Source organism: Salvelinus namaycush, chromosome 10, assembly GCF_016432855.1.
Source record: "Salvelinus namaycush isolate Seneca chromosome 10, SaNama_1.0, whole genome shotgun sequence".
Classification (NCBI taxonomy): Eukaryota; Metazoa; Chordata; class Actinopteri; order Salmoniformes; family Salmonidae; genus Salvelinus; species Salvelinus namaycush.
Window position 1 is genome coordinate 9,786,067 of NC_052316.1, and position 72,089 is coordinate 9,858,155.

Genomic DNA, 72,089 nt, shown 5'->3' on the forward strand with positions numbered 1-72,089 from the left:
GCCGGCGGGACCCCACACCACCGTCATCATGGAGGTTTCCCTGGAGCAACTAGCGAAGGACGCCAAGAACCTCTCCCAGAAACTGAACAACTTCTCCAAATATGTCGCCATGTAAAGCTACTGAACCAGTTCCTAGAGTTGGTCGATAAGGCCTCCGCCACATATGCCCCGCACCCAGACTTTCTATGTACAGCATGCTAACAGGGGTCCTACCATTCTCAGTGTTTTGCAGTCAAGGATGTGAATGCTAAACTCTGTGTGTGTGTGTGTGTGTGTGTGTGTGTGTGTGCGCGCGCGTGCGGGGCAAGGGATTAAATCCATGGCTAGTGCCCCCCACATAGGCAGGGGAAAATCAGTGCTGACCTTGGGAGATATGAGGGCCAGAACATGGCTAATGAACTGAATGTTTTCTTCTCAAGATTTGAATCAGACAACTTTGTATCGGAGGTAAAACGAATGGAAGCATCATTACAAATGTTTGAGAGAGTTGTTGTTAAACAGTCTGATGTTTTAAAGTTGTTCAGGTGATGTAACACACACAAAAGCCCAGGCCCAGACAAAATAAGTGGACATGTGTTAAAGCACTATGCTGAACAATTGGCTGGTGTTTTTACAGACATTTTCCAATCCTCACTCGACCAGCAACACGTGCCAGTATTGTGTAAAAACTCAATAATTATACCCATTCCTAAAGCATATAATACCTCTGTGCTGAATGACTACCGCCCTGTCGCCTTGACATCCTTAGTAATGAAATGCCTCAGCGTCACCCAGAAGCTTCTCGACCCATTTCAGTTTGCCTATCAGCCTAGCAGAGGAGTTGATGATGCCATTCTTACCCTCCTTAACATGGTCTATAGACATCTAGAGGGTTCCAAATCCCATGTTAGGGTTCTTTTTGTTGACTTTTCTTCTGCCTTCAACACAATCCAGCCCTACATTCTGGCACAGAGACTCATTCGGGACTTCTCCTTAGATGGGGGGCTGGTTTTGTGGCTGTTGGACTTCCTGAGCCAACTCTCACAGTGAGTCAAAATAGGTCCCCACGTGTAGGACATACGCAATACCAACACAGGCTCTCCTCAGGGATGTGTTTTGTCCCCACTCCTGTACATCTTGTACACTAATAGTTGTACTAGTTCCCATCCTGACAGACACCTCGTTAAGTTCACTGATGACACTGCCTTGATCAGCCTGTTGCATGATGATGTGGAACACCATGGCCCGGTCCTAAATGACTTTGTAGAGTGGTGTGAGGAATCACACTTGGTCCTCAATACCAACAAGACCAAAGAGATGTGCAAAGACTTCAGGAAGCGTACAACACCTACCTCTGCAACATCTATCAGAGGTCAGAATATAGAGATTGTAGAGGAACACAAATACCTGGGTGTCCTCTTGGACAATAAGCTTCAGTGGAGTAAATGTGCAGACCTGATCTACAAAAAGAGCCAACAGAGACTGTACTTTCTCAAAAAGCTGGGATCTTTTAATGTAGACTACTATACTGACTCTGTTTAACAAATCTTTCATTGAGAGTATTTAAACTTTTTGTATTGTTTGTTGGTTTGGCAATGCCACTGTCAGCCAGAGAAATATGCTGAGAAGGATTATCACCACAGCAAGCAAGGTACTTGGAGTCAAACAGTCAGACCTGGATGAGATCTTTAAGGTCAGGGCCCTCCGCAAGGCTCACAAAATAATTTTAGACCCAAGCCACCCCCTGTACCCGGACTTTGAACTACTCCCCTCTGGGCGCAGGTATAGGGCACCCCTAGGCAGGAAAAAACACAACTAGACAATCATTTGTGCCAGGTGTGACATCCTTCCTAAATAGCTCGGGCTAATGTTCCTATCGACTCATGAAGGCCAGCAGGCTAGTGTATTTTTTATTTTTTTATTGGTAATTAACTGTTATGAAAGTTGTATTGTCAATTTTGTTTTGCATTTAAACGCCACTTTAAACGTGTGTACATGACACTGCAACAAAATTTCCCCATGGGGACAATAAAGTCTGTGTGTGCGTGTGTGCGTGCGTGCGTGCGTGCGTGCGTGCGTGCGTGCGTGCGTGCGTGCGTGCGTGCGTGTTTATGCTGCTCAGGACGGAGTCCTGTCAGATCCTGCTGTCTGACGTGAAGGGCAGTTCCGTGGAGCTGTGCGTCACACTGAACTGCATCCCCCATTGCCCAGCATGTGATCTCTAGTGAGCCTGTGATAATCATTTTACTGTGGTCCCTCTCTACCTTGCAGTTAGCCACCCAAAATGAAAATATCATCCCACTAGGCACTGATGTAAATTCAGGGATTTTTTTTAACTGACATTGTATTTAGGTTAAACATTTATTTTTCATTTCACATTGATGAGTTCTTTAAAATCATGAGGAAAAAATATATACTATAATTATTTTGTTGAAATGACGTGGATTCAACCAGCTTGCACCCAGTGGGGTGTCATTTGAACATTTGAAGCCTCACAGGTTTTTGGTTGATGTGATATACAGAACAATGATATCACTAGATGAGCCTAGCTGCAGTGTAGCAGTGTATCCACTCGAGGCTTTTGATGAAGAAGATGAGGTGCAAAATGACAGGCAGATCCAATTAACTGAGGTCACATGGTGACCAATTAACTGAGGTCACATGGTGACAAATTAACTGAGGTCACATGGTGACAAATTAACTGAGGTCACATGGTGACAAATTAACTGAGGGCAGACATATGGTGACCAATTAACTGATTTCAGACATATGGTGACCAATTAACTGAGGTCAGTCACATGGTGACCAATTTACCAAAGACTACTAAAAAGATTTGGAACAAAACTAGCCATGTTCAGTATCTGAGAGGTGCTAAAAAAAATAAAAAATAAAATAACTATTATTATTATTAATGATTAGTATTATTATTACTATACTTATTATAATAATGATTATTATTATTAATGCTAGTCATTTGCATCTTCCAGCTCTGTGGTGAGATTTCCCCTAGGTGCAGATCTAGGATCAGCTTCTCCTCCTCTAATCCTAACCTTAATCATTAATTGGGAAATACTGAACAGACCCAAGGTCTAGGCCTAGGGGCAACTTCACCCTTCACTTATTTTCATTCAAAATTAAGTCTATAGCTAGAAGTACGCTATACATACAAAATGATGTGGACACCCCTTCAAATTACTGGATTCGGCTATTTCATCCACGCCCATTGCTGTCAGGTGTATAAAATTGAGGACACAGCCATGCAATATCCATAGACAAACATTGGCAGTAGAATGGCCTTACTGAAGAGCTCAGTGACTTTCAATGTGGCACCGTCATAGGATGCCACCTATTCAACAAGTCAGTTTGTCAAATTTCTGCCCTGCTAGAGCTGCCCCAGTCAACTGTAAGTGCTGTTATTGTGTAGTGGAAACATCTAGGAGCAACAACGGCTCAGCCGCAAAGTGGTAGGCCACACAAGCTCACAGAACGGGACCGCCGAGTGCTGAAACGTGTAGCGAGTAAAAATCATCTGTCCTCGGTTGCAACACTCACTACTGAGTTCCAAACTGACATTGCTTCCCTACTGACATTGCTTCCTCTGGAATGGGTTTCCATGGCCGAGCAGCCGCAAACAAGCCTATGATCACCGTGCGCAATGCCAAGCGTCGGCTGGAGTGGTGTAAAGCTCGCCGCCATTGGACTCTGGAGCAGTGGAAATGCGTTCTCTGGAGTGATGAATCGCGCTTCAGCATCTGGCAATCCAACGGACAAATCTGGGTTTGGCGGATGCCAGGAGAACGCTACCTGCCCCAATGCATAGTGCCAACGGTAAAGTTTGGTGGAGGAGGAATAATGGTCTGGGGCTGTTTTTCATGGTTCGGGCTAGGACCCTTAGTTTCAGTGAAGGGAAATCTTAACATTACAGCCTACAATGACATTCTAGACAATTCTCTACAGGTTGGGGAAGGCCCTTTCCTGTTTCAGCATGACAATACCCCATACACAAAGCGAGGTTCATACAGAAATGGTTTGTCGAGATTGGTGTGGAAGAACTTGACTGGCCTGCAAAGAGCCCTGACCTCAACCTTATCGAACACCTTTGGTATGATTTGGAATGCCGACTGCAAGCCAAGCCTAATCGCCCAACATCTAGTGGAAAGCCTCCCCAGAAGAGTTGAGGCTGTTGTAGCAGCAAAGGGGGGACCATCTCCACATTAATGCCCATGATTTTAGAATGAGATGTTCAATGAGCAGGTGTCCACATACTTTTGGTCAAGTAGTGTCTTGTTAAATAAAGGTTAAATAAAATGTAAAAAATAAAAAAGTTTAGGTTGTGGCTCATCGACTGCAGTTTTGGAAGTTGTCTGCAATACCTATTGATGACCAGCAGGTGGAGCCGGAGGACCCATGGAGTGCTCACTAGCCGGCTCTATTATCAAGCTGATAGGCCATGATGGTAGCATCATTGAGCAAACCCTCGGGGGAGGATACTATTCAGCTGGATGGGGTCCTGTGTGCCTCGTTTCATTGTGAAAACATTGATGTAGCAAGACATGCATTCCGTCCAAATCTTCTTTGTTTGGTCTCGCAGACTGGAGTCATGGTGGCTCATCCACACACAGCAGAACCTGTGATGCCCTGGCTACAGTGGGGATTCTGCAGCACTAGTTACTGTAAGTTATTGGTCTTTATTGAGGGGTCACACTCCCTCAGCACTCTGTATCTCCCATCGAAGTATTATCACTGGAGTATTACATTGAAAACACACACAATGGGGGATGCAGTTGAGTGTGATGCACAGCTCCACGGAACTGCCCTTCACGTCAGACAGCAGGATCTGACAGGACTCCGTCCAATCGCCACAATCCCTCTAAGCAGCATAAACGCACGCACACACACACACACACACACACACACACACACACACACACACACACACACACACACACACACACACACACACACACACACACACACACACACACACACGGTTGTCTCTTGTAAAGTGCTTCACTTGCACTCGTAATAGTTTGTCACAAAAGCCTTTTTCGCAACTGTAATGTACACAACTGTATACTTAATTGTGTGTGTCAGTTGTGTGTGTGTCAGTGGGGTTGAGGCCCAGGCCCAGAGTGCAGAGGAGCGGGCCCTACAGGCAGAGGAGGCCCTCCAGGCAGCGCTGGAGAAGATCCAGGATCTGTAGAGACTGCTACAGGGCAGGCCCTGCCTGGAGGCCAAAGGTAGGTCAACACCGAGACACACCTCAGTGCTAGGTCAATAGCATAGGATTGTAGGATCTTAATTTGAGCCAGTTCGCTAACAGGTGGCAAATAATCCTGCAGCAACAGGAAATGTGAATTATTATGTGGATTATAATTACTGGACATTTTTGTAGGGGTTGATATGTTTGACACAAGGGGAAATTATGTCTTTAATTTCAAAGAGGAAATGACAAACTTCAGCCTTTTTAAACCTCAAATACACTACATGTTTTAAATATCCTGCTTTGCAGGAAGGTTCTCCTGCAGCAGGCTGATCAAATTAAGATCCTACATCTGTAGGTCAACACTGTTGGATTTGGGATTTGGAGACTCATCTATACAATTTGCATTGCAGTGAGCAAGAAGTCTGTGGCAGCGGTTTTTCAAGTCAAAGGTGTCCCCCCCTGAACCCAAAACAGTGAGTCAGAAGCCTGAGACTAGCCCCAAACACACCAAGCCCAAGAAACGCTGAACCTTGAAAACAGTACAGTAGTTTTAGAGGTAATGGGAACTCGGCTCCTCTGTATTTGACAAATGAATAAAAGCACAGTGAAGTCTGAGTATCACATGTCTGGGCATTCAACAGTATTTAATCATTTGTCTTTTTTTGTTGTTCTGTAATTTGCATGCTATTTGTTAAGCAATCATGTCCTACAGGGTTACTGTTAAGAATTTGTCAGAATTTGTTCTTAACTGACTTGCCTAGTTAAATAAAGGTTAAATAAATAAAAATATTTAAAAATGGTGTGAAACATGTTTCCCTAATCATGTTGATACTGTATGGTTCCTTTTTTAAATGATATTATTATAATTATTATTGATTTATTATGGACCCTATTTACCCTCACACTGTCTAAATTTAGGTGGAGTGTGTCATCAGTGTATTGTATAAATCATACAATAAATACACTAATCTCTATACGGACTAACATTTCTTTACAGAGGAAAAAACAAAACAATCATAGAATAAGATTTTCACACTTCTTCAATCTGATATGAGGGGTGCATATCAATAGTCTAAAGTGGCGTCCTCTGCTTTCTTCACTTCATCAGCACTGATATGAAAGAACTGGAGTGGCAGAATCAGGTTCCCTGGTACCCACCACACAGCTCTTTAGACCAGTGTAGCCACTTCAGACAATTGAGATGCACCCGAATGAAGATGCTTCCATTTCTCTCTGTCTACTACATCATCGGCGAGTCTGTCTTCCGTTCCTCTTTGGTTTCTCCTCCTTCTGGGATGGGACTGGCTGGAGCCAGGTTTGGAGCTGGGGCGGGTAAGGCTAAGGGTGAGGGGTCACGGGGCAGGGTTAGGAGGTCCGAGGGGAGGGTGAGGACCAGTGCTGGGCGTTCGGTGCGGAGGGTGTGTAGCAGCTGGAGGAGACGGAGGTGGATGGCAGCAGGGGAACCAGAGAGGGAGTCCAGAGATGCCTTCAGAGCCTCGCAGGCTGCCCTCTCCCCCTCTGCTGCAATCACCTACAGAACAGGGAGGAGGGGAGCCTAGGGTTAGAGGTCAAGGGCCGCAATTTGGCAACGCTTGTTGTTTCGCTTTTGCTGTTTATCCTACTTCCCTTCTGACATGTGTTCATGCCAACGCACGCGCACACACATATACATGTGTGCGCAGGCTTGAATGGGTTAAATGCGGAAGACACATTTCAGTTGAATGCATTCAGTTGTACAACTGACTAGTTATCCCCCCTTTCCCATTGTACATACACACCAAAAAAACGGATGACATACTTTGATTTGGGCTTGTCTCTTAGCCTCAGCCTCTGCCGCTAGGCTTTGCTGCAGCTCAATGGGGAGAGAAAGATCCTCTCTGAAATGAACACGGTGAAAAGCGCACACACCCGTCAGCAGGTGAAGACACAAGTTGACCATTCCAACATGTACCGTGTTCTTTTAACATTCGTTTACGACACCACCAGCCAACGTGGCAACTCGTTGCCTTGTCTTGTTTCGAAAATGTTACAAATGCCTGTATGTAATCAGCCATCGATGATAGTCTTACATTTCTGCTCTCTCCACCTTGATCCCCCACTGACAAGCTACAGAATCGATAGCCACCTGTAGATTGATATAAAACAGCAGAGTGATTCATACTCCAGTGTTGAGAAGACACACCATGTCACCACCCATTCACTCACTAAAATTCCTGGACAATCCATGTGATTTTACACCGCTCAATACCAAATTCCACAAATAACCATTGTCAATATCAAATGTCAATATCACACCTGGGTTCAAATAATATTGGAAATCATTTCAAATACTTTGTGCTTGATTGAGCTTGCCTGACTTAATGGAACAATTGGATAGTCCAAAAACTGTAAACCCTACCCATTTGGCATTCTAGGTTAGAGCAAACACAAATTCAAATAGCATTTGAACCCAGGTCTGGTCAATATACAGACCCATACAAAGACTGTACAACAGGTTAGGTACCTGGATCTCCTGGGCAATCCTCTTCCTGTCCAGCAGGATGTGGGTGAAGTTGTGGTGGGCAAGAACGTCTCTGTCTGCCACCTGTACCAGGGCCTGCAGCACGGCACTCACACCGGACAGGGCCGTGCTGCACAGAGCCACATTCTCTATACGGTAGTAACACACCGCGCTCAGCTCCGTGCTCACCAGATCCTTGGTCACCACCTGGACACACACACACACACACCACAGGAAGAAACACACACATCGCAGCAGTAAAAGATTCATGCTCAGAGGAATTTGGGGGGGGGGAATTTGACATAGATTTCGTTTTTTCTGTAGGCTGTCAGAGGAGTTACCGTACCGTGTGAGCTGGGACCTTGAGCATTTTTAGACGGATGTCCACTTTCTGGAAAACATCGAGTAGTGGGAGGTAGAAAAGTAGACCTTGGTCCCGAATGGACAAACAGTAGAGAGAGATTGGAGGATATTTTTACACACTGTGTAATGTACATGCACAGTTTGATAAGCATGTGGACTACAGGACTTGTTCAGACTTGCGCTGTGTAAAATGTAACCAATTGCCTTTTCAAATCCATTTCAGAAATTCAGAGATTGTTTGATGCATGCCTCGTACCTAGCCTAAGACAACTCTCATGTCTGAGAAAACGTGCCAGACATGACATTTTCCTGTCATACCATTTTATGAGTAACCCCCTATGTGTGTCCCTAAGACAATCCAATGACTCTTAAAAAGCTATGAATGACTCATCGAACGAGTCCTCAAGTAATATAATAACAAGCACAAACCTGGTCCCCTGGGTCTCCCACGCAGTAGGTGACCCAGTCTGAAGATCACAGCTCTTTCATGCTCCCTCACAACCTGTCAGTCAACATAGTGACTAGCTGTCAATCATGACTTTGCCATAACAGAATAACACAACAGAGAAAGACAGCCCACTGTGTCGTTCAATGAAACACACAAATCACACATTTTCACTCCAAAGTTGATACTATTCTTACCAAGAAAATGGGGTGCTGAATCCTTGTAAATGTCATCACTCACCAGATACTGTGCCTTCATTGTACATTATAGAAATCTATCATTTGGTGAGGGCTGTACAACTCTGAAATATTGCTTGAACATTTTTTACACAGTCATCATCAAGTTGTTATACTGTGTCACGTGGGCGGCAGGTAGCCTAGCGATTAAGAGAGTTGGGCCAGTAACCAAAAGGTCACTGGTTCGAATCCCCGAACCGTTCTGCCCTTGATCAAGGCAGTTAACCCCCAACAACAACTGCTCCCTGGGCACCGATGACATGGACGTCGATTAAGGCAGCCCCCCCGCACCTCTCCGATTCAGAGGGGTTGGGTTCAATGCTGAAGACAAATTCAGTTGTGCAACTGACTAGGCATCTCCTTTCGTTCTGTGTTGTCTATGTAATGGAGGTAGAACATCCTTACCTTCACACAGAACCAGATGGAGATGGGAAAGAACAGGATGACCAGGGTTAGAGCCAACACCATGAGAAGCCACTCACACACTCCAAGACTCCTCGGCTTCACGCCTGGTGATGACAAATGCCACGATTCACACTCACAGTAAGCTAATATCATAATTTAAAATCAAAGACCAGGACCCATATTCAAAAGAGTCTCAGAGTAGGAGACTTATTCATTATGACTGCGAAGGTATAACTGATCCTAGACCCGTATTCCTACTCTACGATGCTTTGCGAACAGGGGTCCAAATATTGATGTTTAGAAACATGTCTTACCTTCCTCCTGCCACTCACTCTCTAGTAGTGCCATGAACTCCTCGTTCTCCTCTCCCCTCTCTTTCTCTCTCACATTATCCACATCCACAACAGTAGACGTGGACTTGACTGGCCGGTCTATCTCTTTATCCGCCTCTCCGTTGGTCTCTGCCTCCTGGGTATTCCTTTTTGTCCCCTCTCTCTTATCATGTTCCTCAGGGAGCCTCACTGTCTTGGTGCCCTTGTGACGGCGGCCCCTGGAAGTCGGAGACCCAGAATGTTCTCTCTTGGCCACCCTCCCTGCTCGTGGAGTGCGGCGAGGTGAAGTTGACTCCGGGCGTTTCTCCATCCCTCTTGGAATCTCTGTGATGAGAAGAAGCATCCAACCCCAAAGCTAGTGGTGGTTTCAACTGCCCTTCTCTTCCTCAGCCGCAATCACCTACGACAAGCCTATGACAAGGGCTGCTAGTTGGCAATACTTGTTGTCTTTTTCTGTTTATCCTTCCTCCCTCCCTACTGGCGCACACACACACACACACACACACACACACACACACACACACACACACACACACACACACACACACACACACACACACACACACAGGGTAGGCCTATAACTTGAAACCCTATTAACATGACATAGATAGGAAAACTGACAAGTTTTGGAAAGGCATTTGAAATATAAGTTGTCGTTTTTGTCCTGTTGACATCGTAGCCAGTAATGTGAGATGAATATGTGAGGATTGTCATTGGAAATAACAAGGCAACCTTGTGTGCTTGGGGAGTCACTGTTGGGAATGTGCAGACTCAGATGTTTGTCTCTTTTCCAAAAAGCTGATGTCAGTTTCCCCATATTTTTCTGTGCAGGAAAGACACACATCCTCCCAGACACAATTTAATTAGACTGTAAATTAACCATTTGACCTACATTTTCCCTGCTGTAGTTATTCTCATAAGGCCTGGCCAGGCCTGCAAGAAACAAAGTATTTCAGTTGATTAGACATTATTAGATTTAATTAGATGACTGAATAGTCTGTATTTCAGATGTTTTATTATTAAATACTAATTATTATTATTGCTTAAGCTTTTAAGGAATCTCACACCATTTTATGGGTTTGTATTAATTGTTGTATTATAATCATTTAATACATTTTCGTATCAATTGTTGGAATTGTGTGTAATAACTTTTGATCACTTCCAGTAACTTCCCTGGCCAGAAGAGGGTACATTAAGCAATAAGGCACGAGGGGTTGTGGTATAATTACAACAGTAAATATGAATGTTTTGTCATATCCGTGGTATACGGTCTGATATACCACGGCTTTCAGCCAGTCAGCATTCAGGGCTCGAACCAACCCGTTTATAATCAATTCACTGACAAAGATACTTATTCGGTCTGCATTCGGTCGCCATGCTTGCGCGTGCAGTGGCTGTCTGATAAGAAAATGTGTCTGACTGAAGTGTGTAAAAGCCATTACATTTTTCATTATGTTGCATAGTTTTTGAACAAAACATGTTTTGAGACTAGTAATTGGATGTGAACAGGCCAAATGGATTTTGAAGACAAAATAAATAGGTACCTAAGTAGCTAGCTATCTTAACAACTGTATGGCTTGTGCAACGATTAGCTTAGCCTCAGACGAATGTAGCTAGCTCCTGTCAGAAATTTGGATATAATGATGAGAGAACCTATGTTTCCACCCTAACAATGGGATTTGTTGTCCACGGAGCGGAACGGCGGGCTATTAAGCTCTCGCCTATTCCTCTCTTTGGATTGGTGGATGCATCTCGTTATTTTAATACTTTTTGGAATATTTGATTAGGGTTGTTGACGTCAACCGCCTATATTTAATGGAGAGAGGTGCTATTCTGCTACTGTAGTTAATTTCATTGAAATTACCTGTAAACAATGTTGATTCCAACCAGTGTGTGCCCAGTGGGTAATGTTGTTCAGATGCATTATTCCGTTTTTCTCTAAGTCAAATTGCACCTGTTGTAGGCCTAATTAGGTACAGTTCGAGCCATGTATTTAGATGGCTCTGGGTACAATGGTGGACAGTGGGGGTGGATTCTTTGCACATTTCAGTGTCATTGTTGAGAAAAATGCATTAGCTACTTTTAAATGGGATAGACATTCACTTAAATATTCAAACATTCAAGAAACATTCAGAGTATTGCATTCCAACACCCCACTCCCAACTTATTTACTCTCATACCCTCACTTCTCTCTCGCTCTCTCCCTCCCTCCCCCGCTCTCTCTCCGACAGTTGACAGAATGACCCAGGAGCAGCTGCTCTCGTGCCTAAAGAATGATGTGCGCTCCCTGCTCTTCTCAGCCAAGCAGGGCCTGACCCCAGATCAGCTGAGTCAGGACTACGTCAACATGCTGGGCCACCCCGTGCCCCTGAGGACCCTTGGCTTCCGCAAAGTACTGGACCTGATCCGGGAGATGCCTGACGTGGTGTACATTGACTATCTGGGAGATTGCAACTTGGTGTTGAAGGATATTAATACTGAGCACTAGTCCCATCTTTGGCTTATGAAGTTATGTTTTGGCACATATCATGGTACTGTTTTCATGTTTATGTAGTTAACATTTGTGGTTCTTCCTTGAGTGTAGTATGCAGTATGAGGATTCTGAGAAGCTGAGCACAGAGATCGTTGTACAACACAGATGTCAATTCCGCTCCGTTCCCTTCTAAACTCAGCAGACCAACCTATCTCTCTCTTCCCATTCTGCAGTGGTGGCGGACGACACCACCAGAGGCATCGTGGAGTTGGTGGCCAGGCAGCACAACGCCAACAAGGTCCTGGCGTGTTGGTGTGGGCTTCTTCTCCCCATGCTACCAGCAGCACAGCCCCATGGTCCTGCCCTGGCTCGGCCACACTCGCCCGGCCACGCCTGCCCAACTCCGCCAGCTGCTCTCCCAAGGGGCCGTGGGCCTGTCGGAGTTGGAGACGGCCTTTGCCCTCCGCTATGACTTCCCTTTACGTGTTACCAACTACGGCTTCTACTCCACCGCCGAGATGCTGGCGGCGGCCAACGATCTGGTGACGGTCACACAGAGCCAGATGGGCTCCCTGCTGTCCCTCAGGGGGGTGGAGGTGGCGTCACTGATGAGGACCGGACCAAAAAAACAACTCTTCTCACCGAAGCAGACATTCCCAACGGTTCCAGTAGTAAGGCCGATGACAGACAAACAGACAAACTCAGGTTGGTTGGTTGGCAGATTGTACAATTGAATTGAGTGAATTTCTACTCAAGTACACTGCGCATTGCATGTATCCATTCAAGGCGTCCTGCAAAGGACATACCCGTCAAACGCACCTGTGGCGAACACTTTGCGACTACTTCTGAAGTGTTTTGGTTCACAGTTTCTTCACGCTATTTTCAGTACAATGTCGAGTGTAGTATTGAATGGTAGAGTCGGAGTAGTCTCTTCATCATAGAAGCATTATAATCAAACTAGTTATCGCTCCCTTGTCATGACAAAAATGATTTTCTGTATTGACCTGTCTGTGTATGAAATCCAGTCCCGGTAGAAAACCCCACCATAGTGTCCAGTACTCAGAATCATGTGGCACCACTCCCCGAGGCTGCAGTCCCTAACGGCCCAGAGAGGCACCATGGCTCACAGCCAATGGAGCCAATCTGAGCCTGAGCCCAGCCAGAACAGACAACCGTTTCAGAAGCGTGTCATCAAGGTGTGTGTGCTGCTGCCTTTACCTCTGTGATGTGTGTTCAACAACATAGAAATAGTTTCCCCCCTTGAGCTTGTTTTTGATTGGGTGCAAAGCCCTCCAATGTAACATTCAGGTCTATAACGTCGACAAAACAAACAAACGCTGTAATTTGCGTCTGTGTTTCCGCCCTCTTGTCATGTATTGCCTGCTTTGATTGGCCTGTGCAGCTGGAGGAGGAGCTTAGGCAGCGTATTCTGGAGAATGTGCTTGCGGGCACGGTCAGTCCATAACTGAAGCCCATCTACACCAGGTCAGTCCACTCAGTCTCCAACCTCACCCAAGAGCCAAATCTGTCATTCAGAAAGCCAGAGTTTCTAACACATGGAGGTCCCCCTATAGGTTGTAGCTCAAAACAGCGAGGGAATATCCATCCATGAATCTCCCTGCAGAATACAAGGTCATGTCCCCTGTTTCCTTTTACACAGACAAATAATCACTTTCCCGTGTGAATGCCTACATCCTAACGAATGTCTAATAAACAATCCTAATCATTGATCGTCTTTCAAATTGCAAAGTAGCTCTTCTCTCCGATCAGCCGCGACCGCTGTCCATTTTCCTGTTGCTCTGACCTTTGTTGGCCTACGCCCTCTCGACCCTCGGTTGACCCTATGGGGTGTTTAGGAAGGAGCTGCCAGTGGTCCAGAGCGGCTTCCGTGGGCGCCCTAAGCGACACTCTACCCGCGGCCAGTGGCGGGCGACGAGGGCAACCACTGGATGCTAGTCTTGGACATCCATCATGACCCTGGGCACCACAACCAGGTCTGCTTCACACCTCGGGCTCTAAACACAGATCTAGGATCAGATTACACCAACACTTTAGTCCTAACCACAGCCATAGATGTTTAGAGTTCAGGACAATCAAATTCTAATTGATTATTAACTAATTGTTATTACTAGAAAGTGGAGATTTTGGTGCCCATTAAGATTCAACAAAACAGGTATTTTGGGTCTTAGTATGTCACGACTGATATCTGTGAATGTGTCACCCTGCTATCTTTAAGTGGTACTGTATTGTGGCAGCCTGGCAGAGCCCGAAGGCCCCAGTGAGGGTGGCGAGGCTCTGAATCCGTCCAGTACAGGCTACTACTTCAGCTGCAGGGTCTCCCTGGGAGGAAAGCGAGACCAACGCCGACCTGGAGGAAGACATGGAGCTCCACATTACCATCAACACCTTTTACCAGGTGAGCTAGCTGGACCAGTTTCTAGGTCATGTTCATTACGCACCAAATGGGTAAAAAACGGACTGAAACAAGGAAGGGACTACCTGGTCCAATCAGAAATGCCTGTTTTTCATTTTCCGTTGCAAAACATTTGGCTGCGGTGTGCCCTAATGAATACAACCTAACTTTTGTGTTGAGACAAAGGGCAGATAAGTGTGTCCAACCTAGTTCTAAAACTTCAAAAAAATAGTGCTGGGAAAGAATGAAAGATGAAAGCCTACACAATTGCTGCGGTTTTGTGGACAGAAAATGACGCCCCGTTTATCTATCCCAGCATCTCACAACGGTCCATATGTGTTTATGTATGCGTCATATTACATACGTAATGTAGTGTGGACACACATATTATGTGTGTGGCTGCTTCGCTCACTCAGATGGTGGACATTTACGGCTCGGTGTGGTGTCGGCGCTGGGCGGTGGTGCCCCCGGACGCTATTGCGAGCCCAGAGCCTGAGGACCCCCACGCCCAGGGGCCCCCGGGAGCTGGTGGCTGTGCTTGTGGAGCACGTGGAGTCGCTCTCACCCTTCCACATCCGCTTTGACGAGAGCCAGGAGCCGCGCGCTCTGGAGAACATGATGATCGAGATGAGGTGAACGACAACAAAAACCGCAACAGCCTTCTGTTAGACTGGAGGGTTAGGGAGAGGAACATGAGGCTTCCCTGCCTCAGTGGGTGGGAGTTGTAGTCATAGACATGTAGTCCAATTGCCTTATTCTGTATGAATGTGCCATAACTGCTCATATGTAGTAGGCGTCCACCATATTGCGCTCAACTATTTCAACTGTTTTCAGACCAGTGCAGATGAAGGACAGGAGAAAAGGGAAGGAAGCTACCGAACGCTATTGAGATCCTGCGGTTTTGGTGATGCCCTCTCTCCCTCCCGTTATCTCCCTTCCTCTCTATCCCTCTTTCCCTCACTCTCTTTATCTTTCCTCTCCCTCACTCCCTCTATCCATCCTTCCTTCCCTCCTTCCAGGAGCTACTATACCTGTCTGGAGGTATCTGAGCGCTACGTGCGACCCTGACAGGTGTGCTGCGTGGTGCCCCCAGGGCATCTGGTTCTACCACTTTGTCGTCCACCGGGTCCTCAACCACACCCAGGCTGAGGTCTACTACGTGGACATTGGAGACCTCACCACTGTTCAGAGGAGCAGCCTCAAGTTCCTCAAGCAGGGCCCGGACTGGGACCAAATGGCACTGGGACTGGGACCAAAGAGCCCCTGTCCACTACCAACCCCTAGACCCTAGGCACTTGTTTTGATCTGAGAAGACTGGACATGCAGTGCACTTAAAAGGGAAATGATCTAGGATCAGATCCCCCCCCCCCCCCTTTCCATATAATCGAAAACAAATCCTATTCCAGCACTCCTCCTCTGACTTTGATACATACAGACTGGTCTGAGAACAGCTTTAACCCACCCCCTTTGTGTTCTCTCTCTCTTCCCAGGGCAGCCGGAGCGCACCCTGGTGGTGGACCTGCACAGCTACCACGCCGGCTTCCCGCAGCTCTTCCTGTGCGACAGACACACCCAGGAGGATGTGTACATCCACAGCGCCCTGCAGGGCCAATGGCTCAGCTGCGCCCCCGCCGTCAGCGCAGCAATCGCTCACACACGCTACATTCACAGATTACACGTGTTAGCGCACACATGCTAGCACACACACACACACACTGTAGTTGTACAGACACACACATGTATTCATACAAACACAAACGTTTCCCATTCAATGATCCAATGCAATCTCTCATAACCTCTTCATCCGATCCCTCCTCTCAGCTGTGTGGCCAGTTCAACCCTGTGAGCTTCTATCTGGGCGAAGGCGTGTTCGACGAGGGATGGAAATAGAGGACGAAGACCCCACCCTGGAGCCTTGCCCCGAAGTCACCACCAGCACCACTCCCCAGCGCGCCATCATCCAACCCCAGCCTAAGACCTCCCCTTCCCACGCACACGCGGTACAGAACAACTCGTTTCTCTCTCAAGCACACACGCACGCACACACACAGACAGACTGACACACACACAAACACACAGACAACTCTCCGTCTATCTCCCTCTCTCTCACTAACTATAGCATTCTCTCCTCCTCTTCCTCCAACACTGTCCACATAACAGCCCTTATCAGAGTAGAGGAGGCTCAGGCAGAGCAGTCCCAGAGTTAGTAGCAGTGGCCCCGCTCCAGCTTTAGCTCTCCAGCTCCTCCCTAAGTGAATTACTGCCACACTCCCTCCCCACCCACAGAGAGGGAGGGGGAGAGAGGGAGGGACGGGGATAGAGAAAGACAGCAAGGGAGGGAGGGGGAGGGGCAGTTAAAGTCGTTCTGCTGAAACAGGAAAGAGATCAATTCCAGTGGTCCGTCAGGGCTGTGTTATGTGGGGATGGAAGAGGGAGAGAGAGCATCATCCACCCCTTATGGACACTGTACTTTGTGGTGCAGTGGTCTAGGGCTTGGCTGGAGGCTGGTTAACAGACATGGGTTTTGTTGTCGTGCATTTAAGTTTGCAGTGTTTTAAATGTATGTCAACTGTAAAGTATTTTGTCTGTAATTACTTTTTTGTTTTGTGTTGGACACCAGTAAGACTAGCGGTCGCCATGCGCATCAGCTAATGGGAATCCTTATCAAATAAAACATTTAGAGCCGTTTTCAGCTTCAGATCTGTTTTGATTTTCGCATTGTTCTAAAAAAAATTGCCCTCTAGTGGCCTCATTGGTGGAATATTATTCATATTTTTCCTAATTAATACACTTTTTCGTTTTTTTAAGCAAGAAAATCTGGCGTTTCTATCTCAAACGGTTTTGCTAAATTTCAGTCTTCTGTGATGTATATGAAGTGTAATGCTGGGAGGTAAACTCAATATTTAATACGTTTCAACTATTATCTGACATGGTACAGGGGTCTTCTTTCTTTTAAGCGCATGGGCAAGTGTGTGAGGTGTATACTTTTGTTGAAGACTACCAAGAATTTGTTTAAGACTACCAAGAAACACTCTGTGTGACCCTGATTTAGCCCACTGCAGTAAAAAGATATTACAAGTCTACAGTCTCATGATGTGCAGGGAGAGAATGATTATATTTGTCAAAAATGATGTGGCATAAATTAGCAGCCCTGTTGGAATACTTTAAAATATGTCCTTCCTCCTTTCCCAAAAGTGATCACCTTCTTACACAGCGAGGTTCTGGAAAGCCTTATAATGGTATCCTTGCCTATACCTATCCCAATGGGTTATATCAGTCACTTTGTCAAGGATAGGAGGGAAGAAGGATTTGCATATGAAGTGCAGTAGTTGAGTAATCCATATTTTTAGACCCCTAACCTTGTGGGCGGGAAAAAAGCCAAACAATTGGAGGAGCTGCCTGACCTCCCGGCAGGTATGACCTTTGACCCCCCCCCGTCTTATCAGAACATAGTTCTAGAACAGGGTGACATTAAAATATCTTGTTGTTATGTGCGTAATTAGCCTGGTCCCATATCTGTTTTGCGCCTACTACTTTGGTCAATCGTGATGAGACCGCACAAACAGACCTGGAACCAGGCTAATGTATAATGCAACTGGGGTTAAAAAAAGGAATTGTCTAATGTCGTGTGGTTGTGTTTCTCCAGGGGAGCCAGAAGGCAATCCCGTTTGCGGCTCTGCAGAGTAAGAACCCATTGCTGTGCTGTAGTGACTGGGACCAGGGCTGGACACTCAACCCCACCACCACCCCCACCCCAGAGGTGGTACTTCCCAAATCAAACCTGGGTAACCATGGAGACACCGCTAAGTTAAGGACAGAGCCCAGACGTTTTGGTTACCAGATTGTACAATTTAAAAAAAACGTGTTGCCAGATTGAAAAGTGCAATTTTCTATATATTTTTGTTTACATGGGAATAAAACCTGACCTAAAACATAACTAAATTACCAAAGTCCCAACTAGACTTTACTATATTCTACCTGAGGTCCAGTTGTTTGAGTCGTTATCTGGCAACGTGCCTTTTGCTCACATGACTAAGCAGCTGGTTAGAACTAATTTCATTGGAAAGCAATTGCAGAATGCAGTCTCACCTCCTGTTGTCGTGTTGTTTGTCACGCATTAGACCTCTGCCCCTGCACATCCACCCAGGAATCCCCGAGGCAACACACACTTAATTGTTTGTTAATTGGAAGAACAATTCCTCTCCCACCGATGTTCTCATTTGTGAACTCATTAACCAAAAGACTGGAATGAAATCAGCTTGTTTGTGCCAAATCCCTGTGAGAGGAACAAAACAGAACCTAAATAGGCATTGAGATTAGCTTCTTATTTCCATTGATTTGGCTTTTGTTTTGTCTTCACATTCTTCTAAAGGTACTCTCAATTCCGTATGTTGTGTAATTACATTGTTAGTGCCTGAGATATGGATTCGCTTTAGCCAGTTCTGTTCCGATGATTTGGCGCTTTTCAAAGTCCCAGTTAATGCATGAATAAACATTCCTACCCTTTCTCTCCCTCAGACGTTTCATCCGCCCCCTCCTCCACCTAGTGCGGGTACTAGTGAGTTGAAGCAGCCTGGCATGTATATGGTGGCGGTAAAGTGACCCCTGTGTCCCTCATGACCCCTGTGTCCCTCATGCCCCCCAAACTGAAAATCCTGAGCCTCCAAAACCCCGGACTGATGCAGACCCATACGGTACAGTTAACATATCACACACACACACACACACACAGTAAACTAACCATTATATACACACACACATGCAGTGAACTAACCATTGCATATACACACACACGATGCAGTAACCATTTAACATGCTCCCACCCCCACACACACACGCAACACACAGGGGTTAGCCGGAGCGCTAATGATGCTAGAAAAATGCAATGGAATTAGCCTGTGCCATCGACGTAAGCAGAGCCTATTGATTTCAATCCTGCATCCCCACTAGCGGATGGCCCTGCACTGAGAGACTGACACAGATTCTATTAGACCTGTTACCATAGCTATTTGACCCAATTGTGTTTCCTAATTGCATTAGGCTTGATATTGATACACTGTTACAGGTGCAGCGCTTTCGATTAAGCTGTGAACAAAAGACCCGAACAGGCCATGAAGTACAACAAGCACGCTGAGCTTTACACAGAACGTGCCATCGTTCAGCAGTAGTATTACTTCTATGTCTAGCTGTTCTATGAATTTTGGGACAGATCTTAACTTGAGATGCTGAAGCAAAGCATGCGTACCTCTGACTTTCACGGAAATCGTGCATTGAAATAGAATTAGCATAATACAAACATACCCATCAAAATGTTTACGATAGAGATATCTGTTTTTTTACATGTTCGTCAGACCATGAGACATCCCAAAACGTCTGTAGCGTCCGAACAGTTTTTGACTGTTTTTCCATGTATTAAACTGTTCAATGTGTTTCTATGGGGTAATAGCAGTAAAGCCAAATTCATCAAATAATTGTTTTTATATAAATATTTTTTTTTTTATACAAAAATAAATAAATAATCCAAATCAAATAGCTAAATGATCCTTGGTATGACCATCTTAAAACAATTGCAAATGTTTTCGCTAACACTATGAGGAATGTGTGCACAGTCGATCGCTCCTTCCTCGATATCTAAAATAATCAGAAAGCTTGTTTTGTGGAATTTTGTTTTGTAGAATCATTATTTTAGCTTTTGGTCTACTGTGTTCCCTCTTTCCATTGTCAGGTTCAAACTGGTTGCAAAATGCATATTAAATGTGGCCCAGGTGCTGTCCAACCAAATATGGTCACACATTGGGGTAAAATGACACACAAATTACAGAAAACCTTTTGAAATAGAGGAAGTACTGTGGACAGCAATGCCCAAACCTGTCGCAAAAGACGATACCTTGTTGTTTACAATTTCAAAAACTTTTCTCCTGTTTGTGCCAAATGATGTAGACCCAAAGTTGTCATCATAAGTGTGAAGAGGTGGTCAGGATGTAAAAAGGAAGAGTAAAGAACAGGAGAAAGCTGCCTCTCGCCCTCCGTCGCTCCCCTGCCCTCAGGCCAAGGCTGCCTTCACCCATCACCTCCCTGAGCGTCCATCACGTCTGACAGAACTACTAACTCCCCAACCATGACCCACTGATTCATCCCTTTACTCACTCGTTCCCCTCTTTTATTTATGTTCTCTCCGGTCTTCCTGCACTCTGAGGCGCATCACTTCCAATAATACATTACAGCGGGCCTACACCGTGGCGAGGTGTACTCAGCGAGAGGGTGAATCATCCTGGAATAATTACGGGAAAACAATAAATAAAACAACTTGTGGTGGAGCGCCAAACTCTCGTCCGCATCAAGCCGTGAGTGAGCCAAGTTGACGACTTGTTTCCCTATGACTAAACTACTCTCTGCCTCATCAGTAACCACCACCTACTCACTCCTCTGCACCGCTGCATCTGAAAATGTTCCCCCTGTCAAGACGATCACTGTCAGAGGACACGGGGGAAATTATCCAAACGGCATGTCTTCTTCTACCGAGTTGCTGCCCCTGCCACGACCTCTTCCATCCTCCATTTTGGAATCAATGGCGAGGCAGGGGTCCGGATGTGCAGGTGTTTTGTCCTTGGATCCGCTGTACACTGAACTCTGCTACATAGCCTACAAGAATAGACCGTTACTTTCAAAATGTTAATAAACAACAGTTTTTATGTGTGCACCATACAAAAGATGCACCGGTAGCCTACATACCCATTTAACATGTATAGCTTGTTGTTATTGTCAGTCAATCACAGCGGTGCTACAGTCAGAGGCTCCATGTGTGGCATGTGAGGTGGGACATTTCTAATTAATGCGAAATGGAAGGTTCCTTTTATGTACATTTATCCAGAGCGACTTACAGTAGAGAGTGCATACATTTTCTTTTATTTTTTCGTACTGGTCCCCTGTGGGAATCGAACCCACAACCCTGGCATGGCAAGCGCCATGCTCTACCAACTGAGTGTTAATGAACCCTGCTCCAGCGGTCCCGGAGGAGGCCTGGCCATTTAGAAGGCCTTAGCAGGTAGAACGTAGGCTGCCTTCGGGGTTATGCCTCATTGCAGCTCAAAGGGGGAGCGGAATACACAGAAACAAGATTAGCCCTTGAAACGTGCAGCAATATGCTCAGACTAGCATCATGTTATGATGCTGTATAGCCAGTGCTTGACGGTCCATTAAACTAGTTCCCCCAAAATTCACAAATTACATTATTCTATTCTACTCTAATTATTCACTTAAGGGTTTATTCACATTTCCCATGACTTCTCAATGACTTTTAACCAAATTTTCATGACTCTTATTATAGCCTACATGGAAAAAGTAAGCATTATTGACACTGGAAAGCTGCTGTGTCTGATCCCATGTAGGCCTACCATCTCCTGCTGTTGTGCCCTTGATCAAGGCACTTAACCTCCCACAAAGTAGAAGAACTGCACTGTTGGTCACATGTTGTCAACATGTGGTCAACCCTCCACCTGGAGAGATCCTGGGTGTGAAGGCTTGGCTTTAATCCAGCCCTGAAACAGCCAAATCTGCTAATCATTGTCCTGTTGAGCAGCTGATATTTAGTCTACAATGTGGTTAGACCAAGGCTGGAACAAAAGCCTGCACACCCAGTAACTATCCTGGAGGATGGTTGCCACCCTTGATGTAAAATATTGTAACATTACAACCAAATACTTTTGTCTTTATAAAATTATTTCCTCAATCAATGAATCAGAGATCAAATGGATTAGGTAGGCTACTTCAAAGCAAGGTATCTAACTATATTTTGTATTTTTTATATAAGGCTCAAATATTAATGTTTCAGGGGAGGTCTATGCACAGCAAGTTATTTGTCAATTAGGCTATCCTTAGAATATTTGTTTAACGTTGTCGCAATTACATGGCTACTGTTTAATAGAGGGGAATCGCAGTTTTCCAACGGTGCGGATTTATTTAGGCTATCTAGAGTACCCGTGGAAAGGCGACAGCCACATTAATGCTTAGTTAGCTATCGTTAACTAGCGAGATAACAAGCTACAAGTTATGTTTTGAATTGGCTATCTAGTTAGTCTGTTGTCTGACATTAGTTTATACCTGCAGCTGAAATGTCGCTCTCGCTACTCCAGCAACAGCGCACACAGACACGCACTGAAGGCTATTACGATAATAGCTGATATGTAGATTTTTAAGTGAGTGATATTATTTTAAAGTGTGCCTTCATGAATTGTATTAACAATGACCTTTTCATGACCTTACAAACCCTCATTTGACAATTTGGAACCGCTCATCATGCGCATTCCGGCTGGTGCATTTTCAATCTGCGCAATCTCGAATAGCCAGCCTATGTCACTCACAGATTTGCGGCAAATAAACTTGAACAAAACGAGAATCAGGAAATTAATTCCCACGCTCAATTGCTAATCAATGTAGATCCCGCCTTCATTCCACTTTGAACAACCTTTTTTGTCTTGCTGTGTGAATCTGGGTTTGCTATAGGCTACTTGGTTTTATAGAGAAACTGGTATGCAATTCCCACAAAATTAGAAGTGCCTGTAAAGCGCTGCTGACAGCGCTGGCCTTAATCCAGCACTGTGTATAGCAGTGATCTTAAACCTCTGGTCCGTGGACCAACACCGGCCAGAGATGTTGCTAACTGGTCCCTGGCCACAGATGGTGAGCTGACACCAATTTTATTCAGTTCTTAAGTGTTAACTTTAATGGAAGTGGTCCTCAAGAACAAATATTTGAGTATTTGAACAACCATTAGTATTCAATTATCTATGTGACATTGCTACATAGCCTACAAGAATAGACCATTACTTTCAAAATGTTAATAAACAACAGTTTTTATGTGTGCACCATACAAAAGATGCACCGGTAGCCTACAAACCCGTTTAACATGTATAGCTTGTTGTTATTGTCAGTCAATCACAGCGGCGCTACAGTCAGAGGCTCCATGTGAGAGGCTCCAAATTACGTAATGAAGTTGGCTAAAAGAGAAGGAGTAGGCTACAATGATCAACAAACATGTGTGCGGTTGTTTAATATGAATGGAGTTGTTGTTGACATGGACGGGGAGCGCAGCAAAATAGCCTCAATTAGCCTTGCTACTGTAGCTAGCTAGCTGGCTTCTTTACAACGATCTGATACAGTCAAGACGGGCACTACCAGATGGTATGATGATAACCTATGGCAGCAACAAGTTTGTCTAATTAGCTGGAGTCGCTTTGACTACTTTCTCACTCAATTCAATTCAAAGGGCATCATTGGCATGGCATTATTGGCAAACATATGTTTACATTGCCCAAGCAAGTGAAATAGATAGTAAACAAAATTGGAATAAACGAATCAGAAATGAACAGTAAACATTACACTCACAAAACGTTCTAATGTATAGAGACAAATGTCATATTATGGCTATGTACAATGTTGTTACAATGTGCAAATAGTTAAAGTACAAAAGGAAAATAAAAAACATAAATATGGGTTGTATTTACAATGGTGTTTGTTCTTCACTGGTTGCCCTTTTCTTGTGGAAACAGGTCACAAATCTTGCTGCTGTGATGGTACACTGTGGTATTTCACCTAATAGGAGTGGTAGTTTATACAAATGTAATTTGTTTTCGAATTCTTTGTGGGTCTGTGTAATCTGAGGGAAATATGTTTCTCTAATATGGTCATACATTTGGCAGGAGTTTAGGAAGTGCAGCTCCATTTCCACCTCATTTTGTGGGCAGTGTGCACATAGTCTGTCTTCTCTTGAGAGCCAGGTCTGCCTATGGCGGCCTCTCTCAATAACAAGGCTATGCTCACTGAGTCTGTACATATGATTTTTCTTAATTTGGGGTCAGTCACAGTGGTCAAGTGATCTGCCACTGTGTACTCTCTGTTTTAGAGACAGATAGCATTCCAATTTGTTCTGTTTTTTGGTTGATTATTTCCAGTGTGTCAAATAGTTATCTTTTTGCTTTCTCATAATTTGGTTGGGTCTAAATGGGTTTCTGTCCTGGGACTCTGTGGGGTCTGTTTGTGTTTGTGAACAGAGCCCCAGAACCAGCTGGCTGAAGAGACTCTAGGATCCTCTCTCTGTAGGTGAGGGCTTTGTGGTGGAATGTGTGGGCATGGTTGTAGAATTTAACAGCTCTTTTCTGGATTTTGATATCTAACGGGCACAGTCCTAATTCTGCTCTGCGTGCATTGTTTGGGGTTTTGAGTTGTACACAAAGTATATTTGAACAGATTTCTGCATACAGTGTCTGTGGCGGAATTATTGTACTCAAAAGGAGAGACTTTTAGATTTCTTTAAAACAATCAAACTTTATTATTTAACTACTGCAGTAATGGAGCTGGTTGGTAATCACCCCTGGAGGTGATCACATAGAACTCAACCAGCTGGTTTACTGCTGTAATGGAGCTGGTTGGTAATCACCCCTGGAGGTGATCACTGAGAACTCAACCAGCTGGTTTACTGCTGTAATGGAGCTGGTTGGTAATCACCCCTGGAGGTGATCACTGAGAACTCAACCAGCTGGTTTGAGGCACAGCATTTTATAGCAAAGTCCATCCTCCTTCAGTCTACATAACACACAACAGATGTATGGAATGGGTCACAAGGAGCCATGTCTCCCTGGTGCCGTTTAGAACAGAAACATTAACTCATGCTCTGCATCGTAAATCTCCTGTCAGTGTTATCTCCCAGAGGCCCACTTGCAGTTCACACAGACAAGAGAGTTATAAAAACCCTCTATTCTATTGCATAAAACAACCATTTGATGCAATAAAAGTATTATAAAATAAGCTTGTCATTTCCACCATATATCTCAATTGGGTGTTTGCCTCATTTTGTGAATTCTTGGTTGGTGAGTGGATCCCAGACCTCACAACCATAGAGGGCAATGGGTTCGATAACTGATTGAAGTATTTTTAGCCAGACCCTAATTGGGATGTTGAGTTTTATGTTCCTTTTGATTGCAAAGAAGGCCCTTATTGCCTCCCCCCCCCCCCCCCCCCCCCCCCCCCCCACACCTTCTGCTGAAAGAAGCAGAACGCAGCGCACCAGCTCTCTCCCGAGTCGCGCTCGATATCCAAATATCCCCCAAAATATATTATTCAAATAGTGAAATCATTTCAAATGTCCAACCCTATTCCTGGGTATAAAAATAAGTTAAACACTGCTTTATCATTTGCGTCACAGTCTGACAAGTCACAGGTTGATTAGAAATCTATATAGCATCTACCGAGGGTCACTTCAGTGATTCAAATGTAATACTGCAGACCAAGAACAACGGCAGGCGCCATCATCTGATCACGTTTGTCGCGTGTAGTTTTCAAGTCACACAAAAAAAGGAATGAGGAAGATATCCGAGATGAAGGGCGGATAGACAATCTAAAGTAGGCCTGTGTGTTAAGTCCAAACCGTTGTAGGATCTAGTCGCAAATGCCATCCCATCTTCCTAATCGCATTGTTACCCCAAGAAACCTAGCTCAGTGCATATGGACCGATATGCAAACATACGGTAAGCAATTACACACACACACACACACACACAGTCATTAGCTGTGTTTGTGCTCCCCCTGTACTCCCCCCTTATATGCACTGCTGGGGTCTACTGCTGCAGCTGCATCCGTCTCTGCTGCTGAATTCTAATGGCTTCAGCCCAACTCCGCCAGCACCAATAATAAACTCCATATTCAAGAGGGGCTCTGAGCACCGGGTTATTTGAGCATTTATGTGTGTGTTTGCGTTTGAGAGGCACAGCGGGCTGCAGAGCAAAATGTGAAAGGAGGAGCATTCTTATTTTGATCCTGCTTTGAAGGTATTATCTCCAATATATTACATTTGAGGAATGAATTAATTGGAAGCAAAGTGAGCTTTTCATTTCCATAATGTCTCTCGAACCCCCCCCCCCCCCCCCCCCCCCCCCCCCGGGCATATTTGGTTTCGCATACCGACTAACGCTGGCAACTGCACCGCCCGCAACCGCAGGGCTCTCCAGAGGGTGATGCGGTCAGCCCAACACATCACCGGGGGCAAACTATCTGCCCTCCAGGACACCTACAGCACCTGATGTCACAGGAAGGCCAAAAAGATCATCAAGGACAATAACCACCCGAGCCACTAGCTGTTCACCCCGCTACCATCCAGAAGGCGAGGTCAGTACAGGTCCATTCAAAGCTGGGACCGAGAGACTGAAAAACAGCTTCTATCTCAAGGCCGTCAGACTGTTAAATGCTGTTAAATAACCATCACTAGCACATTAGAGGCTGCTGCCCTATATACATAGACTTGGAATCACTGGCCACCTTAATAATGTTTACATATTTTGTATTACTCATCTCATATGTATATATTGTATTCTATACTATTCTACTGTATCTAAGTCTATGCTGCTCTGACATTGCTCCCCCAATATAAATATATGCTTAATTCCATTCCTTTACTTGAGATCTGTGTGTATTGTTGTGAAATTGTTAGATATTACTGCACTGTTGGAGCTAGAAACACAAGCATTTTGCTACACCCGCAATAACATCTGCTAAACACGTGTATGTGACAAATAAAATTTGATTCGATTTGGTTAACCATTGCATGAGGATTGATCATTCAAGTTCTATAGACATTATAGTGACAGCAATAATATTTTTCACGCTGGTAACAAGCATTTTGTCTCTTTTCACTAGTAACTTAAACGCTCTAGCAACCTCATAAAAGAGAGAAAACACCTGTACACGAGTGCTGGGACGGGCAACCCCACATATATAACGTAGCTGAATAACTGGCCAATGAAGACTTGGTGGTTTATGGACTTGGTGGTTTATGTAAGGCGGTCAGGGGATGAGGTTGGGGGAAGAGGGCGGCGCGCCGATGGAGGCGTTTGGCCACAGGGATGGGGTGGAGTTGGCCACAAATAGATGTGTATTGTTCTTGGGTCCGTACCCAAAAACATTCTCGAGAATGGGTTTTTAACCACCAGGTTCGAGATGGCAATCCACTCCTAATTCGATCAGACGTGCACTGGATACCAGTGTGCCGCCACAATCTGCAGTACTCAAACACAGTTCACCGTAGTCAAGCACAGCTCTCGTCTGCTGCTCTGTTGGCGTTGAGGCAGAGTTAATATGGGATGGCACTAGTGAGATGACAGTTCCATTACAGGTTATTTACGAGGGCCACATGTAATAGATATGCAGATGCACAGCGCAACTCTGTCAGCAGTTGCACAATCATCTTGTAGATGGGGAGTGTGCCAAGGGTCAGGGTCTTCAAGCTGCCACCCTGAATGTAGTAGCGGGGACTTGAAAGAAAATGTGCCCCGCTGGCGGGTGAATTAAAAGATATCCTGTTTTACTCTTGGGTACATAATTATTAAAGACTGTTATTTATTCCCATTTCATAGAAAGAATTCTTTTTTTTTATCTCCCCCCCCCAAAAAGTTGGCTGTACTGGCAATGAATGTTCCCTGCAATGAGATCAGTGTACTCTCTCATTTTTACATTTTAGTCATTTAGCAGACGCTCTTATCCAGAGCGACTTACAGTAGAGTGCATACATTTTATTACATTTTTTACATACTGAGACAAGGATATCCCTACCGGCCAAACCCTCCCTAACCCGGACGACGCTATGCCAATTGTGCGTCGCCCCACGGACCTCCCGGTTGCGGCCGGCTGCGACAGAGCCTGGGCGCGAACCCAGCCCAGCCTGGGCGCGAACCCAGAGACTCTGGTGGCGCAGCTAGCACTGCGATGCAGTGCCCTAGACCACTGCGCCACCCGGAGACCTTGGCTTCTCTGTCTATCTATTGCTGGCAATGTGTACTGGAGCTGCAGTGCTAGTGAGTGTTGTTTAGCAGGCGAAGTGCGTAGCGGAGACAAGTAGTTACATCCCAAATGGCACCCTATTCCCTCTTTAGTGCCCTTCTTTTGACCAGGTCCTCTGTTCAAAAGAAGTGTACTAAATAGGGAATCGAGTGGCGTTTGGGACGCATGCAGCAGGTCACATGATGGATACGCTTACAGAGAGCCGGTACAATGCTTAGTCATGATCAATCATCTCCCACACACCTCCGCTGTCCCCGAGGACATTTGTTCCTCTAATACTGTCTGCATGTTGAATATACACCAACTTTCATCTCCGTGTACAGTCAGTGAGGGAGGGAGATTCTGAATAATAATGATCAACATCATTCTTATTGCCAGTTATACCACAACAATCCCTCATCAAATATCCCTCAGGAGGATAGGTCTGTAATTTGTATTGGAGATGTTGTGCCAATTTGTTGCAAAGATGAACTCCCTCTTTCTTTCTGTCTCTCTGGCCACCTCTCTCTCTCTCTGTCCAGCCCCCTCTCTCTCTCTGACCTACTCTTTCACACTCCCTCCTTCACACACACCAAAACATCAAGATATTTCTCAGCTGGCCAGGCCTTACAAAGTGACACAGCTGTCCAGTTCTCCACTCTATGAACTGTATAACACAGTGATGGATGTCGTAAGACTGAGGGAAGCATTATGCCCCTCCCTTTGACTGAGAAAGCACAGTTTGGGGGGGGGGGGGCAGGCCAGATAAGCAGCACCTAAGACCCAGCAGCCCAGGAAATGATATTAGCTCCGATCTGACCGCCACAGACCTCGCATTCACCAGGAAGCTGCTGGTCACCATGGATACGGTCCGGCTCCTCGCCCCAGGTTGTCATTGGTCTCCTCGATGTAGACTTGCTTGTTGGCTATGAATGAGGAACAAACAACTACGGTAGCCTGTTAACATTTGCCATAATTATCCCCCATTTTAAAAGGCCAAAAGCAAGAGAAGATACATGTATTCTCTTAGTTGTTAGTAGTAGATGTTAGTTGGTTTATTATATGATTCACGTACCAACACAAGGTTCACACTGGTTCCTCAAACATCCATTAGGCAATTGTATTAGGGTCACATGGAGATCAATGCTATAAGAGTTGTCCTGCAGTGAATGACAATTTTACATTCCTCTGTTTTTATCCCTCCATTTCATCGAATCACCAATTGCTGTTAATGGGGAGAGTCTGGATAGAACTTACACTAACTGCTTGCTTGTGTGTAGTCATTAGTGTAATGGGTGCCTGTATGCAAGGTTGATTGAAACAAAATGCTTAGCCTTTACGCTTGGGCCTTATTATTGTCAATGGGCAAAATCACCACCATTAATAACCATTAGACAGACGAGCTGATGCCGAGTCTCTGGTTGTGTCCCAAATGGCACCCTATTCCCTATTTAGTGCACTGCTTTTGACCCGTAGGGCTCTGGTCAAAAGTAGTGAGCTATGAAACCGGGTGCAATTTGGGACGCCTACTCTGTGTTCCTGTAAGGTCACTGCTCTCAGAACGTCTGGGTGGAACGGACTGACCCAGCACTTTAAACACAGATCTCGTTTCACACTTGGTCCTAGCATCTCTACTGATCAATACACTCTGTCCAAAAAGCACCCAAACTTCCCGGGTCACATGCTTCAACAATGCCCTCCACACTACGTCCCTTCCTTCCCATGGTATTTCTATCGAAATGCTGGAATCTATACTTCTCATGTGTCACCTTTTCTTCCCTCAACTCCAGTATGGTGGCACACTAAATACTATGAAAAGGTATTCACTTTTTTTTTTAAAGCAATTGGAAATCTGTATAGTATATCTTTTCACACTGTTTTGAGAGGCCCCCATAAATGGTCCATAGCTTTTCTAACTATTAACTGCAAATCTGATTAACATCTATAAACCATCTATAAGGGGACTCTCCAAATAAAGTGTCACCCTAGATCTACCTCTTTCGATATCGGCCACATGCACTGTAGATTTTGTGGCCTATTATGGTTTAGCTTAGGGGAATGTAGCCTGTAAGTGACAAACTCCAGGATGGATCCATTCCAAACCTAATCAGGACTTCTGTGCACATCTGCCATCTTCAGGGCCGTGTTTAGTGAACTATGAAATTATTATAATGGGGCATGGAAGGGACATTGGACTGGAAATCGGATGTCATCAGAGAGTGTGTAGGGGAGTTTAACTCTTGATTGGACATGGTTGACCATTAGAGTTTCCCATCAACTCAATCTAAAGGTAGTTGGGCACTGGCGCATATGCATAACTTGCCTATCTGCCTGTTATATCACTCCTGTATCATGCAATGGTCGTGTATCGTGCAATTATCGCTGGTAAAAACAGTATAGGCCTATATCTACTCTATGTTGCTTACACTGAAAGTGAAATGCTGTCCACGGCATCATTCATTGGTGGGCTCTTCAGGACCTTGGACAGCTGCCCCCACAGTCTCTTAATCACACCACCATCTCCGGTTTCAAATAAAGAGGAGGGTTGATAGCTCTGTCAATGTTTGCTGTGCCTTTATTTTTGATTGAGTAGCCTGGATTAGCCTAATTCGTACAGGTGATTGATGGCAAATCAATCATGGGAAGCCTCTTTTTGTAATTAACATTACTGGCATTTCTTTAATTTATTGCTGAAAAGTACTGCATTCCCGAAATTAATTGCAATTATCTCGCAATGCATAACTGCATATTTTGTCTCCGACGGGCATGGCACCAATACTAGCATTTATGTGGTAGCTACATTTTGAAACAACAGTGACCAGATACATCATTTAAACAAAACCCAATGGCTACTAGGGCAGCGACTCAAACGTGCCCCTTCAATTCGTGACGATTCTTCTTTTACTTTCACCTAGGTGTCTACTTTAAGTGGCATTGCACATTCAATCTCACTCTCTCCAACCTAACCATTCACTCATCCACACCTCATTCGTTTGATCTGGATTCCCACCTACTGGATTACTGAGTTTTTTTGCGCAGAGAAGACAAGGTTCTCATGCGTGACAAAAGGGGCGCAATATTGTAAGTTCCATCCTTCTTTCCAAACAATAATTTGATGCGCATTCATTATTTTGTTTTTCGCTACAAGACTGAGCGCGTGCATTTCTGCCTGATCCTTTTTGCGAGTGGGCTACATAACCGTGACGATACCTCACCGGGTGATAGTGGCTATTATTGTACTCTGACCTCTATTGAAATGACTATCCAGCACCAAGACTGTTGCGTTCTTCCAGAGGCACCGCGCGCGCAGGCTACTCATTGGATGAACGTCCGCCGCAATCCGTAGCCTATTCCAGTGCCCTTTCCTTCTTATCTTCTCGGAAATGCAATAACATTTGGGGTGGCTTTCATACTGGTAAAACTCAAGAGGAATACTGCAAGTTGAGGAAACGAACAATGTGACACGTACAGTGCCCGACAAGTAAGTAGAGCCTGTTTTGTGATGTGGGACTCAATTATCGGACGACGCGGAACGACACAACCTCGTTCAATGATTCTATCTGTTCAGGAAAACCTGAACAACATTCATACTTGGTCAAATAAATCCAAACGTTCGATTCAGGTAGGACAGCATTGTTTATGGACGTGTCTGAGATTGCTTTTGTTTATTGATTTGACAGGTCTTTAGAATATATAGAGATTATGAAAATGATTCATGCGGCGATGGGGAGAAAATTTCACTTCAATGTGTGCCACAGGGCTGGATCAAACAGTAGGTTATAATGTGGCTCTCTTGAGTCTATTCCTGCAGTTATTTGAACGTGAAATGTGCCTGTCATAGGTATCAGTAGTGTTAATGGAGCCCGGGGCGCATAAAATCAACTGATTGTAGAATATATATGAGAAGAAATTGAACCCATCACACAGGCAGCACAAATCTGATCTTTTTTTCAGTCATATTTTTCTTTTTGACCAATCAGGTCTACTCTGAAAAAGATCTGATGTGAAAAGATCTGACGGGATTGGTCAAGAGACCAATTAGTGGGGAAAGATCAGAATTGGGGTGCCAGTGTAAACAGCCCATGCAGTGCTTGACTTGGACTGAAATAGGGGCTAGTATTAATATTGGGTGCCAGTACTGTTTATATTGAGGTGCAGGAGCTCCACAATACTTTTGAGCTAATATTCTATAAGCGTTACAGGAGCTCAAGCAGTAGAAAATGGGAGGTGCTGGTACTCCGCTCAGGTGAGCTCCTGCCCAAGTCAAGCACTGATCCTATGTGTAGGCTACCATTTTCCTTTACACCTCACACTCCACTTAAGTATTTCTGTGGACTATTGTATGATGGGATAGCGTAACAGCACTGACCCCGTATTCTCTCCCCCCTAAAATGAAAAACATTTGTGTATTTTGGGGACAAATTGCTGCTTCCATGACTGTTATATTGAAGAGGAAATTGGTTATGCACACACACACAAACACACACCACCACACACACACAGAGCCAAATGAATTGGTAATGCTCCAGGTCCGGATGTTGAGCCCACTGTCCCATGAGAGGGGAAAAGAACAACTCGATAAGAACAAGATTGATAAGGTCTCTGACTATCTCGCCATCTCTCCCTAATTCTTTCACCTCCAGCAGAGGCAATGCTGCAATAGACTGATTTCCCATGGGGCTCTGCATTGTTGTCCATACTTGGCTGACAGGATATGAGATCAAAAGACCATATCCACAACAGAGAGAGGATATGCCATGTGATGCTGTACTTACAGTGCAAGCCCAGAGGCTTCTGTTGATGGAGCTGAGAGCCCATGTCTTGAGTGAGGGTTTATTTCCATTTTACCCGTCTTATACGGCACACTGCATCGCTGAGCTTTTTCCGCTATGTACCAATCAGTGTTTAAAGTTCAAGCAAGAACTTGATGCTGCGGTATTTATCCATGTAGAAACTCTGAAATTAGAAAGGTAGTGAGGCGACCAGTAATTAGATCTTAATAACGATAATGTTTGAATACTGAAATGAAGGTAACATTCTACTCCTCATATGAGAATGAATCACTGCCACTACTCTCCAAATGTATGACATAAGCTGTCTTTGTTGTAAAAGTTTAATATCGCTCATATCAAGAAATATCTCTTGCATTTTAAGTTTTGAGATCTCGGTGATTATTAAAAATACATACAGCACTTCAAGTGAAAAGGCAGTCGAGTTAAAATGTCTCATTCACTAGAGAAGGAAACTCTGACACCTCAGGAGAGGGCTTCATTGACCACTGAAGCGGCTAGCTAGCTGAACTAATATGCACACTGATATGCACCACCTTTCATCATACTCAGAAACCAAAGAGTGGAAAATCATTTATTAGTTGCTGCTTTCAGTTGTCAATTTAATCAAGAAGTGTTTAATGCAAAAAAATGTTTTAACTTGATGTTATCCCCTTCTGGTTTGGTATCGGCTATCTCCCATACTTGGCGTTGAAAATAAATCACCCTCTCACCTTGCATTTTGGTCATGTTTCCAAGCCACCTTCTGACGGTGCCATAGATGTATTCTCTCTGAGAACATGAAGAGATGAGTGCTTTTTCAGGGAAATGGAGGAGGGGAGCATTTCAGCTCGAATACTTGGCTACAACTACCCTGTGATGGAAAAATATTGTTGCAGTAAATGATATTTAAATGATTGAAAAGCCACGTTTTTACAGTTGCAGGATCCAGGTGTTTCCAAGTGCAAAGTTAGAGGCGGCTCTATCAAAAGATTCATGTGATTATCTAACAGAGGGGAGAGAGAGAGACCTGTAGAGCTGAGGAGGAGCATTCGACACCCAAAGACCATGATGAAACCATGTTTCTCCATCAGTTCTAATGTAATTGGACAAAGAGTGACAATTATAACACGGTTATAGCTGGAGGTCTGCTTGAAGGCGGAGGTGAATGGAAAGAGAGGACTACTGCAAATCAGTTCTGCTCTGCCGACATGCAAAGTGTACCAAAGATTTGGCCCATCTGTATAAGATGTTAAAACCATATAGAATATTTAACGATCAATCAACCATAGCTAGCTGTTGCAGTTCTGCATTCAGGGTGAGGGGGTAGATTTTACCCATGGGAAAGCACTTTTGTGGGGTTTTCTGTTTGCACAGCAGCTTTTTGGGGTTGGTGAACGTACCGTGCTGCTCAGCCGAGTGCTTGGGGCGATGCGCAGTGTGAGTGGAGCAGCAGAGCATTGAAACACTGCCAAGGCGAATGAAGCCTGCGAGGCCAGAGTTGGAGGCAACCTGGAGGCAGATCCCTGGCACAGCACCTCACTGGGACCTGCATGGCTCTTGGAACCGTACTACTGTACTTGGGAGTTGCTCTTTTCTGCTAAAATAGCACTTTGCAGGGTGACGTGACTCATCGGCTACACTCTCCAGTTCTGTTGCTGTTTTTACTTCGGAACAAGGAAGCCTTTTCTAGAAACACCTCCTATGATCTAATGCAACGTTCGTTTGTCCTTAGCTGGTTTCAAACTTGCAACCCCACTGCTTTCCACATAGCTGATGTCTTGTGAGTGTTTGGGTGCAGAATAGCTGCCTATTTGTGCACCCATGTACTGTAGGTGCTGACTCCACATTTGTGGTAGTGGAGTAGAGGCGAGTTATCCACATGTAATCATATGTGATTTGAGAACGAGTGAAGCGCTATATCAATGTAATCCACCAAACAATTAATTTGTATCAAATGCCCAGGCTGTTGGTAGGGTTGTAATGTTCTAACTTAGCCATTTTGGTGGTTACACTATCCCCTTTTTCAGAACACTCCCTCTAGCTCACATACCTCCCCATTGTAACGCCATCCCACTTCTGACACCAATAGGGGAGAGGGGGGTAAGTTGAGAACTGTTTTCCATTCAGCATCACTCCATTAAGTGAAATATAGTAATCTTTCTAACAAAGATATCTGCATATATTTCAGGGTGTTGTATATCCCTGGAAATAATCAGAATTCATGTCAACATTACAGTTTTGAAAACATAGCTTGTCCAAAAAAAAGTGATCTCTTGGCACAACTTACCCCTTGTATGAGGTAAGTTGAGCTGCAGGGCAGGGTAAATTAAGCCACCCACACATTTCTGTACAGAAGGAAATATTCCCACTATCTTTTTAAAACCATGTCTATCTTTATTTCCCAAACACAATTCAACACAATCACAATCGCTTTGTCTTTGAATAATTGTAAGCATATTTTTAACACAGGCGTAACACCTAACACACTTTGTATTTTTTTTAAACATTTTTAACATTGGCCAGGCCCTGTTGTTAAACTACAATTTGCTCACTTTGCCATTGGCTCAACTTACCCCAGGGCAAACAGTTTGACTATATTAGCCCACACAGCTACTAGGATGCACTTTCATGCAAGGTTTAGCACCTCGTATTGAAGCTTATACAGACCCCAACTAATGTACAGTTGAAGTCGGAAGTTTACATACACTTAGGTTGGAGTCATTAAAACTCGTTTTTCAACCACTCCACACATTTCTTGATAACAAACTATATTTTTATCAAGTCGGTTAGGACATCTACTGTGTGCATGACACAAGTAATTTTTCCAACAATTGTTTAGAGACATATTATTTCACTATTTCACATATTATTTCACTGTATCACAATTCCAGTGGGTCAGAAGTTTACATACACTAAGTTGACTGTGCCTTTAAACAGCTTGGAAAATTCCAGAAAATTATGTCACGGCTTTAGAAGCTTCTGATAGGCTAATTGACATCATTTGAGTCAATTGGGGGTGTACCTGTGGATGTATTTCAAGGCCTACCTTCAAACGCAGTGCCTCAGAAAAAAAATTGTAGACCTCCACAAGTCTGGTTCATCCTTGGGAGCAATTTCCAAATGCCTGAAGGTACCATGTTCATCTGTACAAACAATAGTACGCAAGTATAAACACCATGGGACCACGCAGCCGTCATACCGCTCAGGAAGGAGACTTTTCCCATGTGGTTTCTTCTTTCAGACTTCATGAAATGATGACCTCTTCCTAAATAGTTGGTCAAATTATACATTTTGTGTATGGTTTCAACTTGGCTCAACTTATCCCACTCTCCTCTATGCTGCAAAGTAAGGAGCTAGTTCTGGTCCCTAGATGGTACACGTGCAACCTTGGCATTGAATGAGTTCTCACACACATTAGTCATTCAATATTTTGAAGATGTGGGGCTGATTTTAGCTAAATGCACACTTTTTGTGGTAAAATCTCTACTAGCCAGGATGTGTCCTATAAGCATTCCCATCTCATGGAACCTCATTGAGTTAAGCCCTCGAACCAGTCCTCTTCTTCGGGGCTCTTTTGAGTAAACAGATGTGAATTAGGATGCTCTAAGGCGTGTGCTGAATAAGGGCTGAGCACTGCTTCGCTGCTGTACTGCCTGTGCTAGGCCTGACATCTGAAGCCGTCTGCTCGGCTAGAGTGAGAGAGCGAGAGAGACAGGCAGATGAGACATGCACGCTGAGCAGAAGAAAGTCAGAGCCAGCAGGGCAGAAAAACATTTAAACCTATTCTGGGATGGTTGCCGTCACATAATAATCGGGACATCTCCCATCAGCATTACTGGAACATGGTCTGAGAATACAAACAGAATACCAATACTATTACAGTAGCATTGGCTATCAAAATTGTTAAAAGGTTTTAAAAACAATTCTAATAAATGCAACAGTTGGACATTGGATGAAGATATTCCAATCCATTAGATAATGACAGAATTATAGCACATTAAACAGTTTATGTTCAGGGATTTTGGTGGGAAGTCAGGTATTCAATTTATTGTTAAATTGCACCTTTTTCTGCTTAAAATGCACTCCTATACATCTTCAGTATACATACACTACCAGTCAAAAGTTTTAGAACACCTACTCATTCAAGGGTTTTTCTTTATTTTTACTATTTTCTACACTGTAGAATAATAGTGAAGACATCAAAACTATGAAGTAACCAAAAAGCCAACCTTTGCCTTGATGACAGCTTTGCACACTCTTGGCATTCTCTAAACCAGCTTCATCTGGAATGCTTTTCCAACAGTCTTATAGGAGCTCCCACATATGCTGAACACTGTTGGCTGCTTTTCCTTCACTCTGCGGTCTCACTCATCCCAAACCATCTCAATATGGTTGAGGTCGAGGGATTGTGGAGGCCAGGTCATCTGATGCAGCACTCCATCACTCTCCTTCTTGGTCAAATAGCCCTTACACAGCCTGGAGGTGTGTTGGGTCATTGTCCTGTTGACAGCAGTGTTTGAAATTATAGTTCCACTAAGCGCATACCAGATGGGATGACGTATCGCTGCAGAATGCTGTGGTAGCCATGCTGGTTAAGTGTGCCTTGAATTCTACATAAATCACAGACAGTGTCACCAGCAAAGCACCCCCACACCATAACACCTCCTCCTCCATGCTTTGCGGTGGGAACCACACATGCAGATATAATCTGTTCACCCGCACCGCATCTTACAAAGACAGCGGTTAGAACCAAAAATCTCCAATTTGGACTCACTAGACCAAAGGACAAATTTCCACCGGTCTAATGGCTGTTGCTCATGTTTCTTGGCCCAAGCAAGTCTCTTCTTCCTATTGCTGTCCTTTTGTAGTGGTTTCTTTGCAGTAATTCGATCACGAAGGCCTGAGTCACACAGTCTCCTCTGAACAGTTGATGTTGATATGTCTGTTATTTGAACTCTGTGAAGCATTTATTTGGGCTACAATTTCTGAGGATGGTAACTCTAATGAACTTATCCTCTGCAGCAGAGGTAACTCTGGGTCTTCCAATCCTGTATGTCCTCATGAGAGCTAGTTTCATCACAGCGATTGATGGTTTTTGGGACTGCACTTGAAGAAACTTTCAAAGTTTTTGAAATGTTCTATATTGACTGACTGTCATATCTTAAAGCAATGATAGACAGTCATTTCTCTTTGCTTATTTGAGCTGTTCTTGCCATAATTTGTTCTTGGTCTTTTACCAAATAGGGTAAAATGTTTGGTATCTTCTGTATACCCCCCTACCTTGTCACAACACAACTGATTGGCTCAAACGCATTAAGAAGGAAAGATATTCCACAAATTAACTTTTAAAAACACACACCTGTTAATTGAAATGCATTCCAGGTGACTACCTCATGAAGCTGGTTGAGAGAATACCAAGCGTGTGCAAAGCTGTCATCAAGGCAAAGGGTGGCTATTTGAAGAATCTCAAATATAAAATATGTTTAGATTTGTTTAACACTTCTTTGGTTACTACATGATTCTATATGTGTTATTTCATAGTCTTGATGTCTTCACTATTATTCTACAATGTAGAAAATAGTAAAAATAAAGAATAACCCTTGAATGAGTAGATGCTCTAAAACTTTGGACCGGACGTGTACTTTACATTGTTTGCGAGATCAAACATGTTATTTAACCTTTAAAGTCATACTGAGACCAACGTCTCTTTTACAGATGAGCCCTGAAGGAGCAGAACTCGGTAGCGGGCTAGCATACAGCAGTGAGGAATCAGCCTCAGTTGGGGCATCATTTATAAATGTTGCCTACACACAAAATATGCCCCAAAACATGTGCTCGACAGTTTTCACGCAAAAGTTGGCATTTATATAAACTGAACTTGACGTGAGAATGTGCTTGTCCTCACGCAAAATTTAGACCATGCGTACGCACAGTTTCTAGTGGTTGAAGAATTGCATTGCAAGAAGGCAAAAGTAGCCTAGTAGACTTGGGGAAATCCGGAATATACACCCAGTGTACAATTATTATTATTTTTAATTGCCCGCAGAACAGCCTCAATTCGTCGGGGATATGGATTCCACATGGTGTCGAAAGCGTTCCACAGGGATTCTGGCCCACTCTGACTCCAATGCTTCCCACAGCTGTGTCAAGTTGGCTGGATGTCCTTTGGGTGGTGGACCATTCTTGATACAAACAGGAAACTGTTGAGCGTGAAAAACCCAGCAGCGTTGCAGTTCTTGACACAAACCGGTGCACCTGGCACCCACTACCATACCCCGTTCAAAGGTACTTAAATATTTTGTCTTGCCCATTCACCCTCTGAATGGTACACATACACAAGCCATGTCTCAATTGTCTCAAGGCTTAAAAATCCTTCTTTAACCTGTCTCCTCTCCTTCGTGTACAGTGATTGAAGTGGATTTAATAAGTGACATCAATAAGGGATCATAGCTTTCACCTGGATTCATGTCAGCGTTCTAGGTGAATGGATAAGGCAGAGTCAGGCACAGGACACAGGTATGAGTAAAAATCTGAGCTTTACTCAAAATAAGCAATGTTCCAACAAGGATAAATATCCAGAGCACATAAAAGAAACCACTTGACAACAACAATCACGCACAAAACAAAAGGGGAAGCCAGAGGGTTAAATAAGGAACATTGATTATGGAATGAAAACCAGGTGTGTACTATGAAGACAAAACAAAACGAAAATGAAACATGGATCGGTGGTGACTAGAAAGCCGGTGACGTCGACCGCCGAACGCCGCCCGAACAAGGAGAGGGACCAACTTCGGCGGAAGTCGTGGCAATTCACCTGGTCAGTCTGTCATGGAAAGAGCTGTTTTGTTTTGTACACTCAGTGTATGATGACTTAGTCATATCAAAAAAAAGTTATCTAAATATAATAACAAGGTGCTATCATTTGCTGTTAGTGAGAAGGGTGAAAATCTAATTATTTTATCTTTGCATAACAAAATAATTTAATATTTCCAATTTACAGTATTTATGTTATTTCCATGATCACTGTAGAATAAATTCTGACCATGATGGTTACATCCTCGAAATAGCCTATAGCGCTACAACAATTTAGGATATGCGACCATTCGTCCCATCTCTCATTTAATTGGACCCACTTCACAGTAGTTAATACTGTAGCTAGGTCCAAAAGGCTCCTTAACAGCTTCTACCCCCAAGCCATAAGACTGCTGAACAATTAATAAAATGGCCACCCGGACTATTTACATTAACCCACCCCCCACTGCTGCTACTCGCTGTTTATTATCTATGCATATTCACTTTACCCCTACCTACATGTACAAATGACCTTGACTAACCTGTACCCCCGCACATTGACCATGTATATAACCTCAACCTCGTTATTGTTATTTTATTGTTACTTAAAAAATATATACTTTAGTTATTTAATAAATATTTTCTTAACCCTATTTCTTGAACTGCATTGACGGTTAAGGGCTTGTAAGTAAGCATTTCACCGTAAGGTCTACACTTAAGCTACTGGTATTTAAAATATTTTGCTCTATCCATGCGACAGAAAAGTAGCCTAGACAAAATGTCATTTATAAACATAATACATAATATTACCATTGCAACTTTTCTGGCCATGATGAGTTCATATTACCATGCGCATCGCTTTTAATTGGGCCTGTTAGATAGGCTATTATAATTTCATTTTTTTTGCTCCAAGGGAGCGCGTTTATAACATACCGTATAATTGAACAGGTGAACACAGTTTATATTTTGCATTGAAGTGGGAAGGCTACCACTAAGTAGGCCTACTTTAGTTTGAATGTTTTCAGAGTAGACGTTTCAGAATTCGCGGTCAGTGCAGCATATTTTGGTTCGGGAGAAAGTAAATGCAAAACATTAGTGAATTCAATCTGTTTACAGGTCGACAACAATTTGCAATTTGCAATTGAAACGGTCAGCTACATCAAATGTCCCTGAAAAAAAAAAAATTCTACCAACACCTCCGAAGACATTTGATCAAGTTCCCCATTGATATTTCCTTTAGAATTACTATGTCAGTCTAATTCCAATACTTCCAAACGTATACAGCAAATAAGGGAGTTATTGTCACTATAAAAGGTGAATGATGGGCGTTATTCAGACGGAGTTATAATCCTCGTTAACGCGCGCACACTTTTACGTCAGGTCTGATTTATTAGAGGAAACGGTGCATGCAGATATTTAGTGTAACATTTAAACAGCGGTTATAAATGGGGCCCTTGGAGCTTGAAATGGCCTGGGAGCGGGATGGAGATGGAAACAGATGCTCTTTCTCTACACAGAGGAACCCTGGGGTTGTGGAGGACCATCTATACTATATCCCAATGAGATGAATCTATACAGTAGTCATCATTCACCCAATGCTTTTATCAAGGATGGAGGGAAATCATTCATTACACTCTGCACCTAAATGACCAGGAGAAAATCAAGTAATTGGACTGAAATGTTAGCCAATGCCCCGCTACCTTTATTTGTGGTTAGCTGCCAATTACCTTTTGTCCTGTAAGCTCAGCTCAGTCAATGTATCAGATGGGTTTTTGCAGCTCCTATCTTAATACAAAGTAGATCCTGTTAAACAGATGTTTACTGATGTCCACAAGCTGAAACCTAATCAATTGGTAGTGTTTGCTCCCTGTCTCCTGGTGTTAGAATTGAATCCCTGGTTTACCAGTAGACTACCAGAACAACCTGTAACAACAGTAGTATAGCCTGCCCACCCGAAAAATACTACAGTTTACTGTAGAATACTAAAGTACTTACTATACAATTCTATAGTATACTGTAGAATACTATACTATACACTGTAGTATCCTTTAGAATGTTGTGGTATGATGTAGAATACTACAGTAAATACTACAGCATTACCCCCCCCCCCCCCCAAAAAAAAAACACACAGTAATGTCCGCAAAAACACTACACTTTTTTAACTACCTATGTACAGGTTATGGAAAATGTGCTCTTAGTATTTCTCCAGTAGGTTTCCTGAAGGAGAAAGCCTCCATTTAATATGTGGAAGATCATAAAAGAAAAACACTATAGTAAATACAACAGGAATGTCCGCCCAAAAAATACATAAATACTACAGTATACTACAATCTGCAAACGGTCTACATTAAATAGAATATACTACCGTTTTTATATTATAGTTAACTATAAATACAACAGTATACTACAGTAAATACTTCAATATTCACTGTAGTGTTTTTGCAGACTTCAGTGAATACTACAGTAAAGTACAAAAACACAACAGTGAATACTATAGTATGTTTTCATGTGGGTGGTTACCTCATGGTCTTTACATTGACATTGACTTAATAGTTTTAAAGATTGTTAAATGAAGAGGCAGAGTGTTGAAGAGACGATGTGGTGAAAAGGTTGTGTTTGAGAATGTGGAGCTGGCTTCCCTCCAGGCAAACCTTAAAACCCTATGGTTGATTTGAAGTGGAATTCTGGGGTAAAATGTAAAAATGTACAATGACGTTTAGAACGTTAGTCATAAGGACACAATGTTGTTCTGCCAGGTAGGCCCGTTGTGAGACGACATAAAATACGCAATAGAATTAACCCTTCTTAATTGAGTCTCAGACTCTCCCCCTCTCTGTTCTCTATCCATCCAAACATACTTTAACACAAATAAGTCCAAGGGAAGACGTGCAAAGAGGACAGCCAACTGTAGCTCCTGATAACAGAATTTAACTCTGTGACCATGAATCCCATTTGGGTTGTGTTTTTTTGTGTGCGATATCAAGCTCAGGCATCCAATACAGCGGCAAGGCTTGGAGGCTTCCACAATATAATGTGCTCTCAGCGCCAACTGAGAGATTCAGGGGGGTGCCACATGGTAAGAGGATTTTAGTTTGGCTCTGAAAAATGAAGCTGTTCGTGACACGTTCCAGTCAGCTGTTTGAAGTAACAATCGAGGCCTATAAGAAGACGAGTCTCTGTCGGTTAGAATGGATTTGTAATGAAGACATTTACATCCCAGAGATGGATGCCAAGGTTTCTTTGCTAATGTTTAAACATTGATTGAAGAATAGTATGCAGAGCATTAAGTCGATCTATGGTTATGAAAGAATTGCGTTATTTGTTGTTGAGACTAGCTTTAGTGTGCTATGGTTGGAAGACTGGTAGGCTATCTTCTGAGGCCAAAGAACCATAAGGATGTAGTTATGATGGTGGCCCGGGGGTAGAGCGAGAAGCAGTGAGACAGACAGACACAGAGATAGAGGTAATGTGAGAGACAGACACAGAGATAGAGGTAATGTGAGAGAGAGAGAGAGAGAGAGAGATAATGTGAGAGAGAGAGAGAGAGATAAGGTGAGAGAGAGAGAGAGAGAGAGAGAGAGATAAGGTGAGAGAGAGAGAGAGATAAGGTGAGAGAGAGAGAGAGAGAGAGAGAGAGAGAGAGAGAGAGATAAGGTGAGAGAGAGAGAGAGAGAGAGAGATAATGTGAGAGAGAGAGAGAGAGAGGTAATGTGAGAGACAGACACAGAGATAGAGGTAATGTGAGAGAGATAATGTGAGAGAGAGAGAGAGAGAGAGAGAGATAATGTGTGTGTGAGAGAGAGAGAGAGAGATAATGTGAGAGAGAGAGAGAGAGAGATAATGTGTGAGAGAGAGAGAGAGATAATGTGAGAGAGAGAGAGAGAGATAATGAGAGAGAGAGAGAGAGAGAGAGAGAGAGAGAGAGAGAGAGAGATAATGTGAGAGAGAGAGAGAGAGATAATGTGAGAGAGAGAGAGAGAGAGATAATGTGAGAGAGAGAGAGAGATAAGGTGAGAGAGAGAGAGAGAGAGAGAGAGAGAGAGAGAGAGAGAGAGAGAGAGAGAGATAAGGTGAGAGAGAGAGAGAGAGAGATAATGTGAGAGAGAGAGAGAGAGAGATAATGTGAGAGAGAGAGAGAGAGAGAGAGAGATAATGTGAGAGAGAGAGAGAGAGAGAGATAATGTGAGAGAGAGAGAGAGAGAGAGAGAGAGATAATGTGAGAGAGAGAGAGAGAGAGAGATAATGTGAGAGAGAGAGAGAGAGAGAGAGAGAGAGAGAGAGAGAGAGAGAGAGAGAGAGAGAGAGAGAGAGAGAGAGAGAGAGGTAATGTGAGAGACAGACACAGAGATAGAGGTAATGTGTGAGAGAGAGAGAGAGATAGAGGTAATGTGAGAGAGAGAGAGAGAGAGAGAGAGAGAGAGAGAGAGAGATAATGTGTGAGAGAGAGAGAGAGATAATGTGTGAGAGAGAGAGAGAGAGAGAGAGAGATAATGTGAGAGAGAGAGAGATAATGTGTGAGAGAGAGAGAGAGAGAGATAATGTGAGAGAGAGAGAGAGAGAGAGATAATGTGAGAGAGAGAGAGAGAGATAATGTGAGAGAGAGAGAGAGATAATGTGAGAGAGAGAGAGAGAGAGAGAGAGAGAGAGAGAGAGAGAGAGAGAGAGAGAGAGAGAGAGAGAGAGAGAGAGAGAATATGAGTGTATGAGTGTATGAGTGTATGAGAGAGTGAGTGGTAGTGTACAGTGCATTCGGAAAGTATTCAGACCCCATTACTTTTTTCCCCACATTTTGTTATGTTACAGCCTTATTCTAAAATGGATTAAGTCGTTTTTTCCCCTCATCAATCTACACACAATTCCCCATAATGACGAAGTGAAAACAGGTTTTTCAATTTTTTTGGCAAGTTTATACAAAATAAAAAACAGAAATATTACATTTACACATCTTCTTGGGTATGACATTACAAGCTTGGCACACCTGTCTTTGTTTCTCCCATTCTTCTCTGCAGATCCTCTCAAACTCTGTCAGATTGGATGGGGAGCATCGCTGCACAGCTATTTTCAGGTCTCTCCAGAACTTAATTTTTTTCCGATAGAAATTCCATGCACTGTAATTTACATCTTGATAAGAGCTACTGGTAAGATTGAGGTAATGAGTAATCCGTTTGGATAAGGGAATTGGAAATACACATGACACTTGTTTTAGATCATTTTACCTTATAATCTCTGGAGACAAATGTGAAACCAGTCATATGGCAGCACACTGAAGCACATCAACATATCACCTTTCCCACCGTAAAGTTGATGAAATGCTCTGCCATCATGCAGAATTCTCAGAACGAATCAAATCACCGTTTTCTTTCTTTCGTGCATAAAGGCTTTCCAAACCAGTTTTTTATGATTCATAAATACTTTCCTCAATCGAAATAATCTATAAGAGAGTATTTTTAAATCTACCAATTGGTGCTGAAATGGAGATGAATATGCATATATTTAGATGACTTTCTTTCATTGATCCCTAATATTAAGAACCCGTTCTCTCGGTGTATTCTATATAGACAAAATTGTAGACAAAATTCTAACTAAAAGGTACACCGTATTTAAAGGGATGGCTTAACATAAATGTACTCAAAACGCTATTGAATGAAAACTCCACCAGAAAATATGTTGGCCAGCAAGTGTGAGGGTTTTCAGTGGTTACATGAAATTTATTCCGAGCGCACAAGGTAGCCACATCTGCAGAGAGCTTACGCGACTGAATAAGGCAAGTGTGAAAGACATAAATTCGGAATTGGAATCGAGTCAAAATGGAACACACCCCATCCACCGTCAATGTGTAGGCCTAATACCTTAGCATGAATTGTTGAATAGGAAAGATGGGACATATCAGAAACTGTATTGGCTTGCTGGTTGTCTTAATCTTCAGTGTCTTAACCAATTCAATTCTACAGTTAGCTTCGATTTTTGCACCCCAAATGGCACCCTTTTCCTTATATAGTGCACTACCTTTGGGCCCTGGTCAAAAGTAGTGCACTAAAAAGGGAATAGGGTGCCATTTGGGACTCAACCTGCAGATAGTCTCTATAAAGTCTCTATAAAGAACAATAGAGACCACTGCTGTTGGTGCTCAACATTAGAATTACTCATAGAACTTCTTTATAGGCTCACTGGGCTTTTAACAGTATAAAACACTTGATGTCTTGTGTGAGATGGAGGACGTGGAGGTGGGAGCAAGGGAACAACAGGTTGACGGGATGAAAGAAGGCGCGGAAGTGGGCGGGAGGATGGTGATGGAGGTGAAGAGGATGATGGGACTCGAAGTGGCAGGAGGGTGTGTGCGCGTGTGTGCATGAGCATATCAATGATGGGTGTTTTTGTGTGTCTGTGTCTGTGTGTGTCTCTCTGTGTGTCTGTGTGTATGAAGGGCTGTTTAAGGAAGATAGGTTTGGTCAGGGTCGAGGAAACATCTCCCCAGTGTCATGGCAACAGAAACGTGTGCGTGTGTCAGCTCATCGATCTGCACACTCATAGTGGCGATAGAGGGAGAAAGATGGAGGGCTGTGTTGGCAGGGACCGAACCACAGTGCCACACACACACTAACATTAGCGTTATTATACTCAATCTAGGTTTTATTCACTTATTATCAATAATATAGAGACCTCCAGACATACAGCATTCCAAACGTGTAACCATCTCAATGTTCATATCTGTAATTGTCTCACATACGGACTAATGAACCCCTTGGCAATGTTCTTCCTCAACGACTGCAGTGTGCATAGGCACTTATTCAATCCCAGCTTTAACACATTGGAAAGCAGTTCCAGCTCGAATACATTGAAGACGTGTTAGTGCTGGGCTGGAACAAAAACCTACACACACTGCATCTCTCCAGGACCTGAGTAATGAGCCCTTTCCATCTTAGATTGTTCACATCAATCAATCAATCAAGTTTATTTTATATAGCCCTTCGTACATCAGCTAATATCTCGAAGTGCTGTACAGAAACCCAGCCTAAAACCCCAAACAGCAAGCAATGCAGGTGTAGAAGCACGGTGGCTAGGAAAAACTCCCTAGAAAGGCCAAAACCTAGGAAGAAACCTAGAGAGGAACCAGGCTTTGAGGGGTGGCCAGTCCTCTTCTGGCTGTGCCGGGTGGAGATTATAACAGAACTATGCCAAGATGTTCAAAATGTTCATAAGTGACAAGCATGGTCAAATAATAATCATGAATAATTTTCAGTTGGCTTTTCATAGCCGATCATTAAGAGTTGAAAACAGCAGGTCTGGGATGAGCATTCTTTAATGTTACGTCATTCTGCCGATCTGAGGAAACTTGGAACGGCTCACGTAAAGTCCTTACAACTGGCCCTTCCAGAAAAGTGTCCCCAAATGTCCTCGGCCCATTGACAGAGACGGTGTGACTTGGTGCAGAAGCCCGTTTGTGTACTGCAGTCTTATCAGTGTTTGGGCTCTTCAGGCAGTGTAAGGGGACTGAAGGCTGCGACAGGCCATGGCATTGTTTCTCTAATCTGGGCCCAGCAGTGGTGTGAGTGAGTGGTTCATCCAGCCCTCTCTCTGTTTTCTGTGTGTTTGTGTGAGAGAGATTGCCTGTGTGCGTGCCTCTGTATTTGTGTGTGTGTGTGTGTGTGTGTGTGTGTGTGTGTGTTGAATCTCAAACAGGACGCCAATGTCCCATGAAATACATGGTGAACTAGCCAGGATTAGCTCTGCAGATGACAACGATGACATAATCAGATGGAAATGATTGTTGCATACTGATGCAATGGTTAAATGACTAAGTGGTTTCAGAATGATGACCCATACCTGTCTTCTTCATCCACCTTTATTGAGGTTGTGCAGCAATAACCTGGAGTCATAAAACTGTGGCTCAAATAGTCGAATATCCTTGTCTGAGGTCGTTCATCACCACTGATTTGTACCAATGCACCCTCGAGCCATAAGACTGCTAAATAGTTAACCAAATATAGCTACCCGGAAGTATCTGCATTGACCTCCCTTTGCACTGCCTCTTTTGACTCCACATACACCGCTGCTGCTGCTTATTATCTATCCTGTTGCCTAGTCACTTTACCCCTACCTATATGTAAATATCTACCTCAATTACCTCGTACCCCTGCACATCGACTCGGTACTGGTACGCCGGGTTCTTTTTGTTTGAAAGGAAAGAAAGTGATATGACGGCATGCATAGGAGCTAACTAAATGGGTGAATATCTTGCCTTAATAGAGTTATATTATATAGAGGAGGCATATTAAAAAGATTACCAACATCACTTTTTTTGCTTCAATTAGCCAACTATTAGACACAGACACAGACACAAAAACAGACGTTGCATCACCGTCTGAGTGACTCATAGTTTGAAAGACTATGAGGAAAAGATGCAGGTGGACAAAAACAGACATGACTGGGCACTTCCTGTTCCTGCCTCTGACAGGAAGTGGTTGCGCCCCACGGAGCCTAGGGCCCCTGCTGTGGCGGCGCAGCTTCCACCTGCTGCCGCCTAATTATATCTCATTAGACTGACTCCCTTAATCGAATCTGCCCTGCTGCTCAAACTCAATTCTGTCTGGCTGACTGGGGGCCTACACTTCCTCTATTGGCGCTCACTGCACGCACGCACGCGCACACACGCACACACACACACAAACAAACGCCCGCATCATGCACATGTGCAAGCACAGATGCGCAAGTGCACACACACACACACACACACACGCACACGCACACACAGGAAAAGTGACAGTTTGTGGAAGTATGAGCAGTGTGTCAGACTTTGTGTGAGATGGATAGTGCGTTTGAGAGATTCAGTGAGGTGAGTGTGTGACAGGTTGTGAGAGAAAATGTGTGTGCGAGTGTGTGTTATACATGTGATAGGCTGTGAGAGAGTGTGTGTGTGAGTGTGTCACGCTGTGTCTGTCAGACTGTGTGACATGTTGTTTATGTCACACTGTGTGTTGGAGTCTTTGATATTCTGGCTATGTCAGTGTGTGAGTACATTCATCAGCTTGTGCTCATGCAATGCATGTCAGCTTCTGTGGAAGACTATTTTGTCTGTCAATGTCCCATGTTAGCCTGTGGTCCGTTAAGAGTTCATCAGACAGTGTATTTGTGTATGCCCATGACGGGTGTGACATATCAAGAACCTGATTAAACAGCATGATCATTACACAGATGCTGGGGACAATGATCATTACCTTGTGCTGGGGACAATAAAAGGCCACTCTAAAATGTGCAGTTTTGTCACACAACACAATGACATAGATGTCTCAAGTTTTGAGGGAGCGTGCAATTGGCATGCTGACTGCAGGAATGTCCACCAGAGCTGTTGCCAGAGAATTGAATGTTCATTTCTCTACCATAAGCTGCCTTCAATGTTGTTTTAGAGAATTTGGCAGTATCTCCAACCGGCCTCATAACCGCAGACCACATGTGACCATGCCAGCCCAGGACCTCCACATCCGGCTTCTTCACCTGTGGGATTGTTTAAGGGGGGTTGTGTGCTGAGAAGTATTTCTGTCTGTAATAAAGCCCTTTTGTGTGGAAAAACTAATTCTGATTGGCTGGGTGGGCTGTGCCCTCCCAGGCCCACCCATGGCTGCACCCTGGCCTAGTCATGTGAAATCCATAGATTAGGGCCTAATGAATTTATTTCAATTGACTGATTTCCTTATATGAACTGTAACCAGGGTTGGGGAGTAACGGATTACATGTAATCCAATACATGTAAGGGATTACAAAAAAACGGTAACTGTAATCCGTTACTTTACAAGCAAATATACTGTAATCAGATTACAGATACTTTTGAAAAACTGGATGATTACTTAGAGGATTCATTTTAAATTCAGATCTTTGAAACATCTCTGTTTTCTCAATGACATTCAAATCAACATTGAAAAAAGGCGCAAGTTTAAGTTTGTGCCACCTGAGCGAGTCTGACCACAAGTCAGAGACCACTATGATGAAACACCAAATGGGTTTGATGGATCGCGGGAAAAGAACAGGAATAGGCTTTTGTGGGCTACAGTCCAAGCTATGTCTTCAAATGGTGTGACTACTGTCAGCATCCAAAGATTATCCAACTTGAATAAACGCTTGGAGGTAAGAATGACAGCAGTGGTGAATGACAGCAGTGGTGTAGTCTACAGCGATACGGATATCACTTATTATTGATATCTACATAGCTCATTGATGTGAATCACACTGCTGCTCTCTCATTTAGCTACGTATTTGCGTAGTTGCATTACTGATTACAATTCTGGACAGGTAACTAGTAACATATTACATTTAGAAAGTAACCTACCCAACCCTGACTGTAACTCAATAAAATCTTTGAAGTTGCTTTTATATTTTTGTACATTGTAGCGGTTGGCAGCCTATTAAAATATTTGGAGGCGTGGCTTGTTGGGGTGTGGCTTTGTGGCCTCTCATGAGGCTGATTGTCATGCCAGTTAATTTGTTATCTTCTGTTCTGTGATTCCATTTTAAGCTTGTACACTGCCAGTGCTGCAGTCTTAATGAGATTGATATAGATGTACGTGATACCAAAGCGTACTAAAGTTGAATTATTAATACAGTCACCATTTTGTTACAATTCTGTAATGTATTTTCAAATACAATAACTACATTTTCTGATGCATTCAGCACTCATATAATATATATATATATATATATATATATATATACACACATTTTAAATACATTCTGTTACATATATTTTTTAAAGACATTATTTGGCCAATTTTAAATATTCTGTATCATAATTATTATTTTTTAAATCGCATGGGTGTGTCTGTATTTTCGTCTTGGAAGGGCTGTGTCCGCATGCCTGGCTGTGCATTTCATCTTGCCTTTAAGTACTTGTGTGTGTGTCAGCTTGCAGTATGTCAGTCAGACTGTGCTAGTCTGCACTTTGCTGTGCTGCTTTATTACCCTGTGTGTTTGATCTATGTTTGCCCCTGTGACAGTCTATGTCAGGCTATTGTGTGTGCTCGTGCTTGTGTGTGTGTGTGTATGTGCGTTCAATCTGATATCACATGGATAGGTTGATCCCTAGGTATATCTCAGCTCCTTTCATCCCTCTGATTAAAAGTCAGTGCTGCTGTGAAATGCACCAGAGAGACGGACCACTAAATCACTTTTAAAGCCCCACTCTGTATTATAGTACTGCCAGTTAGACCATGGTCATAGACACTGCATGGCTGTTGAGACATTGACCTAATGTCTGCAATTCTAGCTTGGCTTGTGTGTGTGTATGCGTGTTTACACACCCTTTCTTTCCATCCAGTCCACCCTTGTTTCAGGATTGTAGTGTGAGTAATGCTTGGTGTGATGTCTGTGGTTCACCATGACATTATGATAGAAATAATCTGAATTGTTTGGACTTGAATTTAGTGTTGGTTAAATGAAATGACAAAGTATTACTCAGAGTGAGAGCTCATCGTTATGGATGTGATTTGGTCAATTGGCTGAATTTGACCAGATAATTCAGGACACATCTAGAAGAAGATAGTAATGTACAGCCTCTCCCGGGTCTAAACCTCCTTCAGGGTATATGTGTGCACTTGCACACAATTGTGTAATGATGTGAACAACAGATTTTTTGGGGGGAAAATTACCAGCATGCTGATGTTTTTTTCCCCTCTCCAGTTTTTTATTCTGTAGCTCCATCTCGTGGCAAGGATGTGTAGTTCAAGAGGAAGTAATGTAGAGATAAACCGTAACGTAGAGATAAAAAAATATATATAGTTCCAGTCAAAAGTTTGGACACACCTACTCATTCAAGAGTTTTTCTTTATTTGTACTATTTTCTACATTGTAGAATAATAGTGAAGACATCAAAACTATGAAATAACACATATGGAATCATATAGTAACCAATAAAGTGTTAAACATTCTACAGCGATACATCATCCAATCTGGTTTGCACTTAGTGGGGCTACAATTTGTTTTTCAACAGGACAATGACCCAATACACCTCCAGGCTGTGTAAGGACTATTTGACCAAGAAGGAAAGTGATGGTGCTGCATCATGTGACCTGTCCTCCACAATCACCTTGACCTCAACCCAATTGAGATGGTTTGGGATGAGTTGGACCTCAAAGTGAATGAAAAGCAGCCAACCAGTGCTCAGCATATGTGGGAACTCCTTTAAGACTGTTGGAAAAGCATTCCTCATGAAGCTGGTTGAGAGAATGCCAAGAGTATGCAAAGCTGTCATCAAGGCAAAGGGTGGCTACTTTGAAGAATCTCAAATATAAAATATATTTTGATTTGTTTAACGCTTTTTTGGTTACTACATGATTCCATATCTGTTATTTCATAGATTTGATATCTTAACCATTATTCTACAGTGTATAAATGAGTAAAAAATTAAGAAAACCCCAGGAATGAGTACGTCTGCCCACACTTTTGACTGGTATTGTATGTTTTACATATAGCATATTACATGATATGACATGCTATTGGATTCTGTCTATCTTGTTTGGTCAGAGAACGACGAGGCTGTGTATCTGTCCATCAGCATCTCCTCCCACCTGTGACCTGGGTTTTCCTCTCCTGCCCTCCGAACACTCTTCTGATGTGAGTAGCCAACTTACAGGGGTCACTCTTTCACTATTTCTTATTCTCCCCCACATATATTCTTGTCTCAAATTAGATGTCTTGAGCTGTCAGGCCAAACAGACAGAGTTAATCGCAGTGAGAAAGTTGTCAGAAGACGACACAATTTCATAGCATATAACAGTATACTAATCATCTATGAGGAAATTGCTTTGAACATGGAAATGATTGAAGCCCTAATTGTAAATATAGTCATTTGGATCAATGTAAGTGGTTAATCCATCCAGAACTGCGCCGTTCATTGTACTGCCCACGGTCTTCTCTCTTGCAGGTGTTAAAGCACACTTTGCTGAACGTGAGTTCCATTTTATTCACTAAAGCAATATGTCCTATGTTATAGTGCTTCTGGGTCATGTTCTGTTGTCAGAAAACATTTTGAAAAGTAATGAAACAGGGAGGTACTACCTGAATATGTCCAATTAGAACATACATTCCCAGTTCCCCCTACATTGTGTCCTATTGAAAACAACCCGGGTTTCTGTTAGCCCAGTGGCCATGTGATGATGACGTCACTTCCTGTGCCTCCAGAGTTTGATGGAGAGCTGGTCGGATGACAGCTGGAACTGTTGTCATAACCGGAGGAATTCTCGCCACGGTGATTCTCTTGGTTATCATAGCAGTGCTCTGTTACTGTAGACTCCAGGTAGGTGTGTGCGTGTGTGTCTGTGTATGAGAGATCTACTTAGACTCACTACAGTCTCTATTCACTAATTAATTGTCACAAATCACAACCTCTCTCTCTCTCCGCCCCTCTCCGTCAGTATTACTGCTGTAAGAAGAATGGGTCAGAAGGGGACACCGGCTCCATCACGCAGCCCCATTTTGCCTGCAATGCGTGCAGTGCACCCGGGGTGGATGGGGCGGCTGTCACCCCCCTCTTCCCGGAGCCCCCTGCCCCCCACGCCTCAGGGCCTCCCCGCAACTACTGCCCCACCTGCTCGCCCTATGAATCACCCTTCTACATCCGCACCACCGATGAGATGCGCAACGGTGGCGAGCGCATCACCTACATGCCCACGCACTATGAGAACCCAGCGCTGGCTCTCGACCTGCCCTCCCTGCACGGCTCCCTGCTGAGCACCGGTCAGCATCGCAGCAACCCAGCACCGGACTTCTATACCAACACTCGCGCTATAAGTACAGAGGTGTGACCCACTTCGTATGTGGTCCTGGTGGCTCAGTAGGTTGGAGCGCGCTGCTTCCAACTCTGGTGTTGTGGGTTTGATTCTGTACACAGAATATTTGTTCATTTTCGCTTTGGATAAAAGAAACTGGTAAATTACCATATTTTTATGAGGATGGCCACTGGTAGCCACTGTCTCTCTGCTGACCGCTAAAGAGAAGATGATGGAAAAGTAGCATTGAGAGACAACATGGAGCGTTGACCACTTGACCTGGTCAAACACTTCCTGACTCTCTCTCTCTCCCTACACTGTGTCAGCTAGCTTCCAGCTGGATTCGAGGAGACTCAAACAGTACTGTTTTTTATTTAAATGAAGGTAGCTATGTTTGTTGTTGTTTAAACCCCCTTAGGCTCCTGTAATACAGAGGCAGAGAGCATCCCTTTGTGTTTAATTGACTAAGGGGACAAGACCAAGACCTATCCACTGTCTGGCAAGGTAGTGTGTGGGATTTCAATCTTCACTGTTTGAGGGCTATCTGTGTTGTGGTTTCACCTGCACCTACTCTTGTCATTTCCTTGTATCTGCCAATAGAGACAAATACAACTTGTATCTTTGTATTTCTGTATGTTTTATTCTGAACTAGAAATGAAAGCTAACTGCATTTGAGTGACGGTAATCAGAAGAAGATGAACAATCAAGTCGCAGAAAATACAGAGACAGTGACTACTTCAGAGCTTTCTCTATGCAAGCTCTTTCACAATCAAACCTGAAACGGTCGGAGAGAAAAGCCTAACAATGCAGCTGTCAATTGTTAATGTTTTTATTTTTCACATTTTTTTGTCATATGTAACTGGAACTATTGAAAGATTGTTTGTTGTCTTCTGTTATTGAAAGATGTATGTACTATGGCTACTTTTGAGACCATGGAGTTTGATTCCATAATATTATGACTCAAATACTACAGTTAAAAGATAGTTTTAATGTAAGGACAGTGGCATTTTGTAAGTGGGTGATGCAGAATTTCAGTTAGTGATTATTTGTCCGTTTGTCTCTGTACCCGTGTCATTGAGTAGGCTACCATTCTTTGCTCAAAGCACTGAAGCTACGGTACGGTTCAAATGAACATATTGTATTTCTCTTTATTGACGGTGATGCAACAACTTGGAAATGTATATATTACCAAATGCATTGAAGGCATTTATAATTATTCGTTTGTCTCCTTGATTGACTGGCTGATGACTTTTGGGATTCGGCCACAATGTTTTTTCAATTGGGACGTGCAAGTCTAGTATAATTTAATGTAGTTTGTGCCATTTGGTGTCCACACTTCAGAACCCCCGATTGTTGAGTCTATGAACTGTAAACGTCCATGTCTTTACACATTTTAGTGTTTCTTTCAACTTGTGAAATAAAATATTTATGTAATTGGTAACAAAATACAATTATTAGCCTATTTATATTATTATATGGCACTCATTTTAAACTAATATTAGACAATATTGCTGGCCATGTATATTATTATTTTGCCCTCTGTTGATGTCTTTTTATGTTTTAGAGTGAGAAAATATGTCAAAATTAGATTGGTTGAAACAGCAAAGCAAAAAACAAAGGACATCTATGATAGTGGTGATACTAGTTTTGCTATATTTTTCTGAAACCGACCACATTCACTAGTTCTGCTTTGAGCAGAAATGCCCTATGCCCTATCATGCATGTGACAACAGCAATACTCATTAGATACAACAATCCCAATGTAAACCGCCTTGGTATCAGGTCCCTACACTGTCCCGAGTCTTTGCACCAGTGCAAGTATTGTACCTGTACTTTTGTCAAACGTTGAATAAAGTAATAAATATTGAAAACATACTAAAAGCAGAGGAGGTTGGTGGGAGTAGCTATGGGAGGATGGGCTCATTCTAATGTATGGCATGGAATGAATGGAACGGAGTCCAACGTGATTTCCATATGTTTGATTCCGTTCCATAAATCCCATTCCAGGCATTACAATGAGCTCATCCTCTTATAGCTCCTCCCACCAGCCTCATCTGACTAGGCGGTAGGTTGAGTCGGGAAGCTGTTATAAAATGATTGGCCGTAAAAAAACAACAGTTGTGTTAGGGTGTTGTTTCTGGTGTTTATTTGCTCCTTAAAAAGGGGTGAAAGTTGTGTGTCTGTTCAAAAGCTTCTATAAATCTGGCCTTTTAAATCCAAAACAAAGACCATGAATTAGACAATACATTTCAATTGAGAATATCTACAGAATTACATGCCCCATAAGGATACATTTTCATTCTTCATTTCTGTTGGTTTAGGTTATTCATTAAATAATGGATTTTTCGAAAAATGCTTAAACAACAGGATGCTATATTTGACAATTAAAGATTTAGAACTGCTTGAAATGCCTTTGTTGTCCGTGTTTTGTACACACACACACACACACACACACACACACACACACACACACACACACACACACACACACACACACACACACACACACACACACACACACACACACACACACACACACACACACACACACACACAAACAAGCCCATATAGGCGACATCCAACTTACCAATAGTGCAATGTATTGCAGTGGTCTGAAGCATATTCCTCCCTTTTGTCTTTATATTTAGCCAAACAAAAATGTCAATGAATGAAGTATATCCAGTGGTGACCCGTCATTCAGGGCAGGTGGGGCAGAGCCCCACATTTTTGGGGGGGGTTGCCTGTTTTGCATGTGATTTTGGCATTAATACGTGTAAAATATCAGTTGTAACAATGTAAAAATAAAATAAAAAAATTATTGAGTTAATAAAGCCACATACAAACATGGTCTCTTTTTTTCTTTCTTGAGTAAGGCAGCGCCAAAATGCAGGTGTTTCAGCCTAGCTCAGTGCTTTCTGTGGTGGTGGGGAAGCCAGCGGAAAATACGGAGCGTAGGGGTTGGTAATGTTCTCTAGTTGAGCCGGGATTGGCTCAGTGTTCTGTCACTCATGGGGATCCTATGTCACTGCCACATTTTTAGGTTACAACTGTAACCCCGGTTTTCTGATAGTATGAGTGAGGTATTTCACTTATGGGATACGCCCCCAGCGTATTCGTCAGAAGCCTTTATTACACTACCGCAGCCATGATTGGCTGGACGTCGAGACGAGTGCGTCTGGGAAGGGTGTCCCTCCTACCCTATAAAAGGCCCAACGCAGCATCTCTGAGTCATTCAAAAATAAGCCACACCTCTTCCTCGCTCATGCAAGGAGGGTGGTCTGGTGAAATACCTCACTCATACTATCAGAGAACCTGGGTTACAGTCGTAAACTAAAGTTCTCTTTCAAGAATTTGTTTCGGGAATTTCACTTTTGGGATATACTGACTCCCGTATTTCCAGACAAGCTTATCCTGACGACCGACTGCCCTGCGCTATATATATCACACAAATGGGCTTTGCCACTCAGAAGATCCTACACGTAAAACAATATGCGCCAGGGTCGGTGCAGTGACATCGAGCCTATAAAACTCGCTGCTGAGCAAATATCTTGGATAGCTATGCCCTTAAATCAAGCCCAGGACGTAGCCATTTATCTAGTGCAGCTATTCCCAAACTGGAATACGTGCAATGGGGTATGCGCAATGCCGTCTGGGGTACGCCAAATAAAAATGTGATTCACAAAAAAAAATGTAAAAAATGTTTTTAAAATAGAATAAATGTCTTCACATTTTCAAACAGTGCATTTATATTTTCCAACGGGGCTATACATTTGGGTGAGGTTTTTTCTCGCCTGAGTAGCCTCGTTTCACCGCCCAAAATAAAATGAAACCATCTAGTGTTCAGCTATATAACAACACAATGTCAAATACAGGTAGCATAGTCAAATAATTAACATCCAATCACATTAACCGCTACTTTCTCATGGGAAACCTTCACTCTTGCGCAGAAACGAAACATGACAATTTGAAAAATAAGCCACGGGAGCTTTTTGAGCGAGAATAAAGACGACTTTCTAGTAGTAAGACATGTATAAAAGCAACAGATACCACTAAAAAGAAGGAGCTAGAAGTGTCTTATATGGTGAGCTACCGAGTGGCTAGGACATGCAAGCCCCATACTATTGTGGAGGATTTAATTATTCCTGCTGCCGTGGATTTAGCTGGGACAACGCTGGGGGAAAAGGCCCAAAAAACTGTACAGACAATGACTTCATCAAAGAACACTGTTTCACAACGCATCGGTGACATGGCAGGAAATGTTTTGAAACAATTACTACTTCACATACAAGCCAGTGAATTATATGTGTTACAGGTGGATGAGTCAACAGACGTGGCGGGTCTAGCACAACTCCTACTATATGTCCATTACGTTTATGGGGGGTCAATTAAGGAAGACATCCTCTTCTGCAAACCAGGGCAACATGAGATAATATTTTTAAAGTACTGGACAGCTTTGTGACATCAAATGGACTTTGGTGGTCAGGATGTGTTGGTATCTGTAATGATGACGCCAAAGCCATGACAGGGAGAGATAGTGGAGTGGTAACATGTGTGCAAGCAGTTGCGCCCGACGCCACTTGGGTACAATGCAGCATCCACAGAGAGGCTCTTGCTGCCAAGGGAATGCCTGACAGCTTGAAAGACATTTTGGACACTACAGTGAAAATGGTTAACTTTGTTAAAGCAAGGCCCCTGAATTCTTGTTTATTTTCTGCATATGGGCAGCGACCATGTAACGCTTTTACAACATACAGAAGTGCGCTGGTTATCAAGGGGCAAAGTATTGACACGTTTTTTTTTAAATTGAGAGACGAGCTTAAAGTTTTCTTTACTGATCATAATTTTCACTTCTCTGACCGCTTGCATGATGACGAGTTTGTCACACGACTCGCCTATCTGAGTGATGTTTTTTCTCGCTCGAATGATCTGAATCTAGGATTACAGGGACTCTCCGCAACTATATTCAATGTGCTGGACAAAATTGAAGCTATGATTCAGAAGTTGGAGGTCTATTCTGTCTGAATTAACAAGGACAACCCACAGGTCTTTCCATCATTGTATGATTTTTTTGTGTGCAAATGAACTCAAGCTTACGGACAATGTCAAATGTGATATAGCGAAGCACCTGAGTGAGCTGGGTGCGCAATTATGCAGGTACTTTCCCGAAACGGACGACACAAACAACTGGATTCGTTATCCCTTTCATGCCCTGCCTCCAGTCCACTTACTGATAGATATCTGAACAAGAGAGCCTCATCGAAATTGCAACAAGGGGTTCTGTGAAATTTAATCAGAAGCCACTGCCAGATTTCTGGATAGGGCTGCGCTCAGAGTATCCTGCCTTGGCAAATCACGCTGTTAAGACACTGATGCCCTTTGCAACCACGTACCTATGTGAGAATGGATTATTGGCCCTCACTAGCATGACAACTAAATACAGACACAGACTGTGTGCGGGAAATGATTTAAGACTGAGACTCTCTCCAATACAACCCAACATTGCAGAGTTATTTTTGATGAACAAATAAGCTTTTATATGTAAGATGGCTAAATAAAGAGCAAAATTATTGATTATTATTATATTATTATTTGTGACCTGGTCCTATAAGAGCTCTTTGTCACTTCCCATGAGCCGGGTTGTGACAAAAACTCACACTCATTCTTATGTTTAATAAATGCATTGTATAGTGTGTATGTGGCAGGCTTACAATGATGGCAAAAACAACATTTGAGAATGCGCTGACCCTGGTGCTAGAGGGGGTATGCAGCTGGTGGTTGAATGTTTGAAGGGGTACGGGACTATAAAAAGTTTGGGAACCACTGATCTAGTGGAATGGGCCCGTAGGCCAGCAGGAGACAGAAGACCCTTACTTGTGTAGGCCAAAGCAATAACCTCCACTATCCAGTGGGAGATACGTTGTTTAGTGAGGGCGTTACCTGTGTGAGGTTTCGCCCAGGAAACAAACAACTGATCACATTTCCTAAATCTCTTAGTCCTGTCCATGTACATGCGCAGAGCGCGTACTGGACTCAACATATGCAACCGTTGATGTTCCGGAGAGGAAAGCGGTGGGGATAAAAAGCTACCAGCTCAAGGGGAAGACACATCAAAGAAGGGTTAATAATCTCAGGGGTAAAGGTGGGGTTAAGCCGCAATGATACCCTATTGTTACCGGGTGCAAATTGTGCGCATGACAAGTGCATCGAGAGTTTCTGAATGTCAATTACAGGCTTGGTGGAGGCCAATGCTTGTGATAGCGCGGTCTTAAATTAAAGCATCTTCAGCTCCACCTGAGCCAGGGGCTCAAAAGGCTATTGGCATAGAGCATCCAAAACAATTGATAAATCCCATGACGGGGCAAGCTGTTTGGACACCGGACACAAGCGATGTGCACCCTTCATAAAACGGGCAACAAGGGGGTGTTGCCCCACTGTCGTGCTCCCAAAACCCACATGACAAGCCTGAATAGCTGCTAGAAATACCTTAATAGGAGAAAAAGCCTTTCCCTTTTCTAGTAATTCCTGTAGAAACGACAGGATTCCTGGGACAGAGTACTGGAATGGCAGTCTGTGATTTTGCGAACCATTCCTCAAAAACTTTCCATGTACAATTATAAAGTGACCTGGTGGATGAGGCTCTAGCACTGAATAGTCAAAATGACATTTTGGGGAAGCCCGGCAGTGTTCAAGTTGAACCATTCACGGGCCAGGCCAAGAGTGCCAACCGTTCTGGGTGAGGATGGAAAATCTCCCTTTGCGCCTGGCATAGTAGGTCCCGACACAGGGGGAAGGGCCACGGATGACCGCATAGTAGTTGAGTGATCTCTGCTAGCCACTTTTTCTCCTGCCAATATGGCGCTATTAGTATGAGCGATGGCCCCTTCTCCTACACCCTGGCTAGGATGGAGGAAATCAGGGCCAGTGGGGGGAATGCATACAGGAGGATGCGTGTCCACTCGTGCGCCAACTCCCATCTATGCATCCCGATCCCTCAGGGAAAAGAACAGTGGACACTGAATATTCTCCATTGATGCATAAAGATCCACTGCTGGAATGCTGAAGTGCATCCAAACCTGATTGGCTACCTCCGGGTGAAGCTTCCACTCTCTGGGTAGTGGATTCCCCCTGGAAAGTAAATCTGCCCCCAGATTCAGTACTCCTGGTACATTTTACATTTAAGTCATTTAGCAGACGCTCTTATCCAGAGCGACTTACAAGTACATACATTCATACTTTTTTTGTACTGGCCCCCCGTGGGAATCGAACCCACAACCCTGGCGTTGCAAGCGCCATGCTCTACCAACTGAGCCACACGGGGCCCTGAGTAGCTGAGTACATGAGTAGCTCTCCGTGACTGGAGATGCACACTGCTCCACACAATTAGTCTGTGTGACAGTGTGTGTAAGTGAGGGGATCCCAGTCCCCCTTGTCTGTTTATGTAAGCCACAACAGTGGTATTTGTCTGTTCTGACTAGAACATGACGACCCTCCAGAAATGGGAAGAACGACTTTAATGCCAGGGACACTGCAAGGAGTTCCAGGCAGTTTATGTGAGTAGAACGGAGATGGGGTCCCCACACCCCGTTGACTGTTCTGCCCTCGTGGGTCGCACCCCTTGAATCGGGGCGGGGTGACAGCGAATTGTAGTCTGTACCCCCTGTCTATTGTGCCCTGTACCCAGTTTGACACTGCGCATGCCAGCCAATTCTCTCTCCGCTCCGAGGGCTGACCGAGCTTTCCCCCATAGATGTTTTAGCAGCACCCTCCGTCAGGTGGAGGGTGTACGAAAGTCCGCAATGCACTGTGCATGTCCGGCTGGCTCGTAGCGGGAGCACGCTTATGTGGCCTGTCACCACAAAAAGAGTGGTAGTTCCCTCTGGTGGCGTTATAGGGAGGCACCATGTTTGTTTTGATTTTGTGAGAGACAACATGTCTGACTGCGCCCTTGGCCTGTAGCCTGGTTGCGCTAATGTGAACATTTTTAATGTGAACTGACATTGGGGTGTGTTTGTGAGACAAGAGGGGGGCTTTGTAGGAGCATCCATCTGAACATTGTCTCTTCTCCTCTTTGGGCTGTACCCTGTCACCACCGACTGAGGTGCCGGGGGAGTCTAATGCTTCCTGTGCATGTTGCAGCCCAAGGCAAGCAGAGCACACCAAGTGGGTGTCCTTGGCAGATATCTTGTTTCCACAGGAGCAGATTCGTGCTGGGAGCTACTCCTCTTTAGGGGTATCAGATACTTTTGTCGCTATAGATTGGATGCTATGTTTTTAGTTGTCAGAAAAAAACTAGCGTGGTAGGCAAGTCCGATAACCCACTAATCGCTAGCTATCTCCAACGGTGGCTCTCGGTGTGATAGCCGACTGCCGTTTCCGAAGGACAGGTTAGAAAAGATAGCTCGGTATAGCTAGTAAAAACCTTTCGTGACAAAGTAAAAAAAAAAAGATAGCTAGCGTGGTGGCTAGCTTTTCCAGTGTCTAGTCACTGTTTGGATACGGCTAACTTGGTTGTGAATGAGTTAGCTGTGTCACAGCTGTACCCGTTTCTCCCTTGAATAATCCTCCTTTAGCTATGGTGAAGGAAAAGGAAAATTGTCACCACTGCACAGTCCCGAGCTCACGTCTGTGGACAGTTTAGTTATTTCTGGAAAACGCAGTCGTGTCGAGGTAGGCTTTCTGATGAGAAGAGGATTTTGAATGACTCAGAGACCTGGGCCTTTTATAGGGTAGGAGGGACACCCTTCCCAGACATGGCTGGCGTAGTGTAATAAAGGCTTCTGACGAATACGCTGGGGGCGTATCCCATAAGTGAAACACCGAAACAAATACCTGAAAGAGAACTAAGGGTACAGCTCGAAAATTCATGCCCCTTGGGTGCTGCCACAGAGTTACATTAGAAGTGCCCATCCAAGAAGGCTCAAGATCATTGGCCACAGATAAAATTACATCAAATCACATTATATCTTCAGTAGCTTTGATTGGACTGATCATGTCAACATCATACTTTCAAAATCTTAGCTAGCAGTGATCATCATGAATGAAGTCGAACAATCTACTGGCAAATCCTTTTTAATCATTGTCATATACAGAGAAATAATGTAGATAAATGATAGATAAAACATATCGGTTCTCATCGGCCATTGGATATAAACATTACACAAGCTGGAAATCGCAAATTCAACAATGAGTGGTTTGGAAGGAATCAGTGGCTAACTGCAAGCATTGCAAAGCAATCACTAGCCTGCTATTCAGTGGAGTGGGTGTGTGGTCTCAATTCTGGGTTTAAGGGTCTCTTTTCCAAGCTTAAAATGATAAACATTCAACATTGGCGATGCTGTCAATACAGCATGATTTCTGCCGCGCTCAAAACAACCTTTAACTCGGAACTGGGAAATCTGACTTCAATGAGTTCAAGACAACTGGGAACTTTGGGGAAAAAACTTGCTCCTACTGGGACAATACGTTCTGAATGGTCATCTAACTCAAAATTGTAAGTATGGGAATTGGGCCTCTTTCTAGAGCTACGACCTGAAGATCACTGACGTCATCATGATTCAACCTTTTTTTTTTTTTTTCCAGAGTTCCCATTTGTCTTGAAACCATAAATCCAGAGAATGACCCACGAAGGACTGCTGCGCCACCTTCCTAATCAAGTGAGCACAGCACAACAAGGTGAGTCCAAAAATGTATTGTACGCTGCTGCATAAATGATGTAATATGCCAGGGAGATATGTATACTGTGGCTAAGAAAGTAATACTAAGTGTATGTTGTGTAGTAAGCTGTTGTGCCTCAACCTAATAATTTTGTCTATTTTCCCCTCTTAATTTTGCCTACTTTTCTGACTTTGTGGTGCACATGTAGCCTATAACCTGTTTTAGAGAAATCATAGAATATTGTAAGAGCTTTCATTAGCTGCATATATGCCCCCTTTATTTATCCAAAGGTTCTGACTTGGTGTACAGGGAGAACACTAAGAATGGCCCATGTTCTGAATTCTGTCTCTGTACATTTCAAAAGTGCTAAACAAATAGTTATATTGACTACGTTCGTCCTAGCTCGCACATTGTCTTAATCAAAATAATGGATTGCCTCTTATCCGCTTGTCATCCCATTATGCCATAGTTTGTACAGCTCAATTGTCAGTAGAAACCACATTTGTTTAAGCAAGTCAGCCATATCAGCTATGTTTTTTTTAAGGCAGTAAATGAGGCTGAATTGACTGTTTTGCTGCCAAACAAGGCTCCGCTGATAGCCAGGTGTAGCAGTGTTAAGGTGTTGGGACTGCCGGCGGTGACAGCTTTATGTAGGCCCTAACAGTTTGTGGGCACAGTTTGTCACTGTTATAGTGCAATTAATATATTTTGGCTTTGCTGGCACGCATCCCCAACATTTTTGTTGTTTGCCCCACCAAGATTTACATGCTAAAATCGCCACTGAGTACATCACATTCGAATGAAACGGGTGCAATAAAACCAAAACTACGGGCTCGCTCTCGTGCCTTGGGCCTGGAGCAGTGACTGCGCGGTGAACGTGCATGGAACCGGTGGGCTCGCGGAGGAGCTGTACCTCACACATATGTGAAGCTAGCCACAACAGTGGAATTTGCGGTTCGCCCTCAAAATAAAAGTCTCCAATTGAAAGTGATTTAAAATGGATACAAATAGAGTAAGTGGAAATGCCATATTTGGACTAGATAATGCTAAACAAGGTCGGAATACTGTTATATAAATTCAACAAAAAACGATAATTTGTTAATTTGACACCAGAAATGTAAAAATCTGCTGAAATTGCACTGTGGATGTATTACACTCCAGAATTGCATTGGGGAATACTTAAATGCACTGCACAGCCTAACTAACCTACGGATGTCGCACCCATGAAATGGAGTATCAACCTACTCAGTGACACTAAAAGAACCAATAGACTGACTGGAATTGTGTTCTGTGAGTGTCATTGAGTAGGCTATGCAACATCCATAGGCTAGGCTATACCTAAGCAATAAGGCCTGAGGAGGTGTGGTATATGGCCAATATACCACAGCTAAGGGCTGTTCTTGTTGCGGAGTGCCTGGACACAGCCCTTAGCCGCGGTATATTGGCCATATATCACAAACCCGAGAGGAGCCTTATTGGTATTATAAATTGGTTAGAAACATAATTAGAGCAGTGAAACTAAACATTTAGTCATACCCGTGGTATACAGTCTGATATACCATGGCTTTCAGCCAAATCAGAATTCAGGGCTCAAATCGTTTATAAAGTGCAACATGAATGCCTAATACTAATGTGGAAAACAGTAAGCCGGTTTTTAATTTTCAAAAAGTCACAGAAGATGAGGTCTTATCTGCACTATCTGCTATAGATTCTAAGAAATCATTAGGCGCTGACAATCTGGATCCATATTTACTCAAGTGTGCGGCACCTATTATTGCTAGTGCAGTGACGCATATCTTTAATCAAACATTTGTCGTAGGAAAGATTCCTAAATCTTGGAAAACAGCTGTTGTTTCACCACTCCTCAAGGGAGGTGATGGTAGTGAATTTGATCATTATCGGCCCATCTCTAAGGTCTCCTGTTTGGCTAAAATTCTAGAGTCATTGGTGAATAGGCAACTAGAATCTTTTTTAACTGTTAACAATACTCTTTCTAGTAATCAATCTGGCTTCAGACCTAAACACAGTACTATTACAGCCACTGTACGTGTTGTAAATTATATTACTAATGCCCTAGATAATAGAAAGTACTGTGCCGCCTTGTTCATAGATTTGTCTAAAGTTTTTGACACTATAGACCATGCGATACCTTTGGGTAAGCTGTCGTCAATAGGACTGGGATTGGATGCCTGTTGTTGGTTTCATGACTATCTAAAGGATAGAAGTCAGGCTGTTAGAGTCGACGGCATCCAGTCGGAGCCATTGGAGTTGGTTAATGGGGTCCCACAAGGCTCTATACTTGGTCCATTACTGTTCACTCTCTACATAAACAATATCGGTGATGAGATAAGAAAGTGTCAAATTCATTTTTATGCTGATGACACTGTCATGTACTCTATCGCTTCAAATGGCTGACCAAGCATTATCACTATCGGAGACAGATTTTAAGATATTACAAGGGTCTTTTATACAGCTGAAACTTGTTTTAAATGCAAAGAAAACACATTTTATGATTTTTAATAGGTTCAAAAAGTTGGTTGAAAATACACTTGCACTTACGAGCTTAGATGGTTCTCGAATTAATCAGGTCTCTGCATATAAATACTTAGGGATATGGTTGGATGATAAACTGTCTTTTAAAATGCATATTGACGAACTTTGTAAACGGCTAAAAATCAAGCTAGGCTTCCTCTATAGAAACAGGACATGTTTGTCCTCTACAAATAGAAGACAAATTGTGCCAGCTACTTTTGTCTGTTATAGATTATGGGGATGTTATCTACATGCATACAACAGCATCAACACCTAAATCGCTGGATGCTACTTATCATTGCGCACTTAGGTTTATTACGGGTGCTAGCTACAGAACTCACCACTGTGGTTTATATCAAAATGTGGGTTGGACTTCGTTGTCCATGAGACGAGAACAACATGCTCTCGTGTTTTGTCTATAAAGCACTTCTGAATAAACTACCTTCTTATTTATCATCACTCATCAATATTATAATTATATTTCCTAAAACCAGGTCTCAAGCATGGATTACACTTGAGGCCCATGCGATTTCCACAGAGTTGGGTATGGCTGCCTTTTCCTGTTACACTCCTTGCCTATGGAATAGCCTGCAGACTAAACTTAAGACTCTTGTCCCCCTTGCCCATTTTAAAAATGTATTGGAGGATTTTTATTTTTGTATTGCTTGTAACTGTTTCAGGTAATGCAAGTTATTGTGCTGTTAGGGGAATAACCTGTGTAAATGTAATAATCTGCTGTTGTATTTTTTTGTGTTATCTGTGATCATTTTGTTTGTCTTGTTAAGTTTCTTAATCATTGCACCTAAACTGTAAACATGTATACGCAGGTCCCAGCTGTAAAAGAGACCTTGGTCTCAGTCATTGTTCCTTGTTGAAATAAAGGTATAATAATAATAATAATACACCCAATGGACTGACTGGAAAGGTGATTCCTGGAATAAAAGCTAAGATGCTAATATGTGTGTAAACTCACAGTTGTGCTATGCGAGTGTCACAGAGTAGGCTGATACACCATTTCATGTGTGCAACAACCATAGGTTAGGCTGTTCAGTGCATATACTGTAAGTATGCCCACAATACAATTCTAAAGTCTAATACACCCACTGTGCGATTTCAACTGATTTTTACTTTTATTGTGTCAAATGAACTAATTGTTGTATTTTGTTGAATTTATATAACATTCCGACGTTGTTTAGCATTATGTAGTCCAAATATGGCATGATTCCACTATTTGTATCCGTTTGAATCACTTTCAAATTTGGACTTTTATTTTTAAGGCAAATCCTTATCGTGGCTAGCGTCACACAGGTGTGCCTCACAGTGCTTGTCTTGCTGCTGCAACTTGACAGCTACTCCTCCGGAGGCGGTCACTCTAAACAAGTAAGTTATCTACCTTCTGAAGACATTTAGCTTCGACAATTGCGTGTGATGAAAATGGCAATTTGATATTCTTACTGACATTTTAGTTGTGACTTTGTTTTTACTTTATTTCTTGCGCGAGTATTCACCACTTACATTTGGTGGGTGAGCTGTTTTGAGTCATTCGCAGGCTAGCTAGCGTTAGCAAAACCATTAGCATGGCTAGCTAGTTCTTTATACCTCCTCAGTGGCTAGCACAGATAGCCAGCAGGCACGTCCTGTGTGCTTTCACAAATGACGCTAACGTTAGTTCTGTTGTGACTGCCTGGTTTTACATTCACGTTGCATGATATCTTAAGTGTTAAACTGTCATTTTCGCTACTACATCAAAATGTAACGTCACTAGCTTGCAACCTCACAATTGTGGCATGCTTTTCTACGAAGTACTTGCTAGCTAACTGGCTAGTTTATTAGTTTTGAGAGGCTAGGTACGGGTTTGAAAACATAAGGAACGAAGATATCTTTTAATATCTGCGAGAAATCATAAGGTTAATTAAATTACTACACCTTTTATAGGGTTAGTGATCCCACACGGCCATATCTTCATGTTACAGCCCTTGTTTACAGGAGACCGAGCTGACCACCTGTGCTATCTATATCTGTGTTCGAATACTCATACTAACCGTACTATTTGTGACCTAAATTGAGTATATAGTATGGATATAGTTAGTATGCCGAAAGTTCCCGGATGTCGTACTACATTCGCCAAAATACAAAGTATACAAGCAGTGGACGCTATTTCTGTGTTTTAGGGCCCATAATGCAATTCTTCAGAAAATAGGCGTGGCTTCACATCGTTTTCAGATTTGATGAAATTCAGGAAAATATGCAGCCGAAGTCCAACGACAGTGCATAGTAATTCATTGCTTTAACTAATTATGACAAATGTTAAGAAAATGTTGTGCAATGTAATGACTTTTCAAATAATTTACCTTACACATTATGTTGTCTGACAATTTCTTAGCTACACTATCCTTACGAACCGCATAGTATATCATTACTGCATTATGTACCGGTATGTAAGCCAGCTACCTAAGGATACTTGGCCACTAATACATCGAACTTGCCAGTATATTAGCTATATGCTCTCTAACTACCCAATGTTTATTGACTTGATTATTTCCGTCATTCTTAGTTGAACTAAGGAGTTGAATTTACGAACACACAGGTGTGTTCTTAAATTCACTCTGGTTATCTACTACGATTTCAGAGCACTCTAGTCTGAGAGTATTGTTAGCATCTAACAATTGGATATAGTTATTTATTGTGCACTGCTCGCCGACGCAAACGAGGACCTCCTAATCAGAACAGTCTATAGATTATGTACATACCTTCCAATGTGGAACTCATGGTGCTAAACAGGTAGTCATTTGCCTCATCCTTAACTAGAACTCTTCTCCAATGTTATGAGCTAAGACAGAATGTTACTGTATAAGAACTGTACTTACTGTTATTAACTGTATACATGAGGACGGCAAGCTCTATAGGGCTGCCTCAGCACCCTGACTGTATCAGGTAGTGCATACAACCTTATTTCACAAGTCTTAGTGACCTTATACCAGAAGAACAAATACAGTAGTGGAGTTGTTTATTCTACTGAACACGAGACATTTAGCTACTGTACTGTAGTTTCACACTTCTGCAGCACCTGATGTGTTTGAGTTTTAAAGGGGGACTTCGGGATTTTGGTAATGAAGCCCTTTATCTACTTCCCCAGAGTTAGATGAACTCATCGATACCGTTTTTATGTATCTGCATCCAGTATAAATAAAGTTGGAGGTTGTTTTGCAAGCTAATGCTAACTAGCATTAGCGCAATGACTTGAAGTCTATGGTATCTACTAGCATGCTAGTTGGAAATTGCGTTAACTCTAGTTAGCTACTTAATTCTAACTGCATGCAGAGATGTATAAATGAGTTTGTCTGACTGGGGAAGTAGATAAAGGGCTTTATTGCCAACATCTTGAAGTATCCCTTTAAGTGTTAACCACATTTGCAAAGTGCCTCTCTCATACACACAGACAAACAACTCAAGTTTAGGCTTAAATAACATCACTTTGGTCAAGGAATATAGTATAAAGTCATGAGCAAAGACTGAACAATGTTGTGCAAACTAGCGGAAAAGTTATTATTAGGGAGGTCTCAACATTATGTAGCCTAACCTAAAACTAAAAATGGTACCCTAATTCAGCTATTTATAAGTACATGGGCCTAGCAGAACTAGTTTGATATTCTTTGGAAGCAAAAACGCTGCTTGGAGAAAAGCTACATGCAGGGCTCAAATGCTTACTCAGTCTGTCTACCCTCTTCCTTTCCTTCTGAGGTTTCTGTTTCTCACCCGGTTTTCTAGCTAGAAGATGCACTCTTAGTCAACTGGTGTCAGGCAGGCCATGCAGAAGTGACAGGCCTGTGTGTACCCCACTGCACTGCAACTTATTTCCCAGAGGCAGGAAAGTTGCTGTCACCAGTTGCTGTAACCAAGCAGCAAGCCTCGCTCTCCACAGGAACTCAGGATGATGTCATAGCCCCGGGCGGTAGGGCTTTAGACAGACTTTACCCATCCATAGATCAAGTTGATCCTAACTGTTATAGGCCTGTTTCTATTTTGCCCTGTTTATCAAAAGTGTTGGAAGAAATTGTCAATAATCAACTGACTGGCTTTCTTGATGTCTATAGTATTGTCTTGGGTATGTAATCTGGTTTCTGCTCAGGTTATGGATGTGTCACTGCAACCTTAAAGGTCCTCAATGATGTCACCATTGCCCTTGATTCTAAGCAATATTGTGCTGCTATTTTTATTGACTTGGCCAAAGGTTTTGATACGGTAGACCATTTAATTCTTGTGGGCCGACTAAGGAGTATTGGGGTCTTTGGCCTGGTTTGCTAACTACCTCTCTCAAAGAGAGAGCTACTGCCTATCACCAAGGGAGTGTCCCAAGGCTCGATCCTAGGCCCCACGTGCTTCTCAATTTATATCAACATAGCTCAGGCAGCAGGAAGCTCTCATCCATTTATACACATACATGTTATTCAATCATTGAGCGCTTGCCAACAAGCATCTGCGTTGCCAAGCGCTAAAATAGAAGTCAGTTCTATTTGTGACACTGAACGCGGTGCAAGTTCTGCCTCTCCCATCTCCTCATTGGTTTATAGAAGCAGATACTCATGAACTGAGTTCGGTCGGTCGTCGTGGTAATACTATGAAAGTTAGATGCCAATCGCCATATAAAGTCCAAAGAAGAAAAAGCCTGGAAAGAGGAGAGATGACTAGAAACCATTCGGTTGATCGTTTTATGTGTGGATTAATTGTCAGAATAGAGGACCTTGTGCATTTCAGCTATAATAACAACTCAACATTTATATCCCAGGACAAATTAGCTAGCAACAGCAAGCTAGCTATATAGGACAAATTAGCTAGCTAAATTGCCATAAATGTTTAATGCTTTTTGACCTGTCCCCAAATTAATATAATTGGTTCAGAGTTTTTGATATTTCAACCTGTGTGTCGTGATCGCGTTTGGTGTGGGGGGGACAAAATCAATTTGCGCACGATGGCGTCCGGTTTGGGTCTGGTATTAGTGTCCAATAAGCTTTCTCTACCCGTAACCTTGTTCTGAACACCTCCAAAACAAAGGTCATGTGGTTTGGTAAGAAGAATGCCCCTCTTCCCACAGGTGTTATTACTACCTCTGAGGGTTTAGAGCTTGAGGTAGTCACCTCGTACAAGTACTTGAGAGTATGGCTAGATGGTGCACTGACCTTCTCTCAGCACATATCAAAGCTGCAGGCTAAAGTTAAATCTAGACATGGTTTCCTCTATCGTAATCGCTCCTCTTTCACCCCAGCTGCCAAACTAACCCTGATTCAGATGACCATCCTACCCATGCTAGATTACGGAGACATCATTTATAGATCGGCAGGTAAGGGTGCTCTCAAGCGGCTAGATGTTCTGTATCATTCGGCCATCAGATTTGCCACCAATGCTCCTTATAGGACACATCACTGCACTCTATACTCCTCTGTAAACTGGTCATCTCTGTATACCCGTCACAAGACCCACTGGTTGATGCTTATTAATAAAACCCTCTTAGGCCTCACTCCCTCCTATCTGAGATATCTTCTGCAGCCCGAGATATCTTCTGCAGCCCTGATCCTCCACATACAACACCCGTTCTGCCAGTCACATTCTGATAAAGATCTCCAAAGCACACACATCCCTGGGTCGCTCCACTTTTCGGTTCGCTGCAGCTAGCGACTGGAACGAGCTGCGACTGGAACGAGCTGCAACAAACACTCAAACTGGACAGTTTTATCTCAATCTCTTCATTTAATGACTCAATCATGGACACTTACTGACAGTTGTGGCTGCTTTGTGTGATGTATTGTTGTCTCTACCTTCTTGCCCTTTGTGCTGTTGTCTGTGCCCAATAATGTTTGTACCATGTTTTGTGCTGCTACCATGTTGTTGTCATGTTATGTTGCCTTGCTATGTTGTTGTTTTAGGTCTCTCTTTATGTAGTGTTGTCTCTCTTGTTGTGATGAGTGTTTTGTCCTATATTCTTTAAACTTCCCCGCAGGAGGCCTTTTGCCTTTTGGTAGGATGTCATTGTAAATAAGAATTTGATCTTAACTGACTTTTCTAGTTAAATAAAGGTAAATGTGATATATATAAATAACTGGATGGAGATGCAAGGCCAATGAAGTTGTTGCTCCACCTAAAATGATTTATACTTGCCTTGAGTAACCTAGATGGATCAGCACAATCGTTTTAGACGAAAGCCAAATAAAACCACCCAGGGGCCAAATTCGGCCCGCTGGCCGCCAGTTAAGGAACTCTTGGGTATGGTATTATTTTGCTCTGATAACCAAAACAGAGTGAAATGTTTAGGCTAGATGACTAATCTTTGTATAATTTGTCCCTGTACTTGCAACTATGGCTGCCTTGCTGTATTAGTCATGTGCATTTGAAGCGTGGGCTATCATTGAATGATCTAGCTTACCTAATGATC

At 43.2% G+C, this 72,089-nt stretch overlaps 4 protein-coding genes and 1 non-coding gene across 7 annotated transcripts in view; 3 read left to right on the top strand and 2 right to left on the bottom strand.

Moving 5' to 3' along the window:
• Positions 1 to 5,810: 5,810 nt before the first annotated feature.
• nphs2 (NPHS2 stomatin family member, podocin) lies at positions 5,811 to 9,776 on the bottom strand. The gene is made up of 8 exons (XM_039003076.1): positions 9,449 to 9,776; positions 9,135 to 9,238; positions 8,478 to 8,550; positions 8,032 to 8,114; positions 7,689 to 7,892; positions 7,255 to 7,310; positions 6,984 to 7,062; positions 5,811 to 6,716 (listed from the first exon to the last, which is right to left on the bottom strand). Exons 1-8 carry the CDS (start codon positions 9,774 to 9,776, stop codon positions 6,426 to 6,428), a joined length of 1,218 nt encoding a protein of 405 aa, XP_038859004.1. The 3' UTR covers positions 5,811 to 6,425.
• Positions 9,777 to 11,705: 1,929 nt separating this feature from the next.
• Positions 11,706 to 18,954, top strand: tdrd5 (tudor domain containing 5). Its single transcript, XM_039003077.1, is given in 10 exon segments — positions 11,706 to 11,932; positions 12,171 to 12,227; positions 12,229 to 12,644; positions 14,249 to 14,355; positions 14,842 to 14,984; positions 15,424 to 15,617; positions 15,843 to 16,032; positions 16,217 to 16,352; positions 17,999 to 18,196; positions 18,871 to 18,954. Coding segments are annotated over 10 exon segments (1,752 nt in total).
• Positions 18,955 to 52,911: 33,957 nt separating this feature from the next.
• Positions 52,912 to 53,512, top strand: LOC120055155 (protein FAM163A-like). Its single transcript, XM_039003078.1, has 2 exons — positions 52,912 to 53,004; positions 53,123 to 53,512. The coding sequence occupies exons 1-2, from the start codon at positions 52,912 to 52,914 to the stop codon at positions 53,510 to 53,512; spliced, it is 483 nt and encodes a 160-aa protein (XP_038859006.1).
• Positions 53,513 to 60,720: 7,208 nt separating this feature from the next.
• On the bottom strand, positions 60,721 to 60,796 carry trnaa-ugc. Its single transcript has one exon. It is a non-coding gene; the product is annotated as a tRNA-Ala (tRNA).
• Positions 60,797 to 66,974: 6,178 nt separating this feature from the next.
• The window catches only part of LOC120054646 (rab GTPase-activating protein 1-like), a 168,455-nt gene continuing 163,340 nt past the window's right edge, over positions 66,975 to 72,089 (top strand). For all 3 annotated transcript variants that reach the window (XM_039002152.1, XM_039002153.1, XM_039002154.1), the window contains exon 1: positions 66,975 to 67,042. The gene's annotated coding sequence lies outside the window, so the exon portion shown is untranslated. The remainder of the gene's footprint in view (positions 67,043 to 72,089) is intronic.

What these genes read in the sequence shown, in the direction of transcription:
- nphs2 (XM_039003076.1), bottom strand. Translation starts at nt 9,776, where the DNA reads ATGGAGAAACGCCCGGAGTCAACTTCACCTCGCCGCACTCCACGAGCA. An exon ending in TCAAGGTCCCAGCTCACACG is followed by an intron (nt 7,893 to 8,031) that starts GTACGGTAACTC and finishes GTGTGTGTCCAG; the next exon opens with GTGGTGACCAAGGATCTGGT. An exon ending in AGAGACAAGCCCAAATCAAA is followed by an intron (nt 6,717 to 6,983) that starts GTATGTCATCCG and finishes CCTGTTCTGTAG; the next exon opens with GTGATTGCAGCAGAGGGGGA.
- LOC120055155 (XM_039003078.1), top strand. Translation starts at nt 52,912, where the DNA reads ATGACAGCTGGAACTGTTGTCATAACCGGAGGAATTCTCGCCACGGTG. An exon ending in TCTGTTACTGTAGACTCCAG is followed by an intron (nt 53,005 to 53,122) that starts GTAGGTGTGTGC and finishes CCTCTCCGTCAG; the next exon opens with TATTACTGCTGTAAGAAGAA.